Source organism: Chrysemys picta, chromosome 6 (assembly GCF_011386835.1).
Source record: "Chrysemys picta bellii isolate R12L10 chromosome 6, ASM1138683v2, whole genome shotgun sequence".
Classification (NCBI taxonomy): domain Eukaryota; kingdom Metazoa; phylum Chordata; order Testudines; family Emydidae; genus Chrysemys; species Chrysemys picta.
Genome location: NC_088796.1, coordinates 21,741,272 through 21,813,360, shown reverse-complemented (window position 1 = coordinate 21,813,360; position 72,089 = coordinate 21,741,272). Strand labels below are relative to the sequence as shown.

The following is a 72,089-nucleotide window of genomic DNA, read 5'->3' as shown; positions in this document are numbered from 1 at the left end:
AAATACCTGAAAACTTCATGGAGGCTATTTAAAAACCATAATAGAGGCTCAAACTAAATTTATTCCCCACATTTTCAAAAAATCCACTCACCCACCCAATAGTAAGAGGACCAAAAAATGCCACCTTGGCTAAACAGCAAAGTAAAAGAGGTGGTTAAAGGCAAAAAGGCCTCTTTTAAAAATTGGAAGTCAAATCCTAGTGAGGAAAATAAAGCATAAACTCTGGCAAGTCACGTGTAAGAACATAATAAGGCAGGCCAAGAAAGAATTTGAAGAGCAACAAGCTAAAGACACAAAAACTAACAAAAAAAATTGTTACGTACACCAGAAGTAGGAATCCTACCAAGCCATCAGTGAGGCCACTGGCCAAAAAAAGACAAGGCCATTTCAGAGAAGCTAAATGAATTTTTTGCTTTGGTCATCACTACAGAGGATATGGGGAAATCCCCATACATGAGTCATTCTTTTTAGGGGACAAATTTGAGGAATTGATCCAGATTGAGATATCAATAAAGGAGATTTTGGAACAAATTGATAAACACTAATAAATCACTAGGGGCAGGTCTTCACTACGGGGGGGGGGGGTCGATTTAAGATACGTAAATTCAGCTACGCGAATAGCGTAGCTGAATTCGACATATCGTAGCCAACTTACCCCGCTGTGAGGACGGCGGCAAAATCGACCTCCGCGGCTCCCCGTCGACAGCGCTTACTCCCACCTCCGCTGGTGGAGTAAGCGCGTCAATTCGGGGATCGATTGTCGCGTCCCGACGAGATGCGATAATTCGATCCCCGAGAGATCGATTTCTACCCACCGATTCAGGCAGGTAGTGTAGACCTAGCCTCTGACCAGATAGTATTCACCCAAGAGTTCTGAAGGAACTCAAATGTGAAATTGCAGAACTACTAACTGTGGTATGTAATCTATCGCTTAAATCAACCTGTGTTTCAGATCACTAATATAACACCTATTTTAAAAAAGACTCCAGAGGCAATCCTGGCAATTACAGGACTATAAACCTAACTTCAGTACCAGGCAAAATTGGTTGAAACTATACTAAAGAACAAAATTATCAGATACTTAGATGAACGCAATATGTTGGGGAAGAGTCAACTCAGCTTTTGTAAAGGAAAATCATGCCTCATCAATCTATTAGAATTCTTTGAGGGGGTCAACAAGCATGTGGACAAGGATGATCCAGTGGATACCGTGTACTTGGACTTTCAGAAAGCCTTTGACAAGGTCCCTGACTAAAACCTATTAAGCAAACTAAGAAGTCATGGGTTAAGAGGGAAGGTCCTCTCATGGATCAGTAACTGGTTAAAAGATAGGAAACAAAGGGTAGGAATAAGTGGACAGTTTTCACAATGGAAAGTGGTAAAGACCAGGGTCCCACAAGGATCTGTACTGGGACCTGTGTTGTCCAACATATTCATACGTGTTTTGTAAAAAGGGGTAAACTGCAAGGTGGCAAAATTTGCAGATGATAAAAAATTGCTTGGGATAGTTAAGTCCAAAGCTCACTGCAAAGAGCTACAAAGTAATCTTGAGAACTGGGTGACTGGGCAACAAAATGGCAAATGAAATGCAGTATTGGAAAGCACAAAGTAATGCACATGGGAAAAAATAATGCCACTATACATACAAAATATTGGCTTATAAATTAGCTGTTATCTCTCAAAAAAGAGTGGTAATAGCTAATTTAGAATCGTGGATAGTTTACTGAAAACATCTGCTCAATGTGCAGCAGCTGTCAAAAAAGCTAACAGAATATTAGGAACCATTAGAAAGGGGATAGATAATAATACAAAAAAATCATAATGCCACTATATAAACCCCTGGTACACCCATACCTTGAATACTGTGTGCCATTCTGGTCACTCCATCTCAAAAAAGATACATTAGAATTGGAAAAGGTACAGAAAAGGGCATCAAAAATGGTTAGGGGTATGTAACAGCTTCCATATTAGGAGAGATTAAAAAGACTGGGAGTGTTCATCTTGGAAAAGAGAAAATTAAGTGGGGATCTGATAAAGGTTATATTATCATGAATGGTGTGGAGAAAGTGAAAAAGAAAGTGTTATTTCATAACATGAGAATAATGGGTCACCTGATGAAATTCAGCAGGTTTAAAACCAACATAAGGAAGTACTTTATCACACAATGCAGTCAACATGTGGAACTCGTTGACAGGGGACGTTGTGAAGGCCAAAAGTATAACTGGGTTCAAAAAAGAATTAGGTAATTAATGGAGAATTAGATAAATTCTATAGGTCCATCAGTGGCTAATACCAAGACATTCAGGGACACAACCCCATGCTCTGGGTGTCCCTAAGCCTTTCACTTCCAGAAGCTGGGAGTGGACAACAGGATGGATCACTCAATAATTGCTGTATTCTGTTCATTCCCTCTGAAGCATCTGGTACTGGCCATTGTCACAGACAGGATGCTGGGCTAGATGGACCATTGGTCTGACCCACTATGGCCATTCTTATGTTCTTAAGAAGGTTTCACTCAGTTCATAATATTTACCTGAAAAAAAGGTGACCATGGATCAGAGTGTTGCAATGTACTGTATGACGTTGAATGCAGTACCTCAATAGATAATTTAGATCGTGATCACTGGCCATTATTATTCATATGAAATTTTTTAATTTACAAAGAAGTCAGAAAACATGAAAATGTTCAGTGGGTGAGATACAGTAGGCCACTGCCCCTTACATGTTGGTCAGGAATACACAGCCTTGTTTTAAGAAAAGAATTTTGAAGAGGAAGTGACAGTGGCTTGGAGGAAGTAAATGACAAACAGTGTGAGAAGCATAACTAAAGGGCAACTCCCTTCAGGGTTTCAAGGGAGGAAAATAAAGAAAAGGCTCAGATAGGGTGAGCTACTGAGGGAGCGGGTCAGAGAGGTGAAGCAAAGAAAGTCTGTGCAGAATTTTGAGAAGTTGGAGGGTAACTTTGAATTGGAGACAGAGAAGGATTGAAAGTCATCTGCTTAGTTTAGCCTCACAAAGGTGCAGTGTGTGTTCTCTGTTGGGATGCAAAACACACACTTAACTCTGAGACCAGGTTTTGGGTATTATATTGCCAGATCACCAGCTGCAAGTTAGAGTGCTAGAGTCCTTTTCCAAAAGTACATTTGCTTATGTGTGGCAGACTGAGAATATCCTGAAAAACCTTATGGAATTAAGGTAAAGTTTATTTAATTAAATTAAACCTTGTTGAATTAGGGTTAATACCTTTGGGGTGGCATTGTATTAACAATGCAAATGTTTATGTACTAGGCTGAGATTATATGAAATTTCTTTAGCAGAAAGACAAGATTAATGCAATCCCTGGAAGGTATTAGGAACTTTAAAGGTCTTTTTGGAACAATGTGTGCAAAGTGGATTTCCTAGGAAGTACCTTGGGGTGAGGAGAATGCAAATTTTACCCTCTGAAGCCAACCTTTTGAAGATATGCCCCGGGGGGGTGGGGAGGGAGAGGGAAGAGAGAGAGAGAGAGAGAGAGAGAGAGAGAGAGAGAGCTGGTATGTACCAATTACCTGGTTCTGGAAACTCCAGATCAAAGACCCCTGAAATATATAGAGTTATGAACATGCTTGTTCTAAGCTGCAGCTGTAAACTGGTAACCAAAAGGACTTCCTTTGGGTGAGTGGGTGGGGGGAGGGGTTGAAGGACTCCTCCTTCCAGAATCCATGTTAGGATTCAGGTTAATTCTGATAAGCTATTAGCATGCTATGGGGCATGGATCAGTATTCACGTCGTGCTCCCAGTCAGTACCCAGCCTGGGCTGGGGAAGCGAATGATCCAACCAGCAGACCAAATCCAGTGATGAATCCTGGTCACATGCCACTTGAGGCACGTTGCGCATATGCTAACAAGATTAGCATGCATGTAGGTGTTATTGTTTTTAATGTGTTTTCTCTGTAACACTGTTTATCTTAAGAATAAAGTAGGCTTGCAGAGGAAATGCTGTGTGGTACCTTATAACTGAAGCAATTACACCTGTTAACCATCTCTGCAGATAAAGCAATCAGATGTCCTAGGGCAGGAGTCGGCAATTTTCAGAAGTGGTGTGCCGAACCTTCATTTATTCACTCTAATTTAAGGTTTCACCTGCCAGTAATACATTTTAACGTTTTTAAATGGTCTCTTTCTATAAGTCTATAATATATAACTAAACTATTGTTGTATGTAAAGTAAATAAGGTTTTTAAAATGTTTAAGAAGCTTCATTTAAAATTAAATTAAAATGCAGAGCCCCCCCAGACCGGTGGCCAGGACCCGGGCAGTGTGAGTACCACTGAAAATCAGCTCGCGTGCCGCCTTCGGCATGGGTGCCATAGGTTGCCTACCCCTGTCCTAGGGCAACCTGTCTGTGCTGGGAAATATGCAGTGAAGGCAGGGAACTGTGCAGCCTGGGAATACCCGAGTGAGAAGGACGAGTGTCTCTGTCCACGAGAGGCAATGGGGGGAGCTGGAAGCCTGAGGGTGGGTGCCCTTGCTGGCCCACTGAGGGGATATACAAGTGCAGTTGCCCTGAACTGTGACATCATGTTATTTTCAGCAAATCAAAAAATGACTATTTTATGAAAGTTTTTTCTACCTGTCACAGAAGTGCTACAAAGCTCTCAGGCTTCTGTCTGTGGGTTTATTTTACTGTCGAGGGGCTCACGCTTTTGGATCGTTAAAGGTTACATGTATTTTGAGCAGGAACACATCTACACATTCGCTAGTTATTAGACTTCAGTATTTGTACAGTAGATCTTTCTCAGCACCACAGCTAACAAATTATGCTGGTTTTTTTAATACACTAAATTATAGCTTCTGCTATTCAGTCCGTCTTGGCATATAGTGGTCTTTGTAAACATCCAGGCATTATTGCTTTCTATAAATCAAATAAAGCAATATTTGTAGTAGGGCTATTTGCTTTCAAGAAAGCTGTTCAAGTTCTATTAGCTACCAGCTTGCCCGTAAGATAAAAAGTGTAGGTTAGTAGAGAGAGATATACAAATGCCATTTACAGCCTTTTGGCAGCAAAGCAAAGAAAAACAACATTTATAATCACTGATTTCTCCACCAAGCATCCTTCAAATGCATTGGGAACAATTCTGCTCTAAAGTCACTCTACAGCCCTTCATAGCAGCCAGTATTGTACACAGCACAGTCCAAAAGCCAGAGGATACAGCTTTTACTAACAATACACTATGTTCTTGATCTCACAAGTCCTTGGGGTGCCCGGTTTCAAATGTAAGCAGACATTACACCTGGGTGCAAGTAAGGTTAAATAGTAGGTATAGTCCTCCACCCTGAGTAGAAGTTGCACCTGTCCTCTCAGAGGAGCAGAATTAAAAGGGATGAGGAGTGAATGTGTCAGATAATAGGTATATTTTAGGAGAGAGGGACTTAAGTGTGATCCTCAGCATACAAACAGAGGAAAATGTTTATGATCTTCTCTCCTAGTCCTTGCTCTGTCTAGTAGAGAGAGGAACTAGCTGGCTGCGCAACAGCACTCATTAACACAGGATCAGATCTCCCTGTGCTTCTAGTCCATCGCTTTTACCTTATGCAGGTTCATGCAACACTGCACCCCTGAGTCATGCAGGAATAAGTCCCATGTGACCCTAAAAGCAGAGTCAGCTTTAGCATTTACGTGTACAGGCCCACAATCTCCTACTCCAAAAGACACCTGACTTCTGTACACCATTAGCATGCCACGGTGCATACAGCTGACCTAAGGATTTGGGGATGGGTTAGCCCAGGGGTTCTCAAACTAGGGGTCGGGACCCCTCAGGGGGTCACGAGGTTATTACATGGGGGGTCGCAATCTGTCAGCCTCCACCCCAAACCCCGCTTTGCAGCCAGCATTTATAATGATGTTAAATATATAAAAAGTGTTTTTAATGTATAAGGGGGGTTCGCACTCAGAGGCTTGCTCTGTGAAAGGGGTCACCAGTACAAAAGTTTGAGAACCACTGGGTTAGCCAGATGATTCTTTGGGATACATCCCAGACTCAACTTATTCATTCTACCTAAAATGGTACGTTGGGTGGGGAAGGTATTAAGGGTCCCCCACTTCAGCCTCATTTGGCAGAAGTGAAGCCTGGTCTGTTCCTTTGAGGTCTAGTGACTGAGTAGTATTGTTTTACGTTCATTAACTTTTAACAGCTGTATCTTAGTCACATCCAATGATGTCTAATGTGGAATGTCCATTGACGTGTCAAGGGAGTTTTGTGCAAAAACATAGGCTAGAATTTGCCCCTAGCTGTTGACCTACATTTTCAAAAGTGACTAGTTATTTTGGAGGCCTCCATTTTTCAATGCCCAACGGGAGACATCTTAAAGGGGCCCAAGCCTCAGGAAGTGTTGAGCACCTGTCCTCTGAAAAATCAGGCCCTTTTAAGGCCTCCAGCTGGGAACCCAAAAATTGAGCTATTGAAAATGACTAGTTACTTTCGAAAATGTAGGCCATAGTGGTTGGGATTTTAAATTGGCCTTTCTGGGACAGCATTGTCTTGGTTTAAGTCTTTCGAGAGATATCGCTGTCTCTTTCAGAGGCTTGTCCCTCAGTCACTGAAAACTGAAATACTGACATTCCCCCTATGGTTTAATGTAAGCCATGATTTATTTAGTACTTACAGTATATGTTGCCATTGGGCATACTTTATTGCCATGTTGTGTCATTTCAGTTTTATGCCGCATTCAGATTTACCTACCTTCCATCAGAATAAGCTTCCTTTCTTGGTCTTCAGGATGTTAAACACTAGGTGGACAGCAACATGTTTGCAATTTATAGCATCTCATTGAAAATTCCTTTGCAACTAGTCTTTGAGGACTCACTACTGCCTTGAATCAAGTACTTGTTTTCACCCCTTAATTTTGATGGGGTCACCATTCCTTCTAACCTCATAGTTCATAATTTAAAGCACTCTCTTTGAGTCTCGTTTATCTTTCAAAAACTTGCCTTAATCCGATAGAGGGCTCGAAAAGCCAACACGTTATCCTTTAGAGAGCAGTCCTCACTACTTGAATTGCTTGAGCTTCTGTGTGAGAGGCTCCGCTTTTTTGTGTACAGCTAGACTTAAATCTTGCAATTCCCTTAGCACAAACCTGCTCTAATTCTAGTTTTGAGATTGCAGCATGTTCTGACTACTGCTGTTACATGTTTTATTCATTTACCGCTACGTACCTTGTTCAGATCTGACGGAGGTCAGCAGTGATACAAAATTGCTGACAATTGTTCAACAGCATATATATGATAGTAGTTCGGGGTCTCAGTCCAAGTTCTAGTGGATAAGTGTTCACATCACAGAATTTACCTTCTGGATTTGTGCTAATTCACACCCTGGTTGGCAGTCTCAAAGAGGACTGAATAAGGCTTCAGTACTGAAATACCTACTCACCCCTGCTGCTCCTGGCTGTCCAAGGAGAAAGGATCCTTTGTGCTCTCAGGACCCGGAAGGGCGGGCTCCATTGCAGGAACTTCTTCCTCTCCCAGATCACATGGTTGGGAGGGCTACAAGGGACAGGGTACTCCAGAGGATCCCCCTTCTAATCCTGGCTACTGCCAAGAGACAGGGATCTTGGTGCTCTCAAGGCAGGCTCAGAATCAGGAGCTTCCTCCTACCCAAGCTCACAATCAGGAGAAGTCGGGGGAAGCTGCAGAGACCAGATGCATTAAGTTGGAGTCATTTTAAAGATGTTCTCTGCCTGTCCATGTCTGTGGGGTGTCCTGGTTGGGCTTCACCTTCACCCCTGCTGCTGCCTTGACTCCTGGCTCTGCTGAAGGGGAGTTTTAAACAGCAGTGAATATCAGCATATAGGAGCAGAGTTTAAAATAGGAAGCATTCCCAGCTAAATACTTTCCTTTCCCCGGTGCTGCAGCATGGAGCCCTGCAAAATTAGGGTCAAAGCTGTTCAAAACAAAAAGATTGTATTTCTAGTCGCACTAACAGGAAAGAGATATTTCTCCAGGGCCAGTTTGTATAGCCGGCGAATCTGTCTAGCATGAATTCTATTTGTTTTACATATCTTCTCCCTAGAATCTTATAAATCCTGTAAATACTGGCTATCAAGGCTTTGTTTATGAACACCGTTTTGATGCAATGAACCAAGATTGTGCAGAAAATTGCTTTGCATAGCTGTACTTCTAAATGTATGATTGAATATTTTTAGCCTGCTCTGCAGCCCAAGTATTGGGATAGCTGCTGTAACAGCAGTCGCTCAGGGATTCTCCTAGTATGTCAGAATTCTAAGGATTCAGGGTGCTAGTAAAACACGTGGGAATGGTCCTCAAATGTTTAGCTAGTTGAGGAAATAACTTACAGCTTGGGTGAAATTGATTAAAAAATAATGCTCTACACCTTATGTTGCAACCCACACAATATTTAAAATCCATAGTATAGTCATTGCCTTGGGCTTGGAAAGAGTGTTCTGATCATTCCTTTGCCCAGGCATACAGCCTTGGAAACAGTCTCTTCACATGCCCACCAATGTCTGTTCTCCCACTCAATTCTCCCTCTGTAAATCAATCTGAAGTCTTGGCTAATCGTACTTCATTATGTGGCCTAGCAGAGTTCAAATGCATAAAACTGAAATTCAGTTCCCCAGATATGCCCTGCTTGTCAAGCAATGATTTTAGTGAATCAGTATTTAGTAAAACCTGTAACCACAAGCAGTAAGGAAAAAAGAAACAAAGATTGAAAAAAAGAAGAGGCCACGATTTTCAAAAATGATGCCTGAATTAGGCTTCTAGATCCATAGTGAAGCACCTACCTATTTGGCCTGATTTTCAGAAGTGCTGAACACCAACTCCTTTGGGTAGAGGTTGCTCTACCTTATGCCCATTGACTGGGGCTAGGGTGACCAGATGTCCCCATTTTATAGGGACAGTCCCAATTTTTGTTTTTTTTTCTTATATAGGCTCCTATTACCCTCCACCCCCCATCCCGATTTTTCACACTTGCTGTCTGGTTACCCTAACTGGGGCCATCTGCCAGCCAGGGATGGGTGGAGGGCGATGCACTCCAGCTACACTACCTCCATACACCTGGCATGCCCCCAGGCAATGTGCTGCAAGGGTATAGTAGGAGTCAGCTTTGACACCTCTGTGCCCACTATGGAGCTGGCAGTGGGCATAGAACCAGTGGCAGATCAAACAGGATAGAGCAGGTCAAGGAATCTGGTCCTGTAAATTATTACCTAAGTGGTTAGCCAATATTCAAGGTCTTGCAGTTTGTTTCCATTAGGAAAATCGATGCAGTCAGGTATTTCTTTCTTTATTAATAAACAGGATTACACGAATGTACCCAAAGTCATGTTTCCCTGAACATTGTAGGAAACAAACAGGAAGGAGTTTCTTTTCCTACATTTGAATCCTCTTTCCAGCCAGCACTCTGCCCAAAAAGCACACTCTCTCAGGTCCACACTCCCAGTACTTTTCTGTCTCCTTGGATTCTTTGCTGTTTCTGTTCTCTACCCAACAAAACCCATCCACCCACATAGCAAGTCTGGTCAGGAGCTGCGCTATGTGCCCTGTATTCTGGGCAGTGGCTCCTATTGTTTTAGCTATCTTACCCCAAAGCGATGCTTAACTGCTTCTCCCATTTATCCCAGACAAAGGGCCACTATCATGCTCACCAACATCAAGAAGGTTTCACCCAAACCTAAGCACAACAAATGTTTTTATTTCTTTGATAAACTGTTTGGTCCTATTGTAATATTTTCCTCTTTTTAGGAGGGAAAAGAAAGGCACTTTACCTAATTAAAACTGAGTAATAATTAAAAGTTCTAAAGTTTAATTAAAGTCCTTTATTTTCATATGTCTGTATCGTTCTTTCATTTCCAGGTCCATGCACCGCCATGGTGGCTTATGCCTTCTGAAAGACTATTGCATTAAATCAAAAGATATTGCTGCTTCTTTAACAAAGCAGATAATCCCTCTAGAATTAGAGAGAGATGAGACCTACTCTAACCACACACTTCATTCAGGACATTTCCTCACAAATACATTCAATAAAATCAGCTCTTCAACCAATTGCTCAGTCTCTACTAATTGTCCTTTGCATGTGTTTATGTCAGATCCTCCTTTACCCATGTCCTTTTTGTTAAAAGCTGGAAGTAGCTATTACGGATCTCATCCCTTTCTAAATCCTCAGTTATTTGATCTCCTCTCTCACTTCATAGCTTTTACTTAGAGACATTTGTATTCAAAGTACATAGGTAAACTTGACTGAGCAGTTCTGTCCTATGAGCCTGGAGAAGAGAGAGCTAATGTGCTAGGGCAAGTTCACTTGTACAATCTTGATTAGAAGCCACAAAAGATTAAAGTCTTTCTGGTCAAACCAAAAATTCATCACTCAGGTTAGTCCACTAACTGCACCACTTGCAAATCCATCCAAAATATTTGCACAGTCTAATTGTTTTCCTTTTGGTTCCTAGCAAATAAAGCCCAATAAATCTCATATACTCTCATCTGTTATTGTGACTTCTCGCTTAATGTGTCCTACAGATAGTGTCAAAGCACTCTGAGCACACCTCAGTGTATTGGGAAAGGTTTCAAGTCACAGCAAATTCATTCTGGAGTCTAGGTAGCGGGATTGATATTTGAAGATGAGCAAAGCATCACTACAGATGCAGAAGTGAAGCCTTCTTTCAGGAGGGCATTGTTGCTTTGACAGTGTTTTGCCATGATGATGAATGAATGGTTCTAAAGCCTTAAGATCTGGGAGAAGTGTCCATTCTGCTGACAATAAAGCTTCAGTGGAAATGTCATCCGTTTATCTCAGATAGCATCCCGGCAATAACGGGGAGAAATTCACACAAATTGTACCAGCAGTTTCTAGTGACGTTCAACCCACTGTAAAGCTGAAAGAGTCTGACCATTAAGAAATAATTTATCTCTGATGGCAGACATCTTTTTCTTTCACTCCAGCCTGGGCCCAGTCGTGCAAGGTGCTGAGTGGCTGCTAAGAGGTTGAGTGTACCCATTATCTTCCGCAGGGCCAGCTCCAGGCACCAGCCGAGCAAGCTGGTGCTTGGGGCGGCAGCTTGTAGGAGGCGGCATTCTGCCCAATCCTAGGGTGGCTCGGCCGCTTTTTTTTTCTTTTTTTTTTGGTGGTGTTCCACTCCGGCTGCCCTGTAGGGGGCGGCGGCATGGAGGACGGGAGCGCCCTGCAGCAAGCCCGGCAGGGCAGCCTACGTCCTTCCCTCCCAGCCGACCAGAGCAGCGCAAAGCCCTCCCGGCAGGCGGCAGGGCCGCGTGGCAGTACCCCACTGAAGCCCTGGCTGCCCCCCTTCTCTCTCTCTCCCCCGCGCCGGGGCACATCTGCAGCACGGGGAGTCCCCCTGCACCCTGGCTCCGGCCGCGCCGCAGGTTGTTTTTTTTTTCTTGGGGCGGCCAAAAAGCCAGAGCCGGCCCTGATCTTCCGTGGGATATAAAAGCACACAACACCTGCAGGACTGGGTTCCCTATGCTGTTGCAGAAGTTTTTACTATCTCCACTAGTGATCTGAACTTTCAGGCCCAGACTATCCTGGCTAAGCTCCCTCACCATCTTTCTTAAGTAAGCAAAAATCACACATGCGTTTCAAGGGCCTTCTATGTCATGCTAAGATTCCTGGTTACACTGCAGCAGTAGTGTGAAAAGCAGGAGTTGCAGACTAAGGTTAGTATATCTTGAAAAGGGTAGAGGAGTAGTCGAGATGCTGAATTTTTAATGTTTATAGGTTAAAGTTGTACCTAGAAAAGGTGCATTAAATAATAATGCTTCACACTTCGATAGTACCTGAGGATCAACATGCTTCAGATAGTAATGAACCAGACCTCACAACACCCCATGAGACTGATCTCTGTTTAACAGATGAAGAAACAGACAGTAGAGGATAAGCCCAAGATCACAGAGGAAGTCCGTGGCTGAACTGAGAAACAGAAGCTAGATAGCCTGGTTCTCTCGCGCTGGTGCCTTAATCTTTTCTTCTCAATAACAACACTTAAGTTCAGGTATTTGTACCAGTAATAATGCTCCTACTTACACCTACACTTGAATGTGACTTTTGCTCAGCAGCCTTGGAACTTAGAAAAGCCTCCCCTGCATTGGTTTATTGATGCTCTGTAAAAAAAGCTTTATGGGTCTCTTGTGTCTGTCAAGCAGCTCCCCCATCTTTCCACTCATAAACACACACATAATGCAAGATCTGAATAAAGCCTGACATGATGGAGTTGTCATATCAGAACAAGAGTGTTATTTTAGACCATGTTTTCAAACTCAGCCTCCAAATTTGCCCCTGCGGTTTTGCACCTGTAAATGGTCCTTGCTGCATGTGGTTGCTTACCCTATTTATGAGCACACGCTCCATTTGAGATGCAAATCCAGGCATGCATATGCACTTCCAAAACTGTGAGTGCCTCAGTGAATTCTGGGGTGCACTTACCATATTTAAAAATCTAAGTGCCCTGCTAAGTCAAATGAACAGAGGGTTGATCAGAATTTGGCATCTTAATGAAGCCTATAATTCAGTTCAGTGCATAGTCAGTGTTGTGTTTATGTTCTAGATGTATAACGTGAGCATTGTTCCCTATCAGAGACCAAGGGGATTCTGACTGTTTGGAAAGATGGGAGTTTAAGCTAGCAGGCTGTGCAGCTAGGGAGCTGCTAATTAGGGAAATTACCTGGTTTTCTTGTTCTGAATAAAGGCTCCAACTGAGTTTGTACAAGAAAGGCTTGTGTGTTTACTGTGTTCAACAGCCACTAAAATAACGTAGCTTTCTGTGGAGTAGTAAACGTTTCTTGTTCACCAGGTTATCAAAAATCTAAGCAGCTTCTTTCCTCTGGGGCCAGATCCAACACATTGAAATCAGTGGAAAGACTCACCAAATAAAATGGGCTTTGGACTGGGCCCTTACAGGTCTGTGTAGCAGAGGGACATAAGTAAATTGATTTATATGTGCACTATTCAAATTGTGATGTAGTGATAGATGAGCTGCATGGGTTTCTTTCAAAATCACATAGCCCATGTCTCCTCCTTAATCCCCTAATACTACTTATTCCACTGCTGTGGATCTTTCAAGTTAATAGTTTATCACCTGTATAAAATCCTCCCACTGGACCACTTGCCTTTATAAGTTGCATATGGAACATGGAGCAACCCATCAGAATTTACCTCACCGGGAACTACTTTAGCTTTGTCAAGGCATCCAGACACCTTTGAGGATGGCAAAAATTTGTTCCGCAGCTGATCTGAGGGCATAGAGAACACTACTGCACTATCACCAGGGCCGGCTCTAGGTTTTTTGGTGCCCCAAGCAAAAAATTTTTTGGCTGCCCCTCACCCCAGCGCTGGGCTCTCTCTTCCCCCTCCCCACTCCCCCTGCCGCCCCAGCGCTGGGCTCTCCACCCCACCCCACCCGCACCCCCTGCCGCCCCAGCCCTGGGCTCCCGCCAGCAGTGCTGACTCCGCTCGCTCCCCCCTCGCCTCCAGCCGGTCCAGCGCTGGCAGGGTCGGGGTAAGCAGCTGGGCTCCTGGGCCGCGCCTCAGCCCAGGGTCCCTCCAGCCAGGGCTCCTGCCTCCAGGACTGGCCAGGGCCCAGGAGGGCAGAGCCGGGGTATCACCGCTGCAGGGGGCTGAGGAGCCGGGGCGGGGCAGCCCCAGAGGGAGCGGAGCCCCGGCGAGCGGGATGCGGGCCCCACATGGCAGTGCCCTGCCCTCTATGGCCCCGCTGCTGCTGCTTCTGCAGTCCCTGGGCAGCTCAGGCCGTTTTGCCCAGCCCCGGCTGCGGCGCTGGGGGATGGCCACCCTGCGGCACCTGCAGGCGGCTCCATGTGCCCCGTGGGGCAGCCCCCAGCCCGAGTGTCCCCGGCTCGGAGCCTGCCCGGCCCAGCCACAAGGTGCGGTGCGAACCGCAATGGCCCCAGGGCGCCCCCCATGCATGACGCGCTGCTGCTGCCAGAGCCGGCTCTAGGCTTTTGCCGCCGGAAGCAAGGAAAAAAAAAAAGATGGCCAGAATGCCGCCCTTGAAAATGTGCCGCCCCACATGCACGTGCTTGGTTTGCTGGTGCCTAGAGCCGGCCCTGACTATCACCTTCTCTACACTAGCTCCCACTCCCCACCCCACCCCTTAAAAATTTTCCACTAATGCTACCATTAGTTCAGCTCCATTCAGCTCCATTCGTGGAAAAGTGGCGGTAAGCAAGGCGGTAGCAACCCTATGGGGTTTAACACCTTTGTCATCTTGACCTGCTCTGCAGGTGGCTAATCTACTCCACTGCTCCCAATGTTGCCATCGCTGGTAGGAAGTTTTAGGGGACAAATGTCAAGTGTGGACACAGCTTAGCTCTTCTTTTAACAGGGGTAGAAGCAAAGCTCAATTTTCAGATACAGGCTAAAGGACTCAACCAATACCCTAGTGAAGTTAATGGAAATGCTGCACTGATTCAGTGACTGCTGGATGAGACCCAAATACACCTACAACAGGAGGCTAATGTTTAATTAGACATAGTCCATTAATCCTGAAGCTTGTCTGTAATATGGGCAAGGCCCTGCACGCTATGCAGTATATTAGGCCTAAATTGTGCATGCACTATCCTGGAATTATGCCAGACTTCCCTCTTCCCGCACACTGCCCCCAACCCACCTCCCCACCAGTAAGCTATCACTTGTGTTATTCATTTATTTTAAATGGTCATTATATATGGAGATATACCTATCTCACAGAGCTGGAAGGGACCCTGAAAGGTCATCGAGTCCAGCCCCCTGCCTTCACTAGCAGGACCAAGGACTGATTTTGCCCCAGATCCCTAAGTGGCCCCCCCTCAAGGATTGAACTCACAACGCTGGGTTTAGCAGGCCAATGCTCAAACCACTAAGCTATCCCTCCTCACATTTTAAATTTTCACAGTGTTGTAGATTGTTGTATTCAGAAGGAGTAACTGCATGGGGGAAGCTGTCAGGGGGAAGCTGGGGAGGTTAACAACTGGTGTGTGTGTGTAGGGGTCAACTGGGCCATTTTGCACCCAGGAAGGCATGCGGGATAGTTTGGGGTTTTGGTAACATGGAGGCAGCTGAGGATTTTGAAATTTGGTAAGAGCCAGAAGTGAGTGAAATTTGGAGGATGGGGGTGTATTCAATGCTCCGCATCCCAGGCACCTTGGCAATTGCCCAAATGCATTCTGTCCCAGCATCTGCCATTGCTCTGCCAGAGTGATTAAGAGTGAAACAGTTAGCATGAGAATGTTGCCGTGTTATTATTCATCATGTTATTAGACGATCATAGAGAGACAAACAGATTGCCATAGTACTTTACGTAGTAACAATAGGCATCTCTGAATACTCTGAATTGGCTAATTTCTCATATTGGTAAGTCTTGGGGAACTATTGATTGGTGCCCAAATAACTACATGTGGACAATGCTGAATACGTTCTTTGTAACTTGGAAGTCTATTCTTACTTTATTGTGCGGTGCAGCCTACATGCAATGCAAAGTCCCTCTTACCTGTTCAAATGCCATTTTCCAAGAAAATCTGGGAATAATTAAAAGCGAATGCAAATATGTAGTAATGATTGGTGGTTGAAGCACTAGCTCAGCTAATGGCTTCCTGTGTGAAGTCACAGGCAAATTTGTTGGAACTGTAGTAAAGAACAGAATTACCAGACACACAAATAAACATCAACAGAGGGTCCTGATGTCCCTGATGTCCCTGATGCATCTGAAGACGTGAGGTTCTTACCCACGAAAGCTTATGCTCCCAATACTTCTGTTAGTCTTAAAGGTGCCACAGGACCCTCTGTTGCTTTTTACAGATTCAGACTAACACGGCTACCCCTCTGATACTTGACAAATAAACATGATATATTGTGGAAGCGTCAACATGGCTTTTGTAAAGGAAATCATGCCTCACTACTCTATAAGAATTCTTCGAGAGGGTCAACAAGCATGTGGACAAGGGTGATCCAGCGGATATAGTATCCCTGGACAAGGTCCGACACCAAAGGCTCTTAAGGAAAGTAGGCAGTCATGGGATAAGAGGGAATGTCCTTTTATGAATCATGGTTGAAAGATAGAAAACAAAAGGTAGGAATAAACCATCAGTTTTCACAGTGATAGAGGTAAATAGCAAGATCTTCCAGGTATCTGTACCGGGACCAGTGCTGTTCAGCATTCATAAATGATCTGGAAAAAGGGGTAAACATGAGGTGGCAAAGTTTGCAGATAATACAAAATTACTCAAGATAGTTAAGTCTAAAGCTGACTATGAATTTCATCTCCCATTTTGATGCCCAGTCATTCAGTTTTCTGAGATTCCTTTGTAACTCTTCAACATTGATAAATGCAGAGTAATGCACATTGGAAAACAATCCCATACAATGTACAATACATACAAAATGATGGGGTCTAAATTAGCTGTTACCATGCAAGAAAGATGTGAGCCATTGTGGATAGTTCTCTGAAAACATCTGCTCAGTGTGCAGTCAAAAAAAGCTGACAGAATGATAGGAGCCATTAGGAAAGGGATAGATAATAATACAGAAAATATAATGCCACTATATAAATCCACGGTATGGCCAGACCTTGAAAACTGTGCAGTTCTGGTCAAACCCGGCCACCCATCTAAAAAGAAATATATTAGCATTGGAAAAGGTAGAGAGAAAGGCAAGACAAATTATTAGGTGTATGGAACAGGTTCCATAGGAGGACAGATTAAAAAGACTGGGAGTGTTCAGTTTAGAAGAGACACAACTAATGGGTGGATGTGATAGAGGTCTATAAAATCATGAATGGTGTGTAGAAAGTGACTAGGGATGTGTTATTTACCCTGTCACATAACAGAAGATCCAGGGATCAGCCAATGAAGTTAATAGGCAGCAGGTTTAAAACCAACAAAAGGAAGTACGTCTTCACACAATGCACAGTCAACCAGTGGAACTCATTGCTAGGAAATGTTGAGAAGGCCAAAAGTATAACTGGGTTCAAAAAAGAATTAAATAACTTCATGGAGAAGAGGTCCATCAATGGCTATTCGCCAAGATGGCACTTGACGACAGGGGATGGATCATTCGATAATTGCCCTGTTCTGCTTATTTCCTCTAAGCATCTGACACCAGCCACTGTCGGAAAACAGGATCTGAGCTAGATGGATCATTGGTCTGACCCAGTGTGGCCATTCATATATTCTTACTTACCTTTTGCATTGTCCAGTTTACCTATCTGTAAAAACACCACTTACCCCACCGGGGATTTGAGAAGGCTTAAATTCACAAACATTTGTACAGAGCTTTCAGATTCTTAGACATAAGGTTCTATAAAATCCTCAGGCCTAATTGTCTTCTGCCCTAATTATAATTATGCTACAGGGCAGAATTAACATTATTTGGGTGCTTTAACCGTGTATTTCCATACCTTAATTGTTGCATGTTTGGCTTTCTTTAACTTAAGGTTAACTCTGGATTTCTTAAGTTTGTAATGTTTGTTTTTGCAATAATTACAACATACTCACAACTTTAACTCTCTCCAGGGAGCATTTTCTCTGGGAATTTCAATGGTTTTACACCAGCAGAGAACTTGGCCCATAGGCATGCAGATTTGCACTTCTATTTTGCTATTTGCTCAACTCACTTGGAAGATCTTGGGCTAAATCTCTTATTAAAACAAGACAATAAAAACAATATGTTACCGTAGTCCTCTAAGGTCTCAATGAGAATTGGAGCCCCACTGCAGCAGAAGGTGTACAAACATGGAAGGTAACTCTGTTGACCTTAATGGGAGGGACCATGTCACAACAGAGATGTACTTGGCGTCTGGTCTTAGTTTTTCCAGTTTGATGCTGCTTACTCTCCAAATTTTATGAGCATATGAAGATAAATCTAAAATTTAAAAAAATAGAAAGCTGTCTCTCTGCATCATGTAGAGAAACAGATCACATTGATGCAAAATGCTTCTGGAATCGCTTGATGAAGACATGTTTCTTTGCATACAAACAAAGGCATTGTTCATTCCCTAACGGCAATGGGAGGGAAAAGTAGCAAGCAAGTGATATTTGGAGAAAGCAGTTCCAATTATGGGTGAATTGCATTCATCTGAAGCCCCTCTGCATTTTAAATGTGGAGAAAGTGACAGTCACATAAAATAGGAAATCTTGTTGGGCTTGACCTTGAATACTAATTTGGCATGTACCATGGTGCTGTTAGCCAGTCATTAAGCAGAATTCCAAGCACAGCTCTGCTTATAACGTAGTGCATCTATATACCGTAAGTAGAATAATATTTGAATCAGTGAATATAAAATATTTGGACTGGAGACTATAAAATAAGCACACTGGATAAGGCTACTGAAGAAAAATATCACATTCAAGGACACATTTGAGGATACAAAGCTCAATTTATTTTTCTAATAGACACATTATTACTCAAAATTTACCTACTTTTCTAAGTACAAACCGGAGGGTTGGATAAGAAAGATGAAAAGAAGGGAATTAAGACTATTCTCCATGCCTTGGCTTTCCAGTTCTTAAAATTGTGCAGCTAAAATCAAGAGTGCTTGGGCACAGTTAGCACATCTGCTCTCACTCCATAACTCAAGGGGGCTTCCCCTAGGCCACAGTCTCATAAGGAACTAGAGTCCCTGAGCTTTTCAGTCTCTGCCAACGCGCAGTGCCTGAGCGAAAAGAGACTGAGATCTGAATCACAATCTAAAAGATTTCAGAGACGAGGGAAAGAGAGACCTTGTTACTTCCTGCTGTGGGGTGGAGCAGAGCTGTTCTGCTCTGGGAGCTCAGCCGCTACAACCCTGCTGAGCTCCCTAGAGTGCAGTGGGAGGATACGTGTCAGCAGGAGGGTAGAGACATGACCTCTTTTGGGATGACTGCACCCCTGGGAATGCAAAGAGGGAACAGTCCCTGTGCTGTCCTGAACACAGGTATTGCTGTTACACCTGCTCTTTTTTTATGGCAGGAGTCTATTTGAACCATCTTCCCCTGCAGGCCCACATGAGTGTCAGGGATAATCTAGTCCTAAGTAAAGACTTTAGGTTTGGACCCATGAAGCTATTTTGGAGACGCTGGGTTAAGTTTTCTAGTCAGTTGCCAGTATTTTCTAAGGCTCTTTCCCACACTACAGGAACATCCCTACTGGAAAGGTACAGTATCCTTGAAGGGGAGATATTTAGTAAGAGAAATAAATGTTAGACACTTCAGAAGTTGGGATCTGAAGAGAATAGGAAAGGGGTCACAGTTTCTCCCCCTGGCTCTTTACCTTGAAGTATTCCAGTTGTTCATTCCAAAAGGAGAGCAAGCTCCCACCTCCATCAACCTCCTTTATAACCAAGCATTCCCAGGGAGAAGTTACTGTAGTGCATAAGAACTGACTAGTATTCTTTTAATAGTTTGTGAGTGCTCTCTAGACCCTCACTGTTTTCTGTTTCAGAAACTACCAGAATTGTTGCCGAAGTAGCAGTGTAAACATATAGCTAGGCCTTGCATGTTATATGTTTAGTAATCACAGTTATTTGTTCCTCACCGTGTCTGTGTCATTCCTTCATATTCTATATATGCTGTGTAAAAAGCCATACACAATTGGCTATGAAGATGGGATCCTAATCCAGGAATACAGGGAAATAGCAAATGCCTGCATGCCATAGGCCACGGGTATAATAGGCCAGGGCAGGCTAAGCCCCCCTGGGCAGAGCTGCGGCTGCTGATTCCGGAGTTTGCAGGGAAGTTTTTGCTTATTATTATACTCCTGGACTCCAGGGAGATTACGGATGAACCCAGGAAGCTGAGTAACTCATACCACCACTTCCTCAGATGCCCCAGAACCTGCATGGCGCATATCAAAAGCTCAGGTTCTTCGAGAAGAGATGAGCTTTTCCCACAGGGTGGCTTGGGGTCTCAGGAGGGGAGGCGCGGCATGGCTGGGGGGTGGCTCCAGATGCTGGGGGGCAGGAGAGGGCTCGGGCCTCCAGCTGGCCCGGGGGTCCTCTAGCTGTGGGGGGAGGCTCGAGGCTTTTCGGGGGGAGCCTCGGGCAGAAGGAGTGGGGCCAGGGGGGCTAGCCTCCCCAAAAGGGGACTTCACCCGCCACCCATGCTGCATGCTGTTTGATCACCTCTGTTCTAGGACTGATGTCTATGTGTAAATAAAGTAAGTTACACAAGTATACCCAGACTGTGTGTCACTGATTTCTCCTCTAGTGGGAAGCTGACCTGAAAGGCTCTGGACATCTGCTACCTTTTGTCAGAGGAACAATGCTGATGTCAGAATGGAGCACCTGGTATTTTCACTTTGGGAAAGGTTGTAGCATAGAAAGTGCATATTTCCTCCTTCTCCCAACCCTCCACCTCCTTCTTGATATATTTGTGTGCATCAATTCTCTTTCATTTGTGGTGAAATTCACCTTTGTGTAGAGGACCTGCACAAAGTGCATGCACCACCTTACATTCCATCTACATCCTCAAAATACAGTTTGGATGGGACTAGAGTGGTACATAGCCCTTGTGCAGACCCTCTCCAAAGGGATGAATTTCATCCTTGTAGCATAGGCTGCGCCTACATTCCTGTTGCTTAACCCTAATTCCTGCTTTAGGAGAGACAGAGGGTATGTGGACACTGCAATTAAAAACCCACAGCTGGCCCATGTCAACTGATTCAGGCTCGCAAGGCTCAGGCTAAGGGACTGCAGTTTGGATGTTCATGCTTGGGCTGCAGCCCAAGCTCTGTGACCCTCCACCGCCCAGGGTCTTAGAGCCCAGGCTTCAGCCTGAGCCAGAATGTCTACACCACAATTAAACAGCCCCTTAGCCCGAGCCCAAGTCAGCTAGCATGGGCCAGCCAGGGTGTCTAATTGCAGTGTAGACATACCCTGAAGTCAGAAGCCTGATTTTCGGTATTGTAGGAGAAACGGTAATAAATGACCAGTTCCTATATGGAAGCAGAAGGCGGTTCAGCAATATCAGCTCTACCAATATTTTAGAGAGGGGAGGTGGGGAATTAAGCCTTTCACGTTCTTCCCAGCCGGTAGTCAGAGCTTGCAGCAGACACCCCAGGAGTGTAGTTCAGCTAGTTTTAGGTGCACAGTATGTTTGCTACACTATATTCTTGTTTCTCTTTCCACTCCATTATCCCTTCTTGTTCCTTGTGGGAGCTCAGACAGATAACCTTTTAATAATCATCTGAAATTCAAATACAGAGACATTCACTCCTAACATGCCCTCATGTTTGAGAAAGGTTTTAGAATAAAGTAGGTGTTTAAGAGTCCCATTATTGCCCTGGCAGTGGCGTGTGTGCTCTAGGTGTACCAAGGAAAGTAATATTAACAGAATGAAAAGGTCAGAGTTATATAAAAATCCTTTTTAAACTAAGCAGGCCTGACATACTGAATTCCCCACAGACACTCCTGCAGACATTTAAGAGCTGATAACATTTGGACCTTTTGGGGGCGGGGGGGAGGATCAGGTTGTGCATGCGAAATGCCCTCAAAAATAGAAGTCTAGAAGTAAAGAGATAGCTATGGGTCAGATTCTTGCTGAATCGAACCTTACTCCACAAGAGGACTTGGATGAGGCTACTCACTGGTCAAGGTGCTACTCAACACAAGTAAGGGTGGCAGAATCTGGCTCTTTAGCCACATCATGAGGCAAGTCGGCAAAGAGTGACCTTTATGCTGTCTTCCTTGGCATTTCTATTTCCTCTTTCATTTTTGTTCTTAAATTTATCCCATTATGTTCTTCTTTCTCCTCTCAGACAACTGGCCACCACCACACTTCCTCACCTGAAGCTGGAAGGTCAGCTACCAATGCCTGTTCATATGACAGCCCCCGTGAGGGGGATCACAGCAGTGCTCAGGCTTCTAGCTCTATCAGTTGAACGACAACTCAGCAACCTCTGACTACGCTCAGAGGCTGGGGTCCTGTCCCCAGTTGGAGTTGTGATAGTCTTCCAGGCTGGGATGTTCAAATGAGCCTAAATCTTATGGACTTTCAATGGGATTTGGATGCATTGCTTCCTTCAGCTCCTTTGAAACTCCCAGCCCCAGTTAGTCACTGGTATAGCACTAGGGTGCAAGGCTTTTAAAGCATTTTTCTCCCATTTTAAAATACTACATATCAATATCATAAATAGGCAAATCAGTATCAGTACGCTGTGTAAGGGGTTCTCAAATGAATAACCTGCTTTTAAATTAAGTAACATTTGCAAGCGTTATAAAAGCTGAGAAATTAACAAAAAAGATATCACGCACATGTTTAACAAAACAAGGTGCTTCCACAATGAGCGTCTGGGTCACAATTTTGCTTTTTAGTTAAAAAGTGACAAGTAACTGGAAAAAGTATCTCTATATATGATATCACCACAGCTTCCACTATCTGCTGGTTTGTTTGGGGCCAGAACCTCAGAGATCCTGAGCACCTGCAACTCCCATTAACTTCATATTGGCACTAGAACGGAAGAGACACTAGACATGTAAATAACTCAGTGTAGAAGAGTGGTCTCACGGCTGGCAGGCTCCCTTGTGGCAGGCTCCCCTAATCCAGCATCCTCTCCCAACATCTGCTTTGGCCCTGCCTCTTCTCATGACTCGGCCAACCAGCCACATCACATTTAGTCCCACTCCTTCCAGGTGAAGAGTCCAACAGCCTTACACTGACCCTGGGATCCGAGTCCAGAATCGGTAGCCCTTCCACCCCTGGTCTCCAGGGGTCTTTGCAACAACTGTTTCAGTGATCCTGTAAGGAAACCCAGGACTTCTCTCTCCACTGGGTTTCAGCCCAGGGACCCTGCAGTAAGCAGGCAAAATCGGTCTATTCAGACTCCAACCCCCACTTCCTCACTACGCTTCTTCCTACCTCAGCCTGTCTGCAAGGTTCTTCCTCAGCCCCTTCCTGGGCCCACTGTGTACCTGCATTCTTCTCAGGTGCCACAGCCCCATGGGCTCCCCCTTCATTCAGAGCAAGGGCTCCCAGGGACTCCCTCCCCCAAATCCCAAATGAAAATATAAACTTAAACCACTTTGGTCCTCTTTGGCCTTGAGCTTTCATCCCTCTTAAGTTTCCCATGCTCATTTTCTCAGCTGAACGCCTCCCAGGGCTGTCGCCCTGGAGGAGCCAATCCTGCCCTTTTATCAGGATTCACCCACCAGAGCTTTCTGCACCCCAGTGGCTTCTTTCTGTCCTCTTGCCAGAGTTCTCGCCTCAGGGATGGATTATCATCGGATTGAAATCCATCTGTTTACTTCAACCACCAACCCACAAGGTGCTGAACAGATGCTTTTTATTACCAACTGCAGTATGTAGTTAAGTTTAATCCCACACCAAGATGTAATCATGGTTATTAGAGGCCTCAAGATGTTGCTAGAGCAAAAGCACAAGATGAGCCATAAAAATCATTGGGCACATACTGCACATAGTGATTACAAGCTTTCAGAGTTCATCATGGGAAAATAAGCTAATTATTGCTGTCATCCTTATTCAAAAGTAAGAAACAACAAAGAAATAGATTTCAGAGTAGCAGCCATGTTAGTCTGTATCCGCAAAAAGTACAGGAGTACTTGTGGCACCTTAGAGACTAACAAATTTATGCTCTAATAAATTTGTTAGTCTCTAAGGTGCCACAAGTACTCCTGTTCTTTTTTCAATGAAATAGAGTTCCCCTGGACTTCCTCAAACCAGTCCAACACACAGATCCAGCTAGTAACAGATATACAGGGCTCTCATTCACACGGGTTCACACCCAGGTAACTCCACTGATTTCAGTGTAGTTAGTTCTTATTTACACCAACTTATAGGAGACCGAATTAGTAAGTGCAAAAATAAGGGTGTCTCGGACAGCTCAGAACTTGAATGTCAGAGAAGGAAAGAACTTCGAGATGAGGGAGAAAGAGATGCATTGGGGCTCTGGGAATTAAAAATGCAAGACACTTGGTGAACCAGGAGCTGTTTGCACTCAAAGGGGTGGAGTGGAAGGCAGCAAGATCAGGGGAACTGCAGGAGGGGGACAATAGGAAGAAGGATTTAGTTGACTAGAGAGAACTGCAAAGAGGGTTTTACAGTGAGAAGTGCCTTCTCATCCATAATGAGAACACTGCCAGTGCAACGCTGTAATACACTTTGGTTTTGATCAATGTGGTGTATGGTTTTCTCCCATATTTGTAGACAGCTCAATGAAGACCTCTGATCGATGTAGAACTGCGGCCAAAAGAGCTAACAATATTAGAATGCATAAAGAACAAAACAAAAAATTCCAGCTGTGGCCACCCCATTATCATAATGCCTTTATATAATTCACCACCCTCAATTATCAGTTCAGTTTGAGCTGGTTCTTATTTTTCCCAGTTGATTTAACCCATTCCTATTCCTGACACACACAACAACATGTGACACCAAAATGGAAACAGATCCTGTCAGCTGTGTCAATAACCATAGAACTAATCACTACAGGCCAACAGCTATCAGCAAAGGAGGACTAATCTCTGGGGCAAGCATGGTTAGACCATTGCTGCATGGCATGGCATGACATTAGTGAGGATGTCCGTAGCAACCTTCTTTGAACTAGTCCCTGGCTCTCTTGTGCTTTGTCCTGTTTTAATGTCTAAATAGGGCAATCTGTGAGCTCAGTAGGAGAAGCAGATTGAGAACTAAATGCCTCTCCAAGTCAGAACACCTGTTACTGTATTGTAGTTCTCTTTGCCTAGAGTTTTGCTTCCTATAGAGCTAAATGGCTGATTTCATTAAACAAGGCAACTTTGGATTCTCTAGTGTCCCACTTCTATTCTTTCATTGTTCCTTCCTGCAGTTCATGAAGCCTTCCTTTTCCAGGGGTACCTTCATTACCTGCAAATTGAATGTTTTGGAAAGTACATTAATAAATCCATCTGTAAAATGGAAATGGGATTTTGTATTGTTTTCTTGCTGTGCTATTCTAATTCCACACACTGTCATTTCACATAATACTGCATGTGTTCTCTCTCACCAATAAGAATGCCTCCCAATAAAAATGTGTGCATTCAGTGTGTTATGAAAGTCTCTGTAATAGTCTCCTGCCCACACTGGGCTTGTTTTACATGGACAGTGTTCTCTGTTATCCCCTACTTCTGTGTCATATGATGAGCCAGCTGTATGTTTACAATGCTTTCAGGATAGTCTCTAAAAATCAATCAGTGTGCTTGCACATAGCAGTCTGGCTAATACAATATTTATGGTAACAAACTGTGCCACATAACAGCGTGGAGTCAAGTGGATGCTTTCTTTGTTGAAAGTGGTCCAGCCAATATGTGACACGTGAGGGTCCCAAACAAAAGGACATGCTAGAAACACAACAGGTAAGGAAAGTTCACACTCTCTGGAGACAATATTTTAAAGACTAGAACGCAAAGACCTCATGCACATTATGTGAGACTCTAAGTTAGGGACAAAGAACATTTTATCATTTGCCACCTTTCTTTTAGCAGAAAACTATTTTAACCAATGACAATGGGTGAATCCTGAGATATTCACTCAATGTTTATTAATAGAATATTAGAAATGTAGGATTGGAAGGGATCTCAAGAAGTCATCTAGTCTAGCCCCCTTTGCAAAGGCAAAACTAAGTAAACCTAGACCATCCCTGCCAGGTGTTTGTCTGATCTGTTCTTAAAAACCTCCAATCACAGGCATTCCACAACCTGCCTGGGAAGCCTATTCCAGTGCTTAAATATCCTTATAGTTAGACAATTTTTCCTAATGTCTAACTGTAATCTCCCTTGCTGCAGATTAAGCAGTGGACATTAAGAATAATTGATCAACATCCTCTTTATAAAAACCCTAAACATATTTGAAGACTATTATGAGGTCCTCCACAGTCTTCTTTTTTTAAGACTAAATATGTCTAGTTTTTTACCCTTTTCTCATAGGTCAGATTTTTCCACAACTTTTATCATTTTTGTTGCTCTTCTTTGGACTCCAATTTCTCCACTCACTTTCCTAAAGTGTGGTGCCCAGAACTGGACATAGTACTCCAGCAGAAGCCCCACTAATACTGAGAAAAACAGGAAAATTAACTCCCATGTCTTACATACGACACTCCTGTTAAAACACCCCAGAATAATATTAGCCTTTCACAACTGCGTCATGTTGTTGGATCATATTCAATTTGATCATGCAATTCTTTGCACTTGTCTTTATTGAACTTCATCTGGTTAATTTCAGACCAATTCTCCAGTTTTTCAAGGTTGTTTCGAATTCTAATCCTGTCCTCCAAAGTCCTTGTGATCTCTTCCAGTTTAGTGTCATCTGCAAATTTTATAAACACACTCTCCATTCCATTATCCAAGTAAAAAATGAAAATATTGACTAGTATCAGGCCGGGTCCCCCCTAATTTTTCCCACCCATGTGTGGAATGAATTTTGTTATGTGCACCAATATGGAGATGAGGTATTGGTGCACATAACAAAATTCATGTGGTGGGAGTGGGGCCGAGGGGTTTGGAGTGTGGAAAGGGGCTCAGGGCTGGGGTAGAGGGTTGGTGTGGGGGTGGTGAGGGCTCTGGCTCGGGGTGTAGGCTCTAGGGTGGGGCCAGGGATAAGGGGTTTCGGGTACAGGCTGCCCTGGGGTTGTGACGAGGAGAGAGGACTCCCCTCAGCTCTCTCTCCCCACAGCAGTACCTAGGCTGGGGCGGGGAAGAGGTGCCTCTCCCATGGCTCTGGCAGGTCCAGGCTGGGTTGGGGCCAGGGGAGGGGTGCCTCTCTCACTGCCCCAACTTGGCCTAGTCCTGCCATGGCCGTGGGAGAGGCACCCCTCCCTCAGCCCCAACCCAGCCCCGGCACAGACCTGCTGCAGCTGTGGGAGAGGCGCTCTTCCCCTGACCCCAACCCGCTGCATCCCGGAGCGCACCCAGCACTCTCTCCGCATGAGGTGACTCTCTGGCTATTGCCTGGGGGAGCATGCTGAGCCACCGCATGGGACAGAATGGCAAAGAGCCGCTCCTCCTGTTTCATGCACAGCGCATTTGAGTCGCGGTGCTGCCGCTGTGCCAGACCCTTTGCCTGAGCTGAACGAGTTGCTCCATGGCAGCTCCAGGCCAGGCTGGGTTGGGGCCGCGGGAGAGACGCTGCTCTCCTGGCCGCAGAAGATCTGGGCCAGGCTGGGTTGGGTTGAGTCTGGGGTTGGGGGAGAAGAACCTCTCCCTGCTGCAGCCCTAAGCACCTGCAAGGGACTTAATAGGCAGCTTAGATGGAAGTTAGGTACCAGGCCCAGAACAGACCCCTGTGGGACCCCACTAGACACACCCTCCCAGTTTGACAGCGAACCATTGAGAACTACTCTTTGAGTACGGTCTTTCAACTAGTTGTGCACCCACCTTTAGTAATTTCATCTAAACCACATTTCCCTAGTTTGCTTTTGAGAATGTCAGCAGCCTTACTAAAAACCAAGATATATCCTGTCTACAGCTTCCACTCATCCACTAGGCTAGTAACCCTGTCAAAGAAGGAAATTATGTTGGCTTGGCATGATTTGTTCTGAAATCCCTGTTGGCTGTTTCTTATTTTCCTATTATCCTCTAGATGTGTACAGATTTATTATTTAATAATTTGTTCCAGTATCTTTCCAGGCAGACTGGTCTATAATTCCCCATGTCTTCTTTATTCCCCGTTTTGAAAACAGGTGCTAGGTTTGTCCTGCTCCACTCCTCTGGGATCTCATGCTTCTAGGAGTTCTCAAAGATAATTGCTAACGGTTCCAGCTTGTTCCTTAAGGATCCTAAAGAACATTTCCACATCCTCCTTTCTGGGAATCCTGCAGCTAAGCATGGCACTGCTAGAGGGCAGGGGCAGAGCCTGAGCTGCTGCGGAACCATAGGGCTGCCGCACAGTTGGCTCTGTGCCCCCTTCAGGTTCTTGAACATCTACATGAATCTTGGATGATTCATAGGGTTGCCAACTGTCTAATCACACAAACCCCACCACACTTGCCCTGCCCCTTCACCGAGGCCCTGCCCTTGCCCCACCGCTTCTCTGCGGCCCCACCCCACTCATGCCATCCCTCCTAGCTCCATCGCTTGCTCTCCCCCACCCTCACTCACTTTCACCAGGCAGGGGCTGGGATGTGGGCTCTGCGCTGGGGCCAAGGGATTCAGACTGGGGAGGGGCTCTGGGCTGAGCCTGGGTTGGGGTGCAGGAAGGGGTGCAAGCTCTGGGAGGGAGTTTGGGTGGTGGAGGGGGCTCTGGGCTGGGGCAGGGGGTTGGGGTGCAGGAGGGGGTGAGAGCTCCAGCCAGGCAGTGCTTACCTCAGGCAGCTCCCAGTCAGCGGCGCAGCGGGGCTAAGGCAGGCTCCCTGCCTGTCCTGTGCCCATGCCACTCCTGGAAGCAGCAGGCACATCCCTACGGCCCCTTAGGGCGGGCCAGAAGTCTCCATGCACTGCCTGCACCCCAAGCACCACCCCTGCAGCTCCCATTGGCCAGGAACTGCAGCCAATGGGAACTGCAGGGTAGAGCCTGCCTTAATCCCGCTGCGCCAGCAACCGGCAGCCGCCCAAGGTAAGCGGGGCCAGGGAGCTCCGTGTACTGCCCCCTCTGCATGCTGCTTCCAGAAGCGGCCAGCATATCCTTGGGGGGCAGGGGGCTCTGCCCATGCCTGCAGGCACCACCCCCGCAGCTTCCATTGGCCACAGTTCCCTGCCTATGGGAGCTGCGGAGTCAGCGCCCCAGGGACATGCCGGCCACTTCCAGGAGCGACGTAGGGCCAGGGCAGACAGGGAGCTTGCCTTAGCCCCGCTGCACCATCGAACTTTTAGCAGCCTAAAATCTCCCAGTTTGGCTTCAGCAGCCTCCAGAAGATAGAATCTGATTCCGGGAGTCTCATGGCGAAACTGGGAGGGTTGGCAACCCTAGCAATTCACAGGGTTTATGAGCCAGACTGTCACTTTCTTTCAAGGCAGCACGGGGAAACCTGCAGCCCTGAAGAAAAATGGAGAAGAAATGCCTCAAGATACCTTGCAGAACGTCCTGCCCACTACATGACTATTTCCATATAAAGACCCCAGGCTGTGACCCACAGTGCAGGGCTGACAAGCATTTGACCCTATATAGCTCTACCACACACACAAAAACAGTAGAAAAACAGCACTAAGTTTGTGAAGTCAAGCTCTCAAGAATTAGAAAATGCCAGAATTTCAGATGTGCAATAAAATGAAATTTGTTACCGTTATTCTTGTTGAAATCATGAGTTCAGCACTTTAATAAAAAAAAAAAATTTGACTCAAGCACTGGTTTGGACCAGCAGAGGACTTCTGGTTAGGGTTGGAGTTGGAGCCTGCAAGGGTCAAGGACTAGAGTTGGAGCCAGCAGAGGGCCCCAGGCTAGGTTAGGGGATGGGCTGGCAGAGAACCCTTGGCTGTAGTTAGGGGATGGGCTGGCAGAGGGCCTCTGGCTGGGGTTAGGCTTGGAGGCTATCGGGGGCAGCCAGGCCAGAGTTAGGCTCAGGGGCCAGCAGAGGGCCCCAAGCTAGGGAAAGGTTGAGACTGGGGCCAGCAGAGTGCTCCAGGTAAGAATAGGGATTGGGGCAACAAGAATGCCTTGGGGTATGATTAGGTGTGTGTGTGTGTGTGTGTGTGTGGGTGGGTGGGTGGGGAGGGCGATAAGAGAGGATGATGCACTACTAGCACTAAAATGGGGGATGCAGGAGGAGAGTTCTCTCTGCAGCAGCCACCATTGGCAATGGTGGATAGATTAGAACAGGGGTGGCCCACCTGTGGCTCTGGAGTCACATGCGACTCTTCAGAAGTTAATATGCGGCTCCTGGTACAGGCACCGACTCTGGGTCTGGAGCTACAGGTGCCAACTTTCCAATGTGCCGGGGGTGCTCACTGCTCAACCCCTGGCTCTGCTACAGGCCCTACCCCCACTCCACCCCTTCCCATGCCCTCCCCTGAACTTGCCATGCCCTCACTCTTCCCCCCATCTCCCAAAAAGCCTCCTGCACACCACAAAACAGCTGACTGGGAAGGGGAGGTGCTGATCAGTGGGACTACTGGTGGGTGGGAGCCAGGTGCTGGGAGTGGGGGGGAGGGAGGGAGCTGATGGGGGGCTGCTGATGTATTACTGTGGCTCTTTGGCAATGTACATTGGTAAGTTCTGGCTCCTAGATTAGAAGTTTAGCAGCCCCCATATCAGTGCCGTTATCAACACAGACTGATTATGTTATCAAGCAGAGTTTGCCTGTGAATTTTCATGCAAGCCTGTGAAACAATTTCACTCTCCCTGTCCATCATACGATTGTGGGAAACACCCCAAATGTAACAGACTTAATTTACATAGAAGGGGGAGGAGGGATGAATTTCAGGTTCCACTATCTTCTCCTGCTGCAGTAGTAGAACCCAGCTGTTTGTTCTGGTCAACTCTTGTGATCACATTAGTGCCTGGGGCTCACTAGCTCTCTTCATACAAGGCATCAAGTGTACCTGCTCGCTCCAGGAGTGACATGCACTGGTGCTGTGTGAGAGTGTGATCAGCTGCCCAGGGCTGACCTTGAAAGGACAAGAGCCCTGTTACTAACAGCTTGAGGTAACAGCCTTCCCTCAAGGGGGAGAGGTTTGTGTTTTTGGAGGTGAAGAACCAGGGTGCGTGTCCCAGTCCCCCCTGTGTGTAGGTGAAAGACATTTCTCTGGGCTGTGTGACTGTTGTCTACAGCACATAGAGCAGTTACACCACACCTAGGAATTAAGTTCTGGTTTTATATACCAGCAGGAAGCACTAGTACTAGGACACTGACACAGCCTATTGAATGTTGGGTGTTGCACCAACTTTTTTCTCCCCCTGTGGAAGAAAAATAATTAGGTGGAAAGACAGCATCTATCCCCTCATAAGATGCTTCAGATAATGATATTGCATTGTAAATGGAAACAATCCCTACAAGAATTCCAGCCCCCTGCCATCATTGCTTAAAACTGGGTCCACTTAACTAAAAAGTCATCTATTCTCACAGCCCTAGGGGAAGTTACAGAGGTAGCTCCCATTATTACTAATAGGAGATGCCTTTTAAGCACAGTACATGTTGAAGGTACCCTCCCACCACACTGAGTCTTAATTAAAAGTTATTTTATTCAGGTGTTAAGCCAGCCACCAGAGGGCACCCAGAGAATTCCACGGATTTTCTAGCGGCAAAGGCAAAGGAAAACAGTAAGTATGTTATGTAAGTGCTCATTTCAAACTGCAATCCCAGCGTATTCCAATCTCTGCACCTACAAATGCGCAACAGCACCGCAACACCAGACTTCACTATAATTTTTGATGCTTTAGAAAGAAAGAGCATGAGATGCAAAAATCAGTGCCCCACTTTACACTGTTCCGTATCCCAGTGCTATAGCCCACTAGTAGAGGTGAGAGAACAGGTTTTTTCTGTCTGGGGGATAAACCAAACAACTCCCCTTCCTTCTAAAACAGGTGTGGACCAAAACTGAATTGTTTAGAATGAAACACTGATTTCCCAAAAAGAAGTCCAGTTTTTTTTTTTAAATCTGAAACCAAGCTGAATTTAGCCCACATTCACCAAGTTTCCATACCCTGAAAAAATTCACTTTTCAGCAAATTTACTATGCTGGAAAAAGATTGCCCTGTTCTAATTAGACGTATTACTTCTAGATTGTGCTGAGTCTGCAGAAAAGAGGCCCTGGTCTTGGATCCTGCTCACAGCCGGGAATCAGGGGGATTTAATCCTCCCCTGCCCAGGTCATCGAAGGCTATGGCAGCCTCCAAGCTGAAATATATTCCTCAGAAGATACAAGAGTGGATAAGGTGGTGGTTTAGGGCACTGGGGATTTACTGTCTGCATCTCTGATGTCACGCCGCTCTCTCCCTCCCTAGCCAACATTCCTTTCCCCCCCACCTCCCAATGTCTTAAGTCCCACAAGGTTTTTTGGGAACATTTGCTTAGCCTCATGCAATCAGGCTACAATTAGAAGGAGGCCTGGAAAGTAATTGGGCTAAACAAGACTTAAAAAATAAGCACCTTGTGCTGTATGCCATGCAGAAGGTTCCTGGGTTCAAACTAGGTCAACTATGAACCAAATCTGAACCAACCATGGTAGATGTGGACATCTAACACACCAATGGAACCGCAAGGACTCCCCATCATGCAAGTGTGGCTCCCCACAACAGCCCATCCAACATATCACCATCTACTGTCCAATTTGTAAATATGAAACAGGCATTACGGCAACAAATTCTGCTACTCCTAGTGTAGCCATTTGGCTCAATCAACCTCAGGTGAAATCATAGTTGCTGTGTTACACCAGCCAAAGAAAAGAAGAAGACTGCAAACTACTTCCTCAGAACCCTCTTTTGTACTCAGCTCCTGGGCTTTATACAGGCCCCTCCTGTTCCTGTCCAGCTGAGCTTCCTCTCATCAGGCTGTGCTCCTCCTCCAGGTTCAACCTAGGCAGTTAATTGGCCTACCTGACCACCTTAACCCCTTCAGGCCTTGTGTGGGGCGGACACAAGAGCAGATCTGTTGGAGTTTGATTGGAAGGTATTTTATTTGTAGGACTCCACAAGTGCACATGATACTTAAATAAAAAATCAGACAGAGCCCCTACCCCAAGGAGCCTACTGTCAAACTCAGACACATCTGATATCCATCAAAGTATATTACACATTTATATTTTATAGACACATAGATGTAAGTGTGTCTACATGTGTGCCATACACATATCACAGGTATCAGTGTAGTCCCAACATGGACATGACAGAGCAGAGTAGAAGAAATACATCTCATTAACAAATAGCCCATTTGTAAATGTCAGGTAAGGCATGGGATTCCTTCCAGTTCCTGGGAATGCTGATACACAGTTCCTGTCCTAGCTGAGCATGGTTTTCAGAGGCATCATTAGATGCAGGCACAGAGCTTTTGAAAGTCTGCAGAGATCAATAAAGTACAACATGAAGAATGAAACAAATCAACTACAGTGCTGGCTCTCTATGTTGACAAGTTTAATTGGCATATTTTGGGGTGGAGGTAAGAATTTGATCAACTGTTGTAGCAGTTATTAGTGTGTTCCTCAGCTTCCTCCAGGTGTGACATTTCAAATGAGTGAATGTCGTATTACAAACGTCAGAAATAATCAATTTAAATGTATGGCATTTTATTTACTAGTGTCTCAGGGGAGATTTGGTGTCATAACACACTTGGTACTAATCTTATAAACATGTAGGACAACACTGCAGTTTCCCTGAAGGCTTCAGTGAAAAGAGTGCATTTGACTTAGTTAGGGCATCTGGAATTCTGGGTCATTTAAGGACAAAATTATACAGCATCAGATAGGTCAATTAAGTGGCACTTTCAGTTTGGCAAGGCCTAGTTACAAGAGCTCCAGAATATGCATTGATCAAAATAAAGCTGTATGTTATGGAGGATCGCAAAGATCATAGGAGGAAGATATTATGCTAGGGTTCCAAGTGGAAACTGGATTCTGAAGGCGTAGTCAGTTTGTGTTCCACTCTCACATACTGGTGTCGGAGAAAAACACAGTTCTCACTCTCTTTTTGGGTGCAGCAAAGTCAGGGCTGAGGGAGAATGCTTAGACTGTCCCCCACTGGTATGGAGACACATAACCATATTTTAGCCAGGCTGAAATTTGGAAAGGCGTTCAGTGTTGCGTATTATTAATTAGAGATGGACAAACCGGTTCAGAAAACAACCAGAACTCCAGTCCCTTAATCCTTTGTCCACATTTAGAAGTGAACCAAACCTTTTATTCAGTTCTAAATATTTCTGTCCCACTCTCTCTCTCCACATATTTCGCCAGTCACTTCTGGCTGTGACTGAAGCTAAGAATTCTGGAAATATCAGAAGAAATGTTTTACCTGTGTAAATCCGTCTCCAGTTTTGCAGACTCAAGTGATTCAGATCAATGGGCAAAGATTCCCAAAGCTACAGTAAGTTAATTAACTCCAGTCTCCAAACCATTCCAGGTTTGTGTATCATGGCTACATAGACATACGTTTATTGTAACTAAGCTATCCAAACACTATGATCTGCATTCTTCCTTCACATACACCAGCATAACTCCTTTGGCTTCAGTGAAATTACTTGTGATTTACACCAGTTTTGGGGAGCACAGAATCAGGCCCGCTAGTTTATAATTGAACTGACTCAAACGGATTCTTTTTCTCCTAGGATTTAGGGCAGAGCAAAGCCAGGTGAAAGATAAGACCCTATGGCTGCTTGTCCTGCAAGTCAGCTAGAGACGCAGTGGACCCAAACCTGGGCTAAAACTGATGTAGCTCAGCTATCGCAATGCTATGGCTCTGTGTCTACACTGCACACCACTGGCAGCAGTGTGTACACTTACACACCACCGTGAAAAGCAGGCTGCGTCCACATTGCAGCCTATAGCTACGTGTCAATGAAAGGCTCTGGCAGGGCAGAGACAGTGGGGAAAGGCTCCAGCAGTGGGGAGGCAACGGGACATTGCATTGCTAAAAATAGTAGCGCAGACTGGGGAGTGTGGGGGTGAGTAGAAAGCAGTGTAGGGTAGATTACCACTGGGATCAGGAGAGTCTTTACCCCCCCACACACACTTAATCAGGGCCTCGCTATCTACACTGCTATTTATACCCATTCTAGGGGCCATGCAGTCTATGTACTTTACATGCCAACATCAGGAGTGTGCGGGATTGATGCGCCCTACATTGCTATCCCCACTGGCCCCAGTGCAGAAGGCATATTCAAAGGGAAGAGAGCAGAGCCTTGGTGTGGAGGGGTCACTCAGTGACACCACCCTCATAGCCAAGTATGGTGCAGTAACTTCTTCAACTCTGGCACCCCCTCTAGGCCTGTGGTGGTTTGCCCCGTCTCATAACTCAGCCTCCAGCTATGATAGTCTTGCAGGATAGGTCAGAGTCCAACCAACAAAGACTAAAGCCATTATGCAAGTTCTTCATCCCCACCCTGAGCTCAATAGTCCTTGCCCTCTTGTGTCAGGAGGCTTTTACACCCCCTTTCCCTGGTGGCAGGTAGGGAAATTGTGATATATTGTGATTTTCGGTTGGTCTTTGCTTTTAGGACCCCCACCAGTGTTGCCCACGCACCCATATTTATTGGGTAAGGTGATTTTGGCTCCTGCTGCAGGAGCTCTCACCCCCACATCCGCCCAGCAATTCATTCTGCCCTCCACCCTCATCAGTTCATCCCCACCTCCCCCACGTCTCACCTCTGCTCCTCCTGGGGTCCTTCATCACCCTTTGCCAGGCCTGGGGGGACTGTAGCCCCCTTTCCAGGCTGAGGGCTCCAGAGGCTCTTCATCCCCACTCCCTTCTCCCAGGCTGGGTACTGCAGGAAGGGTGGGGGGACGAAGAGAGGTGCTTCCCATTCCCACTGCTCCATAGGGGGGAAGAAGGAGATGCTAGTTTTTTTCTGAATGGCTCTGGATTGCAAAGGGGAGGGGGAGAGGGAGAGAGCTCTGCCTCCTTCAGCTCTGATGGGTTATTCTGCTCCAGGAGGCAGGCAAGTGGGGCAGGCAGCCAATCAGAGGGTTCAAATTCGCTAACGGGCCGGAGCTTCTCACATCACTCAGGAGACTGGCTCTGGCCCAGCCAAGACCTGCCACCTGGGTGAAAATCTCCAGGGTTGGCAACTGTCTTTCACGGAGCCGGTCACCCCAGGGCTTTGTCGTTGGGGGTTCCGGCTTCTGGAGCGGCTTCTCACCCAGTGTGCAGTCCTCCCCTGCCACAGCCGCTGCCCCCAGCTGCCTGGGCCCCGGCCTCTTCTCCCAACTGTTTGCTGCAGCTGGGGGGTAGCTACTCTGTCTTTTAACCCATTAAAGGCTGTGAGAGTGGGGCTTATCCACCCCATCACACCTGGCAATTCTTAGCTGCTGGAATGGGTCCTTGGGTCCCCCGTTTGCAAGGCATATTAGTTATATTATTATCATCATCAGAGAGCCTAGGAGTCCCAGTTAAGGAGCTGGACCCCTCTGTGAAAGGCGCTGTACAAACACAGTTCCTGCCCCCAAAGAGCTTACAAGAGAAATGCCAGTGTAATTTATGCAGGAGTGTGGACCAGCCAGCTGGCCCCAGGACTGAGGGAACATGATAGCCTTGACGCAACCTTGGTCCCCTCCTTCCTCCCAGGTCCTGCACTGAGCACCGCTCAGACAGGCTGAAGGATGTAGCCCATAATATTTAGACTCTTTGTCATTGAACAAAAGGTTATGAAAAGGTTAAACATATAGATTAAGAATGGATTTTTCAGCAGCAGATACATTTCCTGGCAAACCGTGTGATGGCCAAGGTGCGTGACGTTACATACTATGGTCACTGCACAACAATCTCTCCCACATGGGCATAAAATGTGGCCTGCCTGAATCATGAGACTTTAATCAATATGTTAAAGGAGAAACTATCTGGTTTTACAGAAGCCACGGAGATTAAATCGCTCCCCCAGAGCAACGTCTTTCAGGATACTAGCTAGATAATTTGGACAGGCAAAACCGGAAGATTCCTGACTTGTAAACAAGCCTCAAACATAGACAAACAGTGGTGCTTTAAAAAATATGGACACAAGACGGATGCTTAAAAAAGTAAAAACCTTGGAGGGTGATGAATGAGTCTCGTTGCATGTATCTATAGAGCCCTGCAAATCTGTGGACCATGTTTGTGGATTGCAGATCAGATGAGAATATAAATTGTGTATATGTGCAGGGCTCTCTTTTTCTAAACGTGGCTAGAAGAAATCACTATTTAATCCTCATGTTGGGTGTTTTAGCATGCTGCTACTGTTACTATCACAGGGGAAATAATGCAGCAGCTGAATAAATCAAACAAGTCAACATTCCACACACAGAGGTATTTTAATAAATTTACTCCAGAACATAGTCTACAACTCTATAACATACACAGAAAGGGTGGGAGATATTCACAATAAGCATGTGCTTGTACCTGTTGAAGTGAAGCTGAATTATTTCATCGCATTTGCAAACACCAAATGCATGCTGGACTATTTACATTTAAGATGTATTTCCATGCTTCCAGGTTTCCATACAGCTAACGTTAGAGTGGAGATTTGTGCATACCATTATGATGACACTTCCTTTGAGCCAAGGAAATAATCCAGGCCCGTCACCCCAAAGACACCAGCAGCTTTCAGGGACCAGGGTCTGACTGCTGCTCACTACCAGTACTGGGTCTGGCAGAGAACTGGACTGGACTAAATGGAGAAGTAAACAAACAGCTTGAGGTAACAATAATTTAGCTGTGTTTGCATAGAGTGTCTGTACAAACAAACTGTAGGAACAGAGGTTTGTTTGTTTGTTGATGGAGGTAGATAAACATCAGTAGTTTCAGCTTGCTACTTGCCTAGCCACGATCACCTAATAATATTTCACTGGCATCAGGGTAAAGGTCAAGCTTAAGGCGGGATCTGAGCTGATAGGTTAGGGCAATGGCCTTACATATATTTTCAGAGCACCATTCCGCCTTTGTTTTCCTTTTTACAACAAGGCCTTCCTGTGAAATTGACATGTAAGAGACTGCTTTAATCCTTCAAATGGCTTCTCAACCAGCACGGTCAATGCCAACCCGGTGATGAACGTCATCAGACAGTGTCCGAAAAACAGGTAGAGCTACAGGGAAAAACACAGGATTGGTTAGAAGGGTTTCATATGTGGGTTCAAAACTTTAATTTTCCCTTTGTTTTTTATGCAGATTATCAGTTCATTGTAGCCAGGGGATGCATTAAGTCGGCAATAAAATATCAACTGTGTTCAGCATGTACCTTAATCACTATAAAACCGAAGAACAAAATACCTAGAGCAGGGGTGGCCAAACGTACTTACCCACTGAACCGCATACAACAATCTTCAGAAGTTTGAGTACTGGGGTGTGTCTGCCGGGGCTCAGGGCTTCAGCCCCGTGGGGAGAGGGGTCTCGAAGCCCCGAAGCCCACCACCCTGCTGCAGGGCAGAAGCCATGAGATCTCTCCTCCTCCCCCCCTCCCCCCAGTCTGGTAGGTGGAGAATGGGGGAGGGGCTCCACAAGCCTCATTTTAACTGTAAAAGCACCACGTTTTGGCCACCCTTAGGCTACAGCAATGCAGGAAAACACATTGGGCCTGATTCTTCTCTCACACCTTTGTAATTCACATGTAACACCTTTGAAGTGAATGCTATTTCACCAGGTTCATACTGGCATAAGAAGAAAACAAGCCTTATCTATGAACCAAATGATAATAGTTCTTATGTGCTGTCATGATGAGCACGAATATATCTGTAACCCTTCTTAGAAAAGTCTGCTATAAAAATAAATAATGTAATTTTTAGCAGCAGCACAAAAGATTTAATAAAAACACAGATGATAAACGTTAATCAATTGTGTTTCACTTAACAATGAAAAACAGATTGTAATATCTCTTAAAAGATCAGATAAGCCCACTCACCATGTTTATGTCTGAGTAGTGCATAAGAGTTTCCTGAAGTCCATTATAAAGTATGATTAACATAGGATGCACCAAATAGCAGGCATAACTAATTTTAGCTAGCAGAGTCCAAATGTCCCATGAAAGCACCCAGTTAGCTAAACCTGTTGGGAATAAAGCAGAATATCTGTTTCACTTGACACCATACTGGCCCCTCTTTAAAGCCTGCAACAATCTTTACTAGTTTTCTTATAATAAAAATAAAATCTGTAAGAGCTAGACCAAAACTGTACACTTTACAACAAGCACAAAGCAGACTAATTCTCAACATAGCAATGTGACGGATGAATGAAACAAGCTTCCAGAACAATGTGAAGGTTATGCGTAGTTGGATTTCAATTTTATGGATTGTTTCGTTGGAAAATGAGAAATGTTTAACCTTATTTTCTATTTATTTGAATGCATATATTTTTGAAGGTTGTCTTAGACTTTTGGGGGGGAGGGCATATTCTACAGATTTACAGCCAGATAGCCTCACTGGATTTCCCAGATATCCTTCAGCAGCAAATTCAGGCTTTTATTTAAATTCATCACAGTCCTCTTTTGTATGTTGGGTGTTTGTCCATACTTCTGTGAAAGGACATTTCCAATAATGCCCTGATTCAGCAAAGCATTTAAACACACACTTACACCTGTTCTTAAGACCAACGGACTTGAATGGGGTTGGAGCACATGCTCATGTGCTTTGCTGAATAGGGATGTACTTTAGCAAGGGCTGAAGTACTTTGCTGAATTGGGGCCTATGAATGACATTCACCCCATTGCACAAGACCAATGCACCACCTTAGCACTATTTACAAATTCTAGCTACACTTTTTTAGACACAGACACAGCCGAAGCAGTTAAAACTTGAACGTTGGCTTCCCACTGAGGACTGGTTCCTATCAAGGGCTGGTGTTTGAGGGTGGGAGTTTAAAAAATGAACTCATATGCAGTGGGCATGAGCTACAATATATTTACTAGAGGTTTATAAAGCTCTGTCCTCTTTGTGACATCACTTTCTCCATATCTGGCCTGAGCAGGGTGCTAGGCAGGAGCAGGGCCTGATGCTGGGACAGTTTGCATGAGGGGGATGAAACACACACAGAAAAATCCTCCAGGTATATTCATCAGCGAAAGGAGAAATCATAGGTGTGAAAAAAATCACGTGGAACTCATAATTTTAGGGTGTCTCAGTTTTCCTACATTCTGCAACCTTCTGCAGATTCTACCTTTTCATTTAAAAAAAGAAACAGGAATTTCACTTTCCCCATTGCTGTGAACAGTAAGCTCTTGGATAAATGAATTTGTTTAAGTGCAGCTTCTTTGCACGACAGCAAACCACAATTTGGGACTATTTTTCCTCTAGCTCCACTGCTACTTCAACATTTCTAACCCTGTTTACTCTGACACTGACAATTCCTGCACTTTGGTTATTCAACTAAAAAGTGTTCCACTGAGGCCGGAAGACAAATCCTATAACGCATGGGGGCAGAGCCTCAGCTGATGTAAATCAGTAGATCTCTATTGAACCCAACGGACCCAGGCTGATTTATATTATCAGAGGATCAAGCAAATACAGTGTATAGTTTTCTATTGTTTCTTCCATCTACATCATTCCCATTGTTTCTCTCTTTCCTCTCCATCATGCCATCCCCGTGTCCCCTCTTCTTCCACTTCTCTCTCTCCCTTACCTTGTCTCTCTCTTTGTGCATCTTTCCTCTCACCTCTCTCTGACTGCTAGTGCCACCAGAGCAGCCCAACTAGATGCCTTACCACCTGTTCTGCATGGATGTGCTTCTGCTCCTTGCTGAATCCAAGTGAGCTACCTCTGCTTAGTGGGACAGTGTGCCAGAAGAATGGACAGTGACATCTGAAGAGTGGGAGCCCCACCACAGCCCCCACATCTCCAGGGCCCACATCAGTGAAGCAAAGAGACAAGCATGATGCATGAAGAAAAATAGCGCCACTCATTGAACTAAGTTCAACACTTGGGAATGTCCAGAGCTGATCTCATCTGATACCCTTGTAGTAGTGGGATGGTAGAAACGGTGTAAGAGTACATGCAATTTTATGAGTAGGGTCATAGGACCAAATCTGGGCCCAGGTTAAGGGCCCTTTGTGCCCCTTCAGAAGCACAAAGGCTATGCAGAGTTGACTCAAACAGGCAGCTCAGGATTCCTCCAGTGGAGGGGAACCCTCAGATGACATAAATGTGGTCAGGCTGGGTTTATGCCTCCCACTTTCCCTCTCTCAGCACAGGAGGCAGAAGAGGGCTTGTGGGCAGGGCTGGGATACACACTGCTCCACCCAATCCTTGACCATCAGATTGATTGCTATGGGACTGCTCCAGTCAGAGTGATGTAGCAAATCTTAGGCTGCCCTAAGTTATACCAGAAGACAAAATGACACCTGGTAGCCCCAGGATCAGGGAAATGGATAGATGGTAGAAAGCCAACTTTCTCCCTTCCCCTTCAGCCGTACCAGTGTGAGCTTAGCCCATATTCGCCCTCCTCTTCCTGAGTTTTGCTATGTGGTCCTCCTCCTCCGTCGCAGAGGATCTGGGCTGTGTAATACACTGACAAAACACACCAACAGTAAGAGCACATGCATGTGAGCTGGACCAGTGTTTAAGCCAGTCAGTTTTAAAGAATGGATTTACAGCCAAATCTGTTCACTAACTGTGAGGTACCTCCATAGCCTTCTTGACATGCAAAAATGATCCAACCAATTGCTGCAGCCCACAGAGTCCGGTGAAGTGCTTGATAAATTACAGCAGCAGGGGAATAGGAGTTCACGGAGTCTTCTATGGCATACGCCAGAGAGACTACCGCTAGCATGGCAAGCATTGCGCAAAGCCACCCCAGAGAAGCCTGCACCTGTAGGGATGGAGAACAACATATTTTGAAACAAATATTCTTAGTGAACTCTTTCAATAGCTCTGAATGAGCTCTTCCTTTTCATCTAATTGCCTCACCCCCGCTGCAGTTCAGTGCTTTCTCCTGGTGCACCGTGTTACCTTTCTACCCTGTATTTCCCAGCCGGCAAGTTTCAACCTTGTCATGATGCCTGATGTGACTGCTGTGCCTCTTGGGACCTTGCTGTCTCTTTCCACCTCTTCCCTGCTGCCTTCCCATTTAGTGGCCTGGCTTCTTCATTCTCAGTCATAAGCTTCCTCATCACATGCACTAGAGTGCATCAGCCTCTCTTGTCAGATCACGGCCATTGCTCCTCTTGGTATTGAAGTGGGAGCTTCACCCAAGCACAGTCAATGACATTTTCACATTGTTCTAAAAGAAACCCCACCAACCACAGAATATTGACAATCAAGGGGATTATCTCAAGTCCCATGAGCGCCAAGCAGTCCCTGGCACCAAAAGACTGCCTCGGGAAGAGACACGTAGACACTGGTTCATCCCAGTAGAATGGTTTATTAATGCAATTTCCTGATCAGCCATGCTTATTACTTTGTCTTCCTCCTCCTCTTTATAGAGTGTTGTCTGACTCATTCCCTGCTTGTTTCATTACCCTTTGTCCTCACCCGGGAACATCTAATCCTTTGCCATTTGATGGAAATGCAATTCACTGCTGGTTCATTGTTTCCTTACAATCTCAGAGCAAAACCTTCACGAGGACTTTCTGCCAGAGTGGGTCTTGAGTGAGGACTGCTGGATTTGGCAACTCAGTCAAATCAAGTGAGCTGGTAAATTCAGTCCTTTTACAACAATGATGCTAGTTTACCTCACAGAGCTAATTTGTTCATCGCTTGGCACCAGTATATTTATAATCACTTTTCTCCAAGACAAATAGCAAATTCCTTCCATTGCACAGTCTGGTCTATTGGTTTTTAAAACACTTGGAGCCAAAACATACAAACATACTGGAGGTCAGTTTGGGGGCTTTACCGTAGTTCCAAACAGCCAGAATACGCAACTGTACCTGGCTTCTTTGAAATAGACACCAGTGTGGCCTGGTTTGATTTGAAGGCACTTTTGATGAATCATCTCAAGATGCCTTGCCAGTGCAAAAAGGACTGAAATGGTGGCTGCTCCGTGGTGCCTGCTATTTTAAATGTCTGTCCTGCACTGGGTCATTTGTATTGCACTGCAGCATGACAGTCTTATTCTAACTGGGACCCTCCACAAAATCAAGATGTGCATCTCATGAAGCTATTCCCATTGAGCAAAAATGTCAGTAAGTAAATAAAACCAATATTCACAAAGTTCTTCACCAAATCTTAAGAATGCCTGATAGTAAGATGTCTAAACCAGTGGCTCTCAGCCTTTCCAGACTACTGTACCTCTTTCAGGAGTCTGATTTGTCTTGCGTACCTTCAAGTTTCACCTCACTTAAAAACTCCCTGCTTACAAAATCAGACATAAAAATTCAAAAATGTCACAGCACACTGTTACTGAAAAATTGCTGACTTTCTCATTTTTACCATATCACTATAAAATAAATCAATTGAAATATAAATATTGTACTTACATTTCAGTGTATAGTATATAGAGCAGTATAAATAAATCATTGTCTGTATGAAATTTTAGTTTGCATTGACTTTGCTAGTGATTTTGATGTAGCCTGTTGTAAAACTAGGCAAATATCTAGATTAGTTCCCGGTACCCCCTGGAAGACCTGTGCACATCCCTGGTTGAGAACCACTGGGCTAAACAACCATTTCTTTCCAGGGCAAGAGACAGAGCGGACAACCTAAAGGTACATACCATAGTACAATAATGGCTGCAGTGGCATTATTACATCTGAATATAAAAGAGCTGTGCAAATGAGCCCAGGATAGGGATGTTTGGCCCTGTTTGACTTCTGCCTGATGGTGTGGGAAGGATGATTGATGATGATGACTGACAAAGTAACTTAGCTGTTACTGGTACACATGGTTAGATTCAGAAAGCCTAGAGTTTTCTGGGGGGGAGGAATCCGGACAATTACTGGAGAATGCAGCCACTTATTTTAGCCTCAACTCAGCAAGGTACTTAAGCGCTCACGTAACATGAGTTCACGAGTCGTTTCACTGAAGTAAAACATTAGGTCCATGTTTAAGTACCTTGCTGAATTGGGCCTTGTCTAGCAGTGCACTTTGTCTGCAGCTCATTATACCTACGCTCCAGAAGGAGTTGATGGTTAAACCAGAAGAAAACTCCTATCAACATCAGGCTTTACATTCTTTTTAGAGACCCAAAGGCGCCAACTCCATGGGTGCTCAGCCACGGGGGGGGGGGGGGGTGGGGGGGGGTGGGGGGGGGTGGGGAAGAGGGAGGGGGAAATAGTGGGTGATCAGCACCAAGGAGCCAGAGCTTGAGTGGAATGTGATGACTTCTGTGCAGCTAGCAACTTCTGCCCTTTATAAAGAGGCAGGGTTATTAAGATAACAAAAGGCTTCTCGTTACATTAAATTAAGGATCATTAGATGATCCTGAAAGCATTCCCAGGCACTCCAGTTAAAAAATAGGAAACAAAGGGTAGGAATAAATGGTCCCTTTTCAGAATGGAGAGAAGTAAATAGTGGTGTCCCCGAGTGGCTTGTACTGTTGAACATATTCATAAATGATCTGCAAAAAGGGGTAAACTGTGAGGTGACAAAGTTTGCAGATGATACAAAATTACTCAAGATAGTTAAGTCCAAAACAAACTGCAAAGAGTTACACAAAGGGATCTCACAAAACTGGGTGAGTGTGCAACAAAATGGCAGATGAAATTCAATGTTAAATGCAAAGTAATGCACCTGGCAAAATATAATCCCAACTATACATACAAAATGATGGGGCCTAAATTAGCTGTTACCCATCAAGAAAGAGATCTTGGAGTCATTTGCAGGAATCCTTCTCACTGTGCCTGTATCATCCTGAACTCATTCTCCAGCTTCTGAAGATTTAAAAATTATCTCCAGTCATAAATGGGACAGACGCAACTGAATAATGTAGCTGTCCTTAATGTGCGTCAAGACCATACCAGGAAACTGGATGTAAATAAGATTGCTGACAGTTTCAGCCAGAAAGCTACAGTGAGGCATAATGTCTTTAAACTGGGATGTTAGTGAAGACAGCTTGTAGGTGATTGCAATGATTTTAATATACTGTAATTCATGATAATGTAATTATGTAGTTCATAACAATTGAATGATTATTAAAATATTAAAGATACCAATGACAGACACCTTCAGTAACTAGACTATGAAAGAAGCAGGGCCGGTGCTACCATTAAGGCGAAGTAGGCGGTTGCCTAGGGCGCCAAGATTTGGGGGTGCCAAAAAGCGGTGCCCCAAATTTTTTTTACAGCGTTCCTCCCTGAGCACGCGGTCGCCGCTCCACTTCTCCCGCTTCCCAGGCTTGCAGCATCAATCCACTGTTTGGCACCGCAAGCCTGGGAGGAGAATTAGAGTGGGGGCGGTGTGCTCAGGATGGAGGCGGAGCAGAGGTGAGCTGGGGTGGGGAGGTGCCGCACGGCTCCCCGGGCTGGGGGGGTGGGGAGCTGCCCTGGGGGTGCCTCAGGGCAGGGGGGGGAAGCTGTCCCAGGGCTCCCCATCCCAGCTCACCGCTGCTACGCCCCCTCCACGAGCACGCCATCGCTGCTCCACTTCTCCCGCCTCCCAGGCTTGCAGCGCCAATCAGCTGTTTGGCGTCACAAGCCTGGGAGGGGAGGAGAATTAGAGTGTGGACGGCGTGCTCGGGGAGGAGGCGGAGCAGAGGTGAGCTGGGGTGGGGAGCTGCCGCAGGGGGAGCACCTCAGGGCAGGGGGGGCTGCCACAGGGGGGGTGCCTCAGGGCAGAGCGGGGAGCAGGGAGCTGCCGCAGGGCTGGGGGGGGGCAGGGCGCAAGGTGGAAGTTTTGCCTAGGGCGCAAAACTTCCTTGCACCGGCCCTGGAAAGAAGTGTATAAATATGCTGAAAATAGCCTCTGCTCAAAACTGGCAGAGTGTCCCCCCCACAACACACACACCTCTTCAAAAGCACCTGCTGACAAAAGCAAAAGTCAGCGCCTATGTAGAGACCGCATCCATGTACCTTGTTTCTGAGGATTTGTGCTTGCTGGTGATACATGAAAAGCTCCAGAAGGACACCAACTAGAAATGGGCCATATCGACAGTAAGGTTTTGTATAGTATTCTGTGAAATACATCACTGTGGACATTTCCCTAAAAGTAAATAGGAAAGGATTATGCTGAAGTTCTGAGTGAACGGTAAGATAGTTAACTATTGTTCATAAAGAGGCCAACCTTAGTGCATCTATTCTTAAACTGTGGTTCTCCAACCATAACTGCTGCTAAAAATGGCACCATCTTATTCAGCCGCTCTGCCCTGGTGTGTATTCAGAGCTGTATGTGCTTGTTTTAGGGACAAATATAAACGTTTACTACTTGCTACTCCTTTAAGCAATGCAGGGGCACACAGCTTTGGGAGAACGAACGAGATCCTTTTTTATTTGCTGGGTTTTAATCTTACAATTTCTCCCCCTCCACCCCTATAAAAATGGAACTAAGCATCTCAGTGGGCTCAGCACGGAAACCATTCCAAACAGTGAATGGTTGTTACTGGAGCTGCTCCAAGTTTTTCAAATGAAAACCAGCCTTTATTTCAAAAATCAGGAATTTCACAAATTTTAATTTTTTTCTGATTAAATTGGAAAACGAAACGTTACTTATTTAAAAATTGATTCATTGTTTTTTCTTTCCCCCTTTCTCCTCCTTTTTTCCTCCCTTCCCCCTTTTCAATGGCATTTTATCAAGAGTTTTGTGATATTTGGTTTTTCCTAATATCTAACCAAATCTCCCTTTCTGCAAACTAAGCCACTGTACTCCAGCTGAGGCCTCACCAGTTCCAAGCAGAGCAGAACAAGTATATGTCTTACATACAACACTCTGTTAATACAACTGTCCCAGCTCCTGGAGGTATGCAATTAAGAAAAAAATCTCAGCTTTCATTAATAAAAAAGTAAGTTTCTAGCCCTCATGGTTGCAGAGTGGAGCTTGAACATGTGACCCAAGTGAAGTCATGATTATTGAATGCTTATAGTTGGCAATACTGTTTCTTCTTCAACTTAAAGAATCATAGAAATGTAGGGCTAGAAGGTACCTCAAGATGTTACGTAGTCCTTCACCCATGTGGAGTCAGAATTAAGTATACCTAGACCATCTCTGACAGGTGTTTGTCCATGCTATTCTTAAAAGCCTCCAATGACAGGCACTCCACAACCTCCCTAGGAGATCTGTTCCAGTTCTTAACCTTCCTTCCTAGTTAGGAAGTTTTTCCTAATATCTAACCAAATCTCCCTTTCTGCAAACTAAGCCACTGTACTCCAGCTGAGGCCTCACCAGTTCCAAGCAGAGCAGAACAACTACTGTGTCTTACGTACAACACTCTGTTAATACAACTGTCCCAAGCCCAGGCTGTGCCTCAGTTTCCCCCTTTGGCTATATAAATCAGTCCCAGGTCAGACTTACTCTACAATAACCCCTTATTCAGGGAGTCTGTCTCTTTGGGTACGTCTTCACTACCTGCCGTATCGGCGGGTAGCAATCAATTTATCCGGGATCGATATATCGGGTCTCGTTAAGACGGGATATATTGATCCCCGAACGCGCTCACCGTCGACTCCGGAACTCCACCAGAGCGAGCGGCGCTAGCGCAGTCAACGGGGGAGCCGCGGCCGTCGATCCCGCGCCGTGTGGACCCCAGGTAATTCGATCTTAGATACTTCGACTTCAGCTACGCTAGTCGCATAGCTGAAGTTGCGTATCTTAGATCGATCCCCCCCCCTAGTGTAGACCAGCCCTTTGACAGCACTCTTGATCTTCCTACTTCCTTCCCAGGAGCCAGGCTCAAATTGTAGGCCTCTCTGATCTAGAGGCAGACACACTAGCTCGCTTACTGACAGAAGCTCCCCACTGTCTCACTTCCCCAGGGACTCTGACAGTTTTCTTGGGGCTTTTACTGTCAACTCTAAGCCTTCATTCATGGCTGGTCCTCACAGAGGCCTAGTCCACCTCTTGTGAGTTTCTCCAGCCTGCAAGAGCCACATGGCATCTCTGTATCCTCCTCTTTGTATTGTTCTATCCTTCTAACTCAGCTGCTCCATTTCTAATTAGCTAAATGGTCACCACCTGGAGCACCTGATTGCTCCCAGGTATTCCCCAGGGGGGCATCATGGGCCAGTTAGGCCCTAATCTTTCCTGAAGAGCCACTGATCCCATGACAACAATCCAGAATGACATTTACTTTTTCGCAATTGCATCCCAGTGTCGACTCATTCATTTGTGATTGCTATAACCCCTAACTCCTTTTCTGCAGTACTGCTGTCTAGCTGATTATTCCCCATTTTGTATTTGTTCATTTGATTTTTCCTTCCAAAGTCCAGTACTTTGCAATTTTCTTTCTTATAATTTGATATATTATCAAACACTTTCAAAATTAATGCATACCTGAAAAGAATGATTTTTCCTTTTACAAAATGTCAATACGTTTTGTTTCTAAAACCTAAAGAGGACAAACAGAGTCTAGAGAGGTTACATACCTTAGTCTGAATGCTCTTTGGCTCAGACTGCTTTGGGTGACGATTACTTTTTTATTAAAATAATGTATTTTGTTTATTCAGATTTAAATACTAACTAAAAAGATGCCCATCCAAGCTTTAAATGCCCTGACACCCCATTAACATACAGTTAATAAATTATGTAGTGCTGTAATACTGGCCTAGAAAGTTAAGATAATAGGAAGGACTACACTTGCTTAATTGTGATTGAACCTTTGTGTTAGGAAGAAGAGGGGAGAAGCTGCTGTTGAGTTGGCCATGCCTGGCTTCAACCAGGTATTTGAAAAAATGTATTAAAACTGAAGACTTGTATATATTGGAAAATTTCTCTCTTCCTGTTATGACTTTACAGAAATCATCCTTTGAATAGCTATTCATCCTAAGTATCAACATTGTGGCTGAATAGCTATTCAAAAACTAATTTCCATATAAACCTAGTAGTAAGAGATGAAGAGTATTTGTAGAACCCTTACCTGGTATCTGAAGGAGATGCAACAGGAAGTCTGAAAAATGATGACAGCAAGGCTGTAACAGTGAAAGATGCCAGGAATAGAGTGGTTCCTAAGATAATCAACCCACATTTGCTTCTACAAGTAAAATGTAAAGAAAAACATTTTTAACATCCAATTTTCTGATCTCTTTGCAAACATTTCTTTCATCCTGTAATTTTATTCCATTTATTCCTTTTCTGGAGTGTCAAAATCATTTCCTCTAATTGTGGCACACAATCGTTTCAGAGATCCGTTGTAAAATCTTGGTGTATCTCATTGTAAATGTCATGAGATCTGATTATTAATGCCACAAATGTGCAATTATAAGACCCTGATGCATTACAATACTTAACCATGTGCTTTAAAGGGACATGCTTTTCTCCGTCATTGATTTAGGGTCATATTGTTTGTCGCTGTTCAATTTATTTACTTGATTTAAAACATCTTCAGAACATGGTATCAATGATAAAAAAATTGGGGGTTTATAGCTATATGACGGTTGAACAGACAGATACTAATATTTATTGTTAGCATGTAAAACCAAAGCTGAACTGAGAGGCTAGTGAGACTGAAACAGATCCAGAGTGAGTCTTCCAATCAGCTAGAAAACTCAATGGGAGTCACACCTCTGAAAATCAGGCCAAAAGTTTTTCAAGATGTGTACCCAAAGCCACTTATGAAAATTTGGCTGCAGGCCTATCATATGCTATAGGGCCTAGTAGAATAGATAATGTCAAGGTGAGAGTCTCACCTGGAGGATCTGATCATTGCTTGCACTTCAACAAAGTGATAATGGAAAGCATCTAGCTTTTATGCAGTTCTCTTGAGACAGACCCTTCTGTGAGATGTTCACAGCAATCTTAAATCAAGTCTTTCATCATATTCCTTAAGACTTTTCAGAAACCATATACAATTGAAGCTTATTATATTGTGTTCTTTGGGGGAAATACAGAGGCCAAAAAAATTAAGAGGAAGAGAAATGTGTAGTATCTGAAGCATTCTTCAAAGCATACAGAATCTGAAATGTTACAAGAGACGCAAGAGCGCTGGTATTTTTAGAATTAGCATGTTTGATCTCAGGGTATTGATTTCTCAAGGAACAACGGGAGGTGTTTTTGAGCACACAAAAAAATACAAAGTAAGGATGAAATACTGGCTCCATTACTCAATCACAAAACTTCCTTTGACTTTAGTGGGGCCAGGATTTTACCCTAAATTTCTAGAGCAGTATATATACTTAGGAGGAATCAGGTGATATTCATTTTAGCCACTCCTGATCTGCAGACAACAGGCCAGATTTGTCTGAATGCAGCCTGGACAGAGCTTGGAGAGACTATATCTTGGGTATTCCTGATGTTAAGACTGAAAAAGCAAAACCAGACAAAATGTTTAAAATGCCTTTTTATGCATCATCATGAATCAAAAAAGGACATCCGTCCAATTTTTAAAAAAAATCCATTAGAAATCATCTTCAAGGACACATCTTTATGTCTGACATAGCCATTAAAGAGATGTGGTGGGTGAGGTAATATCTTTTACTGGACCAACTTTTGTTGGCGAGAGAAACAAGCTTTTGAGCCACACAGAGCTCTTCTTCTTGACTTGACGAATAAAAGATATTACCTCACCCATCTTGTCTCTCTAATATTGTGAGACCAACATGGCTACAACTACATATGACAGCCATTGACACAGAACATCTGCAGAAAATACTTGGCCAGTAACAGTCAACCCTTCAGTTCCTAGCAGTTGTAGTGGCATATCCTGGAATAACAGATTATCCAGCAGCAACAGTAATGTACGGGCCACTCCTGCAATGACAGCACACAAGCAGATGCTGTGCCATATGAAGCCCATTTGACTTCAGAACCTATCTATATGATATGTAAGTGCAAAATACTATTATTTTTGCTACTAATAAAAATGTTCACAGGCTGTCTGTCTGTATAAAACCCCTTTCCATATTTTTTCAGTATCAGTTCTCTGTACATACAACTTGCATACCTCATGCATCCACCTGACTGAAAAAAATACCCTTGCAAAATATTCAAAGCCTAAACTATATCCAGTGTGCTAAAAGAAAGGCATATAACTTTCCCCTGTACATAGTACTTGTAAAGTGCCTTTTAATGAACTGAGGCTCTCCACAGGAAAAATATGCCAAGTCTAATGTGCCATTTTTACGGTAAACAATCTCACTTTCAAAGAATACTCACCTAGCGTATAAAAAGACCACCAAAGGTGTTGTGAGATAGAACTGGAAATCATTAGCAAGATACCATGTCCATCCATTGCACTGAAAATAAAAGTGTTCAAGCTTTTATCACACTCTGGGTTATTACAAAAAATGATTTCCCACCAAACAGCTTTCTGACCTAGTTTTGGCATTAGTTTCCACTGAAGTAGACATGAAGCCACGTTTCATGCAGAGCATGAGTCTTGGGTTTGCTTAGTTCTTCAAGAAGTTCAGCCTCCTCTTTTAGGGCATGTCTACACTACCACACGGGGTCGATCTAAGTTACGTGAATAGCGTAGCTGAAGTCAACGTACTTATATCTACTTACCGCGGTGTCTTCACTGCGGTAAGTCAACAGTTGATGCTCTCCCGTCGACTCTGCTTGTGCTCCTCATTCTGGTGGAGTACCAGAGTCGATGGGAGAGCATTCAGCAGTCGATAAATCGACCCCCGCTGGATCGATCGCTGCCCTAATTATTAGACTAATAATTAGATTCCCTAATAAAGGGATGAGATCGATCATTCCAGAGAGATCACATGTACAGCTTTGTTTAGGCCTACAAAGAAAATAACTTTTAAAGGGAGTAACTTGTGCATGCATGCAGAGTGGGATTAGAGAAGGAATGAGTTTGTAGTCCCTCCTTTAGAGAGAGGCCAGACCCCAAAAGCATCTAAAGCTGGTGTCTTGCACCCTGCTCCAGGCCCATAGGGAGGTCAAGTCCTACAAGGTTCCAGTTCCAATACTGATCTGCAAGGCCTTCTCACTGTCCGCTGACCAGGCTACCTTGAAGATCACCTTTCCATCTATCATCCAGCAAAACCTTTGCATTCCTTGAGGACATGAAAACACTCAGGGTATGTCTATACTCTCAGCCTGGGCTGTTACTCAGATTTGCACCCAACACCCACTTCAGTCCACACACAAATCAGTCTGGCACAGGTCAGCAAGCACTTGGGACTTAGGTCCTAGAACCCGGCTAGGGGAGTGAGTCAGAGCCCAAGTCTCGCTGTAGTGTGGCCCAGGCCCAAGCCCTGTAATTTTGCAGTCTGGATGCAAGTCAAGCTGCAGGATTTAAGGATTCTGGGCACTGAAACTCCCTGTTGGAAGAGATCAAAATGAGACATGCTCATAGGGTGACCAGATAGCAAGTGTGAAAAATTGGGACAGTTTTTTCCATTATTTCTAATATGGAGAGGTGTCAGAGTGGGAGTAGATAACATGGGAGTGCGATTGGGGTAGAAAGCCAGCAAAAAAAAAAAAGAGTTTGGAGGAGAGGTTTTGAGGAGGGGAAGGCCCTTTGGTACATGAAAAGCGGAAATGGCAGAAATCAAGAGCGAGCGACTGACTGTTCTTAAAAGATTTCCAGGCGAGGTTTGCAGCTTCAAGAGGTTTGGATAAACTTTGGAGAGGCATCCAAAGTTTTGGTTGCCTGTCTGAATTACACACAAACGCCAACCTCCTGTTCACCCCTCGGTAGCTGACAGTGCTCTTATAGCGCGAAGTTATTTTCACTAACTGCAAATATAGAGCAAAGCTTGAAGTCCTTACTCAATTTCTACTCTTTACTTAAGTAAAACTCCCTTTGATGTCTTAAGCTATAATTCTTCTGTGACGCTGGCAGGCCAAGTGCCCACTCTTACCCTGGCTGCAGGCATTAGCTAAGAACTAACAAACTCAGAGCTGGAGACCAGACCAGTTCACCTGTATGTTAATTTGCTCGAAGTAGGCATTCGTCTTATAAGAATGGAATTAGTGTTTAGACTCTATGAAATACTTGTAAATTGCTGCATGCATTAATCTCACTTGTAATGTCTGTATTCTACGCTATAAAAAATATGTAAGCTTTGCTTTATAACTTTGAAAATGTTTGCTCTGAACTTGTGAACCCAGGCACCCAACCATCCTCCCACTCTTTCCTTTGCCTCCTCTCCCCCGCCCATTCAGAAGGACTGTCAAAGTCAGATGGGCCAGCAAGATACATCGTAATACAAAGGATTGGTTAATGGCCCTATCGCACCTTGGAAATGTTAAGTGCAAGGAAGCTTGCCCTGTGGAGTTGAAGGCTGAATGAAGGAAATAAAAAAAAAGGATATGTCTGCACTGCAGAGTTTTGTCACCAAAAGTTATTAAAGCGCTTTAATTAAACTGCTGTTGCATGTCCACACTAGCTCCTTGTGCAGGGCCGGTGCAAGGAAGTTTCGTGTCCTAGGCGAAACATCCACCTTGCACCCCCTCCCAGCCCTGCGGCAGCCCCCCCCCCCCCCCCGTGGCAGCTCCCCTCCCCAGCCGTGCGGCAGCTCCCCACCCCAGCTCACCTCTGCTCCGTCTCCTCCCCAAGCACGCCACCCCCGCGCTAATTCTCCTCCTCTCCCAGGCTTGCGGCGCCAAACAGCTGATTGGCGCTGCAAGCCCGGGAGGCGGGAGAAGTGGAGCGGCGATCGCGTGCTCGGGGAGGGGGCATAGGAACGCTGTAAAAAAAATTGGGGGCACCGCTTTTTGGCGCCCCCAAATCTTGGCGCCCTAGGCAACCGCCTAGTTTGCCTAAATGATAGCACTGGCCCTGTCCTTGTGTCGGCACAGTGCATCCACACTAGCAGCTCTTACATCAACACAGAAAGCAGTGCATTGTGGTAGATATCCCACTGTGCAACTGGCTGCAGAGTGCTTTGAGAAGGGTTTGCAATGCCTCATGGGGCAGTTACAGTGTCACATGATGCAGGTTTCTCAATCCCATTGTTCCATGGGTGTCCTACTAGATTAGCAGCTGCATTTCAGCTGAGGTGTGTGTGGTGGTGGTGGGGGAAGTGTGTGACAGGGTGCGTGTACGTGTGTGAGGAGAGACAGAAACAGAGTGTGTGTTGGGGCAGCGTGTGAGAGAGTGTGTGGGGGAGTGTGTATGTGAGAGAGAGAGTGTGTGTTGGGAGAATGTGTGTGTTGGAGGAGAGTGAGTGTGTCGACAAGCTGTCTCCTAAATTCAGACAGCCACTGGAAGCAACCAGTCCCGAGGCAGGGGGAGGGGGACTTGTTCCTTTTAGCGACAAAACTCTGCAGTGCATAGGTTTCTGGAACTAGGGGTGCTGCAGCACCCCCTGTCTTGAAGTGGTTTCCATTACAGACAGGGTTTGCAGTTTGGTTCAATGGCTCTCAGCACCCCCACTATACAAATTGTTCCAGCTCCCCTGCTGCAGTATAGACAAGGCCAAAGTCACAGGAAAATTTTCCATCTCTTTGAGTGCCTCTGACAGGGCTAGAGACACCAAACCGAAGCCAGAGCTCTCCAGGGGTTACCTCCTGGATCTGCCCTGAAAGACAGTTTGAATTGACAGATCACTACAAGTCTGTCACTCTTAGGATTTAGATGGTAATTCATTTGTGTATATATGTTTGCTTACTTTAACCTGTAAATAACTCTTATTTCTGTTTCCTAGTTAATAAGCCATTAGATAGTTTATTACAGGACTGGCTACAGGCGTTGTCTGTGGTGTAAGATCTAGGATACCAACTGATCTGGGGTAAGTGACTGGTCTCTTGGGACTGGAAGCATTCACTGTCATGAGCCACTCCAGAGAGCGAGACAATTGGTATAGTCTTAGCAGGATTCACATGCCAAAGGTCAATTGCATGGGTTCCGACTCCGTGGGTTCTTCAGGGGTGGAGCACCCACGGGGGGAAAATGGTGGGTGTTTCGTGGTGTGCAGGGAGGCTGGGAGGGAGTGGGGAGGAGTGAGGACACAGTATGCTCAGTGGTGGGGGTGGACCTGGGTGGGAAGAGGCGGCACAAGGGTGGGAAGAGGCGGGGTGAGGCCTTGGGGGAAGGGGTGGTGTGGGGGTTGGGCCTGGGGCAGAGCCAGTGGTCGAGCACCCCTGGCACTTTGGAAAGTTGGCACCTGTGATCAATTGGGTTTATAGATCTCAACCCCAGCACTGTTAAAAGTTTAAATTGGATATTAAGAGTTTTTAAGGGTTAAAGATTAGTCACACTGAGTAAATCACAGTCATCTTGACAAAAAAGCCCATCAAAATTATGTAAAAATAGGGGACTGTCCCATAAAGAGAAAGGAACTGAGAGCTTTACTCGTAGATTTTGATGGAGCAGAGTCCGAGTACCTCCATACCTAGATGCCACAGAGACCACTGCCATGGAACGGGTTGGGCTGAAGTTCCTGGAAGCCCAGAAGGAATGTGAGCATCAGATACTGATGGTGGGCCTCCAAATCAAGAAGAAGAAAGAAACCGAGGAAGCTGAGCAGAGAGAGCCTCCCAAAGATGCCTGGAACGTATGACAGCTGTCCAAACCAGTGCTGAAATGGAGGAGAAAGCTCACCGCAGATGAACGGAACAACTGATGAGAAAACTCCCGCATTGCAACTCCAAGTACTGGAACAGCAAATGCAGCAGCCTCAGATTGTGAGTACATCCCCTCTCAACAGCTGGGAGTGGGAGAAAACCTGCCCAATTTATCGAGAGACTGCATAGAAGAGTTCCTGTCCACCTTTGAGAGACTGTGTAGGACCCATAAGATTCCAGAGGATAAATGGATGCTTATCCTCTTGACCAGATTTATTGGGAAAGTCAGACAAGTTTTTAATGATACGGAGGAGGGTGATACTAAGGTGTATAAGAAATTTAATGAAAATGTATAGAAAAGGTTTAAGATTACCCCTATTGATTGAAGTATAGAAATCTTAAAATGTTTGACAATGTCACTCATGTGGAATATATGCATGAGGTAGTTAATTATATGACAAATGGGTGGCAGGGGCAGGGGCTGAAGGTAGCTATGAAAAACTGTTTGATCTGGTGGCAAAAGAGCAATTACTGGGGACAGTCACTGAGGAGGTAGAAATGGCCATCTGTGACAAAAAGCCTTCCACAGTTTTGGAGGCAGCAGAAATTGATGATGAATATATTGAGTGAAAGGCTCATGAGGGGTGCAAACTCCAGGGGAAGGGAAATCCTCCTGTTCCCCAGGTTAAGAGGGATGAGGGGGGTTAGGAATAAACCTAAGACCAACTTAGTTAAAAAACTGCAAGGGAGCCCAGATTTTAAAACCTCTTACCCTAAGGGAAGGCAGGTAGTCTGCCATCACTGTGGGGCTCCTGCCCACATAAACCTAAATTGCCCAAAACTTAAGGTCACCCCACAATCTGCACCCACTTCCCCCACTGGGCGTGCCAATGCTACCACCTTGATCTCAGAGGAAATTGTAGGGGAGGACAATGACCTCATTAACTATATTAGGACTGAAGATAGTGAAGAATTTATTAAGAGTGCTAGAGTGAATGGCACTGAATGTGCTGAGTGGAGAGATGAGGCATCACAAGTCATTTTGATTAAGGAAAGTTTGGTAAGGGATGAGGACAGACTTCCTGGCAAAAAAGTCGAAATGTTTTAGCTTGGGCTGAAGTTTCTGTGACTGTGCCCCAGCTAAAGTCCACCTTGAGGGGGAAGATTTAAGGGTGATGTTATCGTAGGCATCAGAAATTTGCTATTAATAGGTAATAACATTTTAGCCATATGTAAGCAGGCTAGTGTTATAACACAGTCCCAGCGAGAGCGTGGATCTGATCTACCTGCTTTGTCCGTGGACAGCCGGGAAGGTGGCAAAGGGGAGAAAAGTGCCCTCAGTCTGTTGACAGTTGCAGTTTGCTTTCTGTGGTGCAATTTGGAAATCCTTCAGAGTCTGCTCTGAATTTAAGTGAGACCCACAAGGAGTTTGTGAAGGCTCAGCAAACTGCCCCATCTCTGGACCAAGAGAGGGTTGCAGCTCAGAATAATGCCCCGACTGGGGAAGGAAAAGGCAAACACTCACATTCGTGAGCCACTTCAGACAGCGTGACACCACCCAAAGACATCAATGGGAGTTTTGCCTAAGAAAGGACATCAGATTTGACCATGTGTGATGCCACAAGTACTCCTGTTCTTCTTTTTGCGGATACAGACTAACACGGCTGCTACTCTGAAACCTGATTTGTTATAGTAAATCATACCATCAAGTCTGGTATCCTCTAACAATTGTGAATACTCGATGCTTCAGAGGTGACTAACAATAATTCCCATAATTCTAGCCAGTAGTAAAATGGGCTTATTTCTTATTTACCATGTAGCGATCATCCATTGGAGCAAAAGAGGAGATTTGGTTACCACTATCTTAGCAAATATGACAACAATTACAGTTATTCATCATAAAATTATCCAGCTACAGCATTTGAATTCTTGTGCTAGTGAATTAATTTGGCTAAATAAATGATGTGTGAAAAACTATTTCTTTGTTTAGACTTACTGATTCTGTTACAGAAATGAAGTTGTTTAGGAGAAAAAGATTGGACCACCACACCCTTCTGCAGTTATCCAGATGAAATTTGGAGATCTCCCATACCGATCCCCAGGGAATAACAGAGTAAAGCCCAACTAAAAGACATATGGAATACATATGGAGTGGCTGAAGTCTGAAAACACAGCAAGAAGAGAGTTGATTAGGTTTTATAAAGGTTCTTTATCCATGATTTAGGTAGGAGTTTCCACCATTTTAAAGTGATTGCATCTTCAAGGCAGACTCTGCTATATAATTATATTATTGTATGTTTGTAAATATAATACAATCAAAAGAGATTCATTAAAATGTATACATGGTGGATGAACTTGTTTGGAATAACTCTGTAATCCCCAAGGTTTTTGCATTTATACTGTGACTCCAAGGACTTTCCAGGTCTCTATCTTATTACCATGGGTGCGGTTAACTTAATGTATAAATGAAAGCCTGCCATGGGGGGTGGGAGTGGGGGCAGTGCCGGCGCTTCCACTAGGTGACCCTAGGCAGTCGCCTAGGGTGGCAGGATTTGGGAGGCAGCATTTTTCCTCCCTTGGCGGAAATTTGGCAGCGGGGGGTCCTTCTGCTCCAGGTCTTCGGCGGAAATTTGATGGCGGGTCCTTCACTCGCTCCGGGACCCACCGCCAAAGTGCCCCAAAGACACGGAGTGGAAGGACCCCTGCTGCCGAAGACCTCAGGCCCCATGAATGCTCAGAGGAGGAGCGCTGCCGCCTAGGGCGGCAAAAACCCTGGCGCCGCTCCTGGGTGGGGGGTAACAGACTTGCCACTGACTTCAGTAGGAGATTTTCTTTCACAAGGAATACTGAATTGGGTCCTCAACTGTGGTTAGGCCTTGGCACAGGCACTGAGGAGCAGTTATTGGTGGGTAGCGTGATCTAGAGGTGTTCGGTCCCAACCTTAACCATGAGTTGACTGGGAACACAACCCACCCAGCTCCAATAATAAAACCCTAAAATGCGGTTTTACTAGACCTGCAAGAAAGAAGGGATTTCAGTTAAAAACGTGCAATAAGTCTATGGGGTGATATGGGGCAAGGAAGCAAGAGGAGCACTTCCCCAGCTCTATCAACATTGTACAGACCCACAAGAAAAATTACAGTTGAATTTAGATAGCATTTTCAAAAGACTTAGAGACCCTGAGTCTCTACTATACCCAAGCTGTGCTTGGACATAGTGGAGCAGGATGGCCTCACGGAGCCAGATGTGGCTCTCTGATTCAGAGCTCTGTGGGGTCCTGTTCTGATTTACACATCTGATGCTGATAGTATAAAATCCCTTACACCGTTGGAGGTCTGGGCATAGCCCCTTGCCCCAGTCCCACACTCACATGGCCACTTTCTTTGTCTTATGTTAGGGGGAGTGGTGGCTGATGTACAAGGTGACCATGCTGTCTGTACCAGCACAGAGGGATCTACACCTGGGACTCTCTGGCTGGGTTAAGGCCATGTTGAACAAAATGGCCCTAGCAGAAAGTTCAGGCTACACAACCATGGGGGAGGGGAGAGAGGGTTGATCCTGTGAGGTGCTCCACACCCTCAATTCATTGAGCCTGGTTTGCATTCACACTCAGGCCCATTTACACCACTCAGGCATTTACACCCACTCTCAGGGCAAAGAGGCCTCAGTGTAAGTAAGAATCAGAACAACCGACTACATGAAGAATTAAAGGGACATAGCACCTTGCAAAAATCCAGCTAACAACACTCCTTTCTGTTGCTACCATGAATAGCTCACGCTGCAGATAAGCCCTTAAATAATTTTAAAGAAAGGAAGCAAAACATCCTCTATATAAGACTCTAACATCACTTTCCCCCCCCCCCTTTTTTGTTTTACTCTTCTTTACTTGCTTTTAATTTCTAAACTGGAAACCTTTCTACCAGACAACTATAAGAGAAAATATTGTTAAACATACCGGGCTAGTCGATTACAAAGATATTTCAGTGTGACTTCCAGGGTGATTCCTTTTTCTGAGTGATGAACTATGTTTAGAAGTGACCTGGAACTCAACCAGCCACTAGAAACAAATTAATATTATGTTTAATATTTCCCCAACCTTGGAGACTGTCCCTATTAATAGGTTTCTTGTGAACGTGCTAGGTTAATAGCACCAGAATAGGACATCCTGGGTCCATAGGGTAGATACAAGTTTTGTTCTACTGCCCCACCAGTGTGGTACAGACATGACCGGATTCTCCATGCCCACTTGATCCTAGGCTTCTGTCCCAATATTTTTGTCAAGTCTGCCATTAAAGCAGTGTCTTTGTGTGTGTCAGATTTGGACACCTGCTCACCAGTAATTAGACGGAGAACACCAATCCATTGTATATAGGCCACCAAACAGCCACTCGGTGTTTTTAAAAAACCCAAATGGAAATATGTTTTCTTTCAGATACAGATTATTATGGAAGCATTGGATACAACTCCATACTTAAGGCTGAGTTCTGTCTTGCACTTAGAGCAGGGAATCAACCTCTTTGGTTTTGTGTGAAAAACAGAATATCCTCCCCAAAATTGCAGCACTTATTCTTAGAGTACAGAATGAATTTTCTGAGAATTTACAAGCAAATCTGTTAATTAGTTTATGACTTGCAATTAATTAAAAACTTGGACCCAGATCCTCAAAACAATTTGCCTCCTAGCTTCCACTGATTTCAATGAAAGTTAGGAGCCTAAACAACTTTGAGAATCTGGGCCTGGATCCTTTAAGAAATTTTGCATGTGTGTCAGACTTTTTTTATTTGTATTTTTTGGTCTCAAATGATCTTAACAATGGAATAACACAGGCACTTCAAACTTTTCATGCAGTTAAAATTAATTGAAATCTTATGGCTGGGCTATATTTGACTCAGGTATGTTGGTGGCTCAAAGCTTTATGGTGAAAATGATAGAACTCAGATCTGTTAGCTCCAAACCACATGGCCCTAGCACCTGAATGAAACCAGACTCTCTCTCCACTTTTAGCAGCACTGGCCTCTGACATACAATTGAGCAATTCTGAGTCCATCCAGTTAAAGAAAGTGGTGTAGATACATGAGACAGTTCACTAATACAAAAGCCAGGGATATGGAAACACAGGCCTGATTCACCATTGCCTTGTGCAGATATCTGCATTGTGCAGATAAATTCAGATCCACTGAATTTCTACCAAATCAGACTTTGCCACTCACTTACACCAATGGTACCATCTGCATTCACTTTGCACAGAAGTAAATGACTGCTCCGAGTGCAAGGCAGTGAGAATTGGGCCCACAATGTTTACAGAGCAATAAACCATAGTTGCTAGTAGTTTAAATGTCAAAGCAACCTTTAACAACCCATTAGAATGCAAACAGTCAGAGCTTAAATGAACCCAGATAATTTAATCTTATTACCTGATCAGAAAAAATGTGTCAACACCTAAATAAAAAGGTCCACTCCGAGAATAAACATATATGGGATTTTTTAGCACTCGTTCTTTCCATTCCAACACATTATCTGTAGTGAAATATAAAATGTATAGTAAAAAAGTAAGAAACATAGGATGATGTGTTTTAATAACATATAACGTCACACAAGGAAGGCAACGTCGTCTGGGAGATAGAGAAAGCACTAGGGTGGGAGTCAGGATTCCTGGGTCTTATCCCCTGCTCTGTTATTGACATGCTATGTGATGTTGAACAAGTTACCACCCTGGGCCTCTGTTTTTCCCATAGATGAAATGGGGACAATAACGCTTATCTTCTGTAAAGAACTTTGAAAGCCATGGAGGAAAAGCACTATGTAAGTGCTAGGCCTTAATATGATCATCCTCTTAGGTTTTTCTATGCATCCATCACCCTAGTGTCTAAATACCAAATTCTTATAACAAATTACTATTTATTTCCCTAGGAATTCTTGGTTTAATAATATCCAGTCCTACACAATAAATTCCAATTACATTTCTCAAGTTGCTCCATCTCTTTTCTCTCTCTCTTTTTTTTTTCTTTTTTCCTTTTGGATAAAGTTTATCTGTGACAGTTTTCCACCTGAATTACTCCTAACCAGAATATAAGGCTTTCACCATAATCCTCTGTCATGGAGACAAATGTGGAAAATAATCTTCAATTTCTCTATGATCTCTTTGATGGACCTTTTTGCACCCTGGCTGGTCTAGAAGATCTGTAGACTTTCTATTGGGCATCATCCTTATTACTTCCTTTAAAGAAACTCTTTACTTTTTCACTGTGGAGTGTATAGCCTCATAGTGAGCCCTCTTGCCCATACTACTTCCTCATAATTATTTAGGCCCCCTAAAAACATAAACATAATCTGCTGGCAACAAGTTCCTCTCTGCTTCCCCTGGGGAATGTTTACAGTCTATGGAGTATGTACCTGACTTCCAAGTATGTTATAAAACTGTGATTTGCCTGTGAGCACACAAAATAAACACCGGTCTTTCTTTAAACCCAATAATGTATGTTAATTTGTCACATCCCCCATACCTAAATTCTGCCAGGCTGCCATCTGACTGGTGTGTCCAGAAATTATCCATACAAGACTCAAAACTCGGATACCATTTAGTGCAGAGCAGACACCTTTAGAGGATTTCACTGTCCATATAGTTGGAAGATTCTTTTGCAGGGAAAAGCATTTTAGAGTGCTGTCCAGGGCACCTAAAAAAGCTAGAATAACAAAGATGAATTCACCCTGGAATTTTTAACCAATGAATTTTGTATCATTAACATAAAAATGGCATTTCTCTTTTTCCAAGGGCTCCATTTTACTTTCATAGAGTTAATGCGTGTTTTGCCATTATCTTTGATCCTGATCCCCAAACCATTAAAATCAATAGAAAGACTCAGAAGGGATTTGTATCAGGTTCCTTAGCAAGTGGAGGATTGGGCCCCACGACATCAGCGAGGTGATATTTAATGACAATTCAAGTTGTGATAGTTTGGTAACATATAAATCATAAATAATCTAATTTGGCATTGTAAAATCCAACAGAGGACTAACCAAAAACATCAAAGAAAGAATCTATTTTTCAAATTATCAAAGAAAATTGGATAGATTTTTCCTTAAAGATAGATTTTGCCCAAAATATTACAGATTATAATAATAATTGAAGAGTTTCAATATTGTCAGAGTAGTTTCAGTGAGATCTTGTTTCACTCTTGATTTATACAGTATTTTCCCCCACACGTGGTATTCTGACATAGATAATTTATAGGCAAGGCTGATCCAGGGATTAACGTGCCCTTACACAAATTACATAACAATTAAACAAAAAACTGTTAAGCATTAAAAATTATGCAAGTGACCAGTTGATTTACACAACTATTCCACTGGCCATATACCAAGTACATTCAGTGAACAATAATATTCCCAGGGGGGGGAAACCCTACATATTTCACGAACGGCTTTAGCTCTGATACACAGCACATGGCCTTTCAAGTTATATATCCCTGTGTCTAGAATGGTTTTTGAGATGTAATCACATGTCCACTAAGAGCCAGACTTGGACCACCTAACTTGGAGCCTGATTCTGCAGCCATTATTCACCAGAATTAATCACCTTAGTCACCCAAGCAGTTCCATTTACTCCACTGGGACAGCTCATGTGAATAAGGATTCATCATTTGAGCAAGGTTTGGAGGATTGGGTCCTCATTTATTGTCCTTGATTTTTCTAATGTGGGCCCGATCCAAAGCCCACTGAAAAGACTGGGAGTCTTTCCATTGACGTCAATGAACTTTGGATCAGGCCTCTTCTGCTTTTCATTTCTTTTTAATATTTGGACATTGAACTTCTTTTCAAACTAGTATCTATTATATTTATATATGTAACTTTGCCTTTGACATCACCAAAGCATTTGATTTGACTATGGCAATAAAATGACTAACTGTTAAAATATAATAACATTTAGGGATCCACATTCTAAGGTCCAACAGGTTTTATTTGCTATGTATCCAAACCTTGCACAGGATAGTTTTAAGCCACAGCCATTTCTTGTAATATAAAATATGGAAACCAATATTGAAGCACTGGTAGGTTTATGATACATGTTTGATGTGCTCTTTAAAAGAGATATCTCCAGGCGATATCTAAAACCAATCTTGTATTTTGTTACAGTAGAGCATTTAATCTATTATTTCCCAAATGTGTACTCTGTAAAGTATGACTTGACATGCTTGTGGTCTTCATACAGAGAAAATACGTACTTTTCTTTGTGTAGCAGACATCATCAGAAACAACTGGCAGCACCGAATTCATTTTATAATGATTCCGTCTGATATCTCCCTTTGATTCACTCTTATCTTTCTCATTTGAAGATGTGCTCCCGTAATTTGCAGAAGGTAAACTGTCTGATGGTGATTCATCAAATTTCACTTCCCACCTCACAGCGGCAGCATAAACAGTTCCAGTGATTGGTAAGACAATAAACACAATGCTAACAAACCTGGAGGAAATAAAGTTCATTACTGCAGAGTGACAATCACTTTTATAGGACACGTTTTTAAAACTGATGTCCCAAACCCTCCCATACTCACAAACAAATAGCAGCAAACGCATCAATAGAAAAAAGGCCTTTAGCACATCTGGCTACACTCACAACTGAGACTGTAGAATTCAAAGTGAAGAGAGATGGGAAAGGTGATACAAAAGAGATGGTCTTGAATTTAAATATATCTGTCAAGAAAGAATGAATTCATATTAGAGTCCCAGATAAGGCAGCTTTTTTGATTATAGATCTCAGCAGCTTGTTCAAGAAAGTAAATGGAAAGATTTGTTCCTTAAGGCCCAGACTGTATTTCTGTTTAGTACAAACAGTTTTATTAAACAACTGTCCATCTGTAAGTCCAAGCTGTAAACAAATTTTCTCTTCCAAGAATATTAAACTTTCAGCAATTATTTACTGATACTTATCATAGACAGTAACTGCAAAGATCTGGGGCAGGCTGGCAGGGTTCAAGATGAGTGTCTGGCCCTTTTTGAGGGGTTCTCTGAAGGAGCTGAGTGAAACCTGAAAATGATACTCCATCTTTACTTATTAGTTCCCACTCATAGAGCTGTCCTTTCATAGGAGCATGGTCACGTTTTTTGGCCTAGTTGTGTTTTGGCTTGTAGAGCCAGTTTGGACCCTTAGCTTGGATTCTTGAGTATGACAAGATCCTAGGTGTTTTATAGGCCTTCACTGCGTTCCGAGCACTGTCATTTCCCCCCCGCCCCCAAAACGTGTGAGGTTGAATCTGATTTTATTATTTAATATTGTTATTATTTTTGTTATTCCTACTACTATATATAACACATTTGGCTCAGATTTTTGAAGGCACTTAAGGGAGTTCAGTACCCCCAATGAAATTCAGCATGAGCTGGGTGCCTGACTCTCTTAAACTACTTAGGATATGTCTACACTGCAATAAAACACCCACAGCTGGTGTGGGTCAGCTAACTCAGGCTCGTAGGGGTCAGGCTGAGGAGCTATACAATTACAGTGTAGATGTTCAGGCTAGGGCTGGAGCCTGGGCTCTGAGCCCCCATGAGGGGAAAGGGTCCCAGAGCCCAGGCTCCAACCCAAGCCCCAGTGTCTACACTGCAATTTTATAGCTCCACATCCTGAGCCCCAGGAACCCGAGTCAGCTGACCCAGGCCAGCTGGGAGCGTTTTATTGCAGTATAGACATGCTCTAAAGGTCCAACCCTGCTACCACTGTAGTCAGTGGCAAAACTCCCATTGACTTCAATGGGAGCAAAATCAGACCCTTAGTAAATAAGAGACTATGTTTATGAAAAAATAAAACCAGTGTAAGACACACACACACACCCTTTCTGCCATGTGATTTGATCCTACTGCATAGTACTCTCTCAGAGAGTTGTGGGAAATTTATTAGGGAATTATCATTCTTCCAGCATCAGTAGACACAGCCTCCCCGTTGGAGAAACACAGGAAATTTTAGCAGTGGGAAGAATATACATTTAAACTCTGAGTTAGCAATATTAGCCCCACTTCAGGAAATACAGCTCAGGAGGAGTTGGTGGAGGCTGTGGTAATTTCTGGTGGCCTCCCACCACTGGTCTGCTGGCTCAGAATAATCTGAATGCTCTGTGGCTGAGCCACACCCCTTGGATTCGCCCCCAACCTCTCTGTCCCTCACAGCTGCTCGCCCAGCAGAGGCCTACTCCATTACTGTCCGGAAAACAGACCAGCAGGGGTATTTCCTGGGCCTGGTTAAGCTGGTTTGCCAGTCACAGCACAGCAGGCAAGCCAGTGGAAAATACAGCTGGTTGAAAAAAGAGGAACCAAAAAAAATAAAATATTGTCAATAGTGTTATTAGGAGGTTGGGTTTTTAAAAAAAAATGACAATGCAATTTTTGGAAAATCAAAACATTTTCAACATGCTGTACTGCCAGGTGGAGGGCAGAGCAGGCATTTACCTCCAAAAGTTTGTTTTCCTTCAAATAAAGTACGATTATTAATATTTTTTTAAGGAGAAAGGAATTGTCAGACTGGATCAGGCCAGTGGACCCATCTAGTGCTGTTTCCTGTCTCTGACTATGGTCAGTATCAGCTGCTTCAGAGGAAGAAACCCTGCCTTAAGCAATAATCTGCCCCGCTGCCTCAGGAAAATTCCCTTCTATCCCCAATAGCTAAAGGGTGGATTATGTCAGGAGGTTTTGGATTCCTTCCAAAATGCTTGTGTTGGCTTTGGTTTAATTTTTACTGTTATAACCCTGGATATTCTTGTTATCAATATAAATGTCTAGTTCTTCTTTAAATGCAGTGTTGTTGTAGTCGTGTCTGCCCTGAAGAAGAGCTCTGTGTAGCCTGAAAGCTTGTCTCTCTCACCAGCAAAAGCTGGTACAATAAAAGATATGACCCCCCTCACACACCTTTTCTGTCTAGTTCCTCTTTAAATCTTTAACAGCGTGTTCCAGTGATAATTCTCCATAATGATAGAAAAGTGGCCCAAGTGCAGAGAATGGCAGCACAGCTTGATATGTATCAAGTGTTCATTTTCTGTGAATATGGAAATTCAGTAACTATCAGTAGAACAGTACAATTAAACCCGAGAAAGGTCTATTAGGTTATCTAGCCCATCCTCTTCTGGCAGAAGCTGAATAGGTAATCTGTTTGGCATGAAATGTGTCAATTATAGGGTGCTGTAGCCAGTGTATTTAGCTCTGGAAAGTTTGTATTTTTAACTAGACTAAGTAGCAGTTAACGTATGTAGGGCCAGACCCTCAGCTGGTATAAATCGCATAGCTCCATTGTCTTGAGTAGAATTAGGCCAATTTATACCAGCTGAGGGTCTGGCTCCAACTCTTTGCCGAGGATTGTTATGGTATGGTAGTGTGGCAGTATCCTGGCAAGAGATGTCTTGAATAGAAAACAGGAGTCGCTAACATTTGTTAATAATTATTTGTAATATGATATTGCTTGGAGGCCCCATCATTATTGAGGCCCTACTGCATTAGGCACTGTACATACATAACATAAAGATGGGCAGGATCTCAAAGAGATTACAACCTAACTATATGATGAGTCAATGGTGGGGACCGGTTACAATGAGATCATTATGATCACAGCCCACCAGCTATCTAGCCACTGTCAGTGTTTGGTAGGCAAACTGGAAGAAGTGTTAAACAGCATGGGGAGATGAAACTCATTAGTAATTCGTTATTTTGCTTGCTGCATACGACAATGTTACAAAATGTAGGGGCGAGATTAAAGTTAGACAGGCAGTTAAAGCTGGTTAGGGTTATAGTGAGTGAGGAGGGCTTATATGGCAGTAGGGATCTGTCTGGATCCTTTCACCGTTTGTTCTCAGAGGTTGTTGGATGAAATTTGCAAAGCTACCTATGAGATCTGGACACAAAATCCTCATTAAAATTAATGCAAACTGAGTGTCAAAATCTCGTAGGTAGTTTTGAAAAATCTCTGAATTTAACGCTTGGGATTTTTGTAATTTTTTGTAAAGAAAGAAGAATATTGTTTCTGGATGCTGGCTGGACTCCACCAAAACAAACTCTCAACCTCAATGTTTTGCTTTTTAAAGGGTTGATAAAAACACATGCTTTTCTTACCTAATATTGCCAACGTTGTAATGTCTTCATCGTGGCAGGAGTCAGGAACACATATACCAATACTGTAATCAAATCCTTCCTGGAAGACATAACTCTCCTTAGCACTCTGTCCAAAATGTTTACAAACAACCTAGGCTGAGAGGTAGAGGCCTAGGCAGAGCATGGACCCAAAGGGACTTAGATTCCCTAAACCCATAGAATTTCAATGGAATTTGAATCAAATTCCATTGAAATTCTATGGGTTTAGGGAATCTAAACCTTAGCCCTAGTCAATCTTAAAATCTTAAAATCTTAGCCCTAGTCAATATTTACAAGATGTCTGTGGAGAGTTAGTTCTTCATATGATTGTGTTTGGTCTTTGCTTTGGTATGCACACAAAAAAGGCACAAGTAGCCTCCAAACACCACCACTGTGCAGGGGCCTGGTCCAAATGCATTCCAGGCCAGAACCACCCAGAGTACCAGCCACCCCAAAAGGGCCAAGGAAAAGGCATAGCCATTGCCCTATCCCCCACTGTAACTGGCTAGCAGTGCTGGCCAGCAATGGAGGGGAATGCATGTGGTACCCAGGAAAAGGTGGTGAAGGGGTAATGCTTCCCTGAGCACTGTTACACTCCAGGAGGTGTTAGTGTATCTGCCCTAAGGGGAAAGGGTGAGGTGACTTCCTATCCCTATGAAGAGCCAAAGGGATTGAGTGGGAGTCTTTGTAGCTGGTGACTCTCCCCAGAATAAAAGGCAAAATGAGGCAGCAGCCATCTAGGGTGACCAGATAGCAAGGGTGAAATATCAGGACAGGGGGAGGGGGTGTATAGGCACCTGTATAAGACAAAGCCCCAACTATTGGGACTGTCCCTATAAAATCGGGACATCTGGTCACCCTACAGCCATCTCACCTCCCCAGAAGGGCCTGGGTGTGAGGCATTGGGGCTCAGCAGGTAGCAAGAGGGGACTCACTAGACAATTGCTCACTCACCAAGAACAGAGTATAGCAAAAGTAAAGTTTTGGAGTAGGCTGTCCTACAGCCTGGAAGGGAACCGCCACAGCTCAAGCTGGCTGACCTTTCTCCCATTCTTGCTATGGACCTGGCCTGATGGTCAGATTTGCTAAAATCTGATCCCATCATTGGTTTTGAGTGAGTTTAATGTTCTTGCCAAACACTCTTCACTGGCCCAATGTTAACTCCACTGTGATAGCCAGATTCCAAAGTGGGTGGCTACATTCCGCCAAACTAAATTCTTCCTGCTAGTTCAGTCAGTATTTCCTGTTCTAAACTGTTGTATAGAGTTGATGTGCTGGATTCTACCAAAGCAGTGACTGCATCACAGTGATGGGTCAAGTGATCCCTTGCCTGCCTCAAATGGATTTTTGTGAGGCTTAGCTAACTAACGTTAGCTCCTCCAAGGAAAGGTGCTGTAGAAAAGCAAATTATTAACATGATCATTATAATGCACTATCAGGTTCACAATAATAATTAAAAACAAACAATGCAAATGTCAGACAAAAAGCAAAATTGTATTCAAATATTTTCTTAATCATTTATGACAATAAGAATAAATAAAATAACTCTCTTGTCCAAGCAAATTGAGGGATATTTCTATTAAACATGGAGTTTGGCTAGTATTTAATCCTGACATTTTGTTTTCCATCAAAAACCACTTATCTGATTGAAGACATCAGATATTAATTGTGTATTTGTTGCTTATTAAAAAAGAATAATTCAATGGGTCTCCATCAACTGATGAAGATTTGATGATAAAATTTGCTGTCTCCTGCATTTAAGATTTATGAATCTGACTATAACAGGGTTAAAAAAAGAACTAGATAAATTCATGGAAGATATGTCCATCAATGGTTACCAGCCAGGATGGGCAGGGATGGTGTCCCTAGCCTCTGTTTGCCAGAAGCTGGGAATGGGCGACAGGGGATGGATCACTTGATGATTACCTGTTCTGTTCATTCCCTCTGGGGCACCTGGCATTGGCCACTGTCGGAAGACAGGATACTGGGCTAGATGGACCTTTGGTCTGACCCAGTATGGCCGTTCTTATGTTCATTTTGGGTCATATTTGAATTTACAACTTATCTTTACTGTGTTTCTTATGTTGATCATAAAAAGTATGTAATTTTTTAATTTTATTTATTTGCCTAATGTAACACATTTGCAATGTAACATGTTGACAAACAGTGCTGGTGGAATATCTCTACATGCAAGTAACAGAGTGGAGGCTGATTTACCTTATAGCAATCCCTAAAAGTATTTGTGACGGTTAAGGATGAGATTTCAGTGCCTCCAATGTTCTTGGAAGTAAGATATTTTCAAATGTAGGATCTGATACTGATCATGAAACGCCCACTGAAGCCAAGAGGAATTCCACATTGCTCATTTTACTGTTATTTCATCCTCTCTACTATCCCTATCTCCATTTGTCTATTTGGTAAATCTGCCTAACACCTATACTGTGACTCTCTGGAGTAGGGACTATCCTCTTTGTTACTTATCTGTACAGTGCCTAGCACAATAAGGCACCCCATCTTCATTAGGATTCCTGCTCACTGCTGTAATAAATAAATAATAGCAAACAAAGACATCATCATCACACACTTGCATCATCTTTTACATTTTAGCTTGATTGAAAACTAACTTAAATTTGGAAGCCATTTTTTTGCACGTAGAATCCACTGTCTCAACCCTTTGCAAGTGCAGGATTCCTAATCAGAAACCTAGCAATTTTCAAAAGAAGCGTAGGAATGAAGATAAGTTATTACTGAAATTTAGTCAATTATTTTATGTCAATAAACTGGCAGATGAAGGCTGAGGGGGTAGTTGACTGGAAATTATTGTAATTGTGAATTCTCAGACAAAATCTATTTAGGTAGAATTTATGGCTTTGTAGTTCAGATTGTAAACTCTGTGCAACAGGAACTGTCTTTTTTGTTCTGTGTAGGTATAGAGCTTAGCATGAGGTCCCGATCCATGACTGGGGCTCCTGCATACCACCACAATTCAAATAATAAATAATAATGTCCTGAACTTCAATTCCAGTCATTATTTTTGCATACTGAAGGGCCTGAGTCTATATTCCTTGCATACTCAGTTGACGTCAGCAGGGGTTTGGTTTCATAGGTGACTACAGGATCGGCACCTAAGCATTTACGCAAGCTTTAGTCAACTGTAGCACACCAGTATAACATCAATCAAAATAATATAGTACTTGAAAAGAGTGTACCTGCTGCACTTGCAATTTGCAGTATTGTCCTTGGAATTTACCTGAAGGCACCTTGGCAGACAGACATTCAGTGTAGGATCCCAGTCTGTCTGTATTTCCACCAAGGATATTGCTACCAAGTTTTCCCAAAGAATCGTACACTGAAATTTCAAAACAAATATACTGAGTAAATAAAGGTCCTTAGACAAAGCTGGAAGCCATGCATCCCATAGGAAATTAACACTTCTTTAAAAGTCAGGCTGTCCAATCAGAGAACTCTTTGATAATACAAAGTATGGTACCAACCTGACCACTGTCTTGCACTTGAACTAAAATTTAGTCTTGACCCAGTTTCATTAGTTATGAAATAAACTCTGTGACAACCAGAATTTTGTTTCTCAGTGTTATCAGGGGGAAAAAATCATGTTCGCGCCCCACTCTGAATTGTTGTATCCCTCTGTCCATAAAGCCAGGGGTGTCAGTTACCAGAAGCCCAACCTAAAATAGCTTAAAATAAAATGAGATCTTTAAAGTCCAATATCACAGAACATTTCAAGGCTAAAAGAAATTTCTGTGTATCTCCACCAGTGACAAGCTAGGATTAACCCATTGAAATGAGGAGAAATGCCCTCTGCAGGTTTGCAAGGTGCTTCCAACATACATCATAGACAACTGCAAAATAATGTATTTCATCTGCCATCATGTTACCTTCTTAGAGCTTGGTCCTATAATTGCATATGTTAATACAGATCCCCCCCCCCCCCCCCGGAGCTCTGTGAAACTGCATGATAGAATCTTTGCTAATACATCAAACTGCAGGATTAAAGCTTTAGTGAGACAATTGACTTCACTAGGTCGCCCATCTGAGGATGGCAAACAAGATTTGATCCTAAAGGAAGGTTTAAAGCAGAGTTTCCCATTAAATTCATTCCTTGCTATAGTACTAGTGATCCCTGAGGAAAGGATGGTCCTAATGGAAGGATGGTCCAATAGTTGGGCCTCTAGCCTGAGACTTAGGAGAACCGAATTCCCTGCTCCACCACAGAGTTCCTGTGTGACCTAGTCTCTCTGTTATTCAGTGCCCCCATCTGTAAAATGGGAATAGCGTTGGGAAAATGGGAGATACATCTCTACCTCGCAGGGTTGTTGTGAGGATAGGTACCATAATGGTTGTGAGATGTTCAAATAGTATGGATTAGGGGCCATATAATTACCATAGGTAGATAGATCACAGTTAAATTCCTACCTCTTGGATTCTATATCCCTCACCATTTATATCTGAGACCAAAATTGCATCTGTGGGTTCTTAGAAATACAGAAACAGATCAGCCTTTCCATCTCTGCTCCTAAGTTTTGTAATGTGGTCACTAGGTGGCATAGCCCAATTTCACCCTTGTAAACATACCAGAGGTAGAAAAATGTACTTACTCATGATTGCATACGCTTTTGGTTCCACTGCATTCAGATCAGAAAGAAATTGATTGGTGTCTTCCAAACATCTTAGAGAAACGTTTCTTACAGGAGAAGCGTAACGTATTAGAGGCATCAGAAGGAGCATTAACAAGGAGACCGACATTTCTCTACCTCTATTTCCCCTAGGCTCTTCACTTGTGTCCCTTAAATATATCACAAGATATATGTAAGGGACACTCATAATTTCACACAGGTCACAGGAAAATGTGATACTTCCTTATTCTTAATATGCATAGACACGGCATGCTTTCCAAAACAGCTGCAGAGCGACAGAAATGTGCAAGCGTGAAAAACTATTTACGCACCTACTTTCTGTTGAATAAAACAACTCTCCAGTTTCCTGTGCCCTTCCAGCCACCTG

At 44.1% G+C, this 72,089-nt stretch overlaps 1 protein-coding gene across 1 annotated transcript; it reads right to left on the bottom strand.

Annotated features, from left to right (window-relative positions):
* Positions 1-36,868: 36,868 nt before the first annotated feature.
* On the bottom strand, positions 36,869-71,831 carry LOC101936117 (O-acyltransferase like protein-like). Its single transcript, XM_008163402.2, has 15 exons — positions 71,684-71,831; positions 70,277-70,416; positions 67,050-67,128; positions 63,515-63,653; positions 63,185-63,423; positions 61,466-61,645; positions 60,377-60,479; positions 58,918-59,019; positions 56,959-57,124; positions 50,655-50,734; positions 48,421-48,534; positions 45,425-45,554; positions 41,100-41,286; positions 38,390-38,532; positions 36,869-37,577 (listed from the first exon to the last, which is right to left on the bottom strand). The coding sequence occupies exons 1-15, from the start codon at positions 71,829-71,831 to the stop codon at positions 37,446-37,448; spliced, it is 2,082 nt and encodes a 693-aa protein (XP_008161624.2). The 3' UTR covers positions 36,869-37,445.
* Positions 71,832-72,089: the final 258 nt, after the last annotated feature.

Coding starts and splice junctions, on each gene's coding strand:
- LOC101936117 (XM_008163402.2), bottom strand. CDS start 71,831: ATGTCGGTCTCCTTGTTAATGCTCCTTCTGATGCCTCTAATACGTTAC. Junction 63,654..67,049: donor TACAACGTTGGCAATATTAG/GTAAGAAAAGCA, acceptor CTTTCTTGACAG/ATATATTTAAATTCAAGACC. Junction 45,555..48,420: donor GCATCTCCTTCAGATACCAG/GTAAGGGTTCTA, acceptor ATTTACTTTTAG/GGAAATGTCCACAGTGATGT.